We start from the raw sequence: 72,089 nt of genomic DNA on the forward strand, positions 1-72,089 counted from the left end.
GGAGAGTGACGAGGGCAGAAGGGATGTGAGGAGAGTGATGAAGGGAGAGGGGAAAGTGGAGAGAGTGACGAGGGCAGGAGGGATGTGAGGAGAGTGATGAAGGGAGAGGGGAAAGTGGAGAGAGTGATGAGGGCAGGAGGGATGTGAGAAGAGTGACAAAGTGAGAGAGGGATGTGGGCAGAGTGACGAGGGGAGAGAGGGATGTGAGGAGAGTGATGAAGGGAGAGGGGGATGTGGAGAGAGTGACGAGGGGCAGGAGGGATGTGAGGAGAGTGACAAAGGGAGAGAGGGATGTGAGGGTAGTGGCAAGGGGAGCGGGGAAATGTGAGGGAGTGCGGTATGCAAGAAGCTGATGTTTGGGAGGCACAATAGCGATGTAAGTGTTTGGAGAAACTGTGCACGCACTGGCAGCCATCAGGCTTCTTGATTTCTTTTTCTGTTTGGCAGCAGCAGGAGTTACACTGGGAAATAATATACTGAGAGTGGTAGGAGGAGGCTTGTGTGGAGCGTTAACACCAGCATAGACCATCTCCTAACATTCACCCCCTACTCCACTCGCCGCTGCTCTCTCATCCCCCACTGCCCTCACTACTGGGCAAATAGCTTTGTGCTCTACACTCTACATAACCCTCAAACTCTATTGTCTAATTTTGTTGGAATAGATTCAAGTAATGAGCATCCGAATAATGCATTTGGATTTGGAGAGGTACAGATTAAAAACAATGTGGAAAGGTAAACTTTTCCTTTCTCTCGAATCAGCAGGAGAAACCTCTGGCCCTAATTGTGTGTTGATTATGGACTGATTACATTGTCATTTTTGCCTTCCCTGATTCCAACATGATGCAAAATTACATCTGTACCACCAGGCCAGGAGCTGATTCAATGGGGAAAATCTATGTTTACATCACATCTGTAAACTGAAGGGCCTTCACAGGTGCCTAAAAGGGGGAAAAAAACTTCAAATTATGTATGACTCGGTGTACACTTTTTAAAAGAGCAAAACTGAGTTATTCAATATTTATTTCAGGAGTTCATTGTTCTGGTAGGTAACCTTAAATAAAGGAATAAAATCAGTTAAATCTTAAAACCTCATCACTGTTTTGAACATGTCCAGTTTTATCTGCTATCTGCAAAGTTTTCCAGGATTCAGGCAATGTGTGATAAGCTTTTGAAAATACCGCAGGCCAGAAATGTGCACCAGCTTCCATGATTTTTTGGAATCAATAGCTCATTTCCGTTCTACTTCTGAAAGAATTGCTCAGTACAAAGGTGGGAAAAGTCTTCAGATTGAATACATTTGATTTTGTTTTGCACGGAACCACTGACTGATGGTCAGTCTGGAGTAGTTTCCCTGTATGTGTTTCTTCATCATTTGTTGTACTATCAGCCCCAGTTCTGCTGTGGAGGAAACATGTTCACATGATGCTGCATCCTGAATAAAGCATTGTCAGAGCACGTGGGTAAAACTGAATGCCTCAAAGCAATGCAAAATCACATTGTATATCCATTTACACCAATTTAAATTAACCCTACTCTTAATTATCTCAATATACCATTCATGCTTTAATTACCAAACCGTCCACCTTAATGGCAAAGGAACAGAGCCAGGGAGAGAAATCATGAGCCCTGATGTCATTCCTATTTCTGGGTCCTTATTCCCCCCTCCTCCCACTTTAACCCACCCCCTCAATTATGCATGATATTTCTCCCCCTTTCAGAAGTCACCAATAAATTCACCAGTCACAGAAAGGTACTGGTAAAATGATAGCACCTACTATAGACATCTGGTTATAAATATTGCCCAATATATACGCAGCATGGGTCATTAATATTAAGAGCAGCATCAATATAATCCAGTGCTAGTTTGTGTGTACCCCATAGGTGATCCCACCATGACTATTACAGACTATTACAAATTTTAATTTATCACATTGTGCAATATTGTTAATTTTGACAGCAAAATATCTTATTACTTATTTATAACACTGTGCGATAACACTGATTTTGGAGACTACCTCAGCCCTCATTAACATATACTGCACATTGCACCATATGGACACAGTGACAATAAATTCATATTTGGGGGAAAGATTCAATACTTGCAACCCCATAAAAACTACATAAGATACTTTCCATTCTGCAGAAGTAGAAAAAGACTTTCTCCTGCCTGGGTGCATGATATTATTCAATATAATTATTTCATAGGATTACAATTGGACTCTATTTTATCAGTAATCTCACAGGGTAGAAAGATCAAATGACTCCTGAGCAACAAAGTGGAATGAACAACATAGGTCTTCACTATCAGTGAGAAGCATTGGAGCCCTCAGGTGTCTCTGTGATGCAACTTTTAAGAGGCCAGAGGACAAAGGCTGAATGGTTCACGATTGTATCTGTGTTTTCTTGATCAGCTAGTTGGAAGACTCTGCTGATTGCTGCTTCTCACTCCAATATATTTTCAATATCTGCTCTACAACACAACTTTATTACGATATTTCACTCCTCAAAAAACTCATAGAAGCACCAAGACGGAGTGGGATATTAGGTAAGTAGACAAAAAGACAAGATTGAAGTCAATGGAAAAGACTCTTGAGAATCATGTGCAGGATAAAACAGGTTACTAGTTCACTATGAGCCCATTGTACACTCCTGTCCTGGCAATTTCACCCTACAAAGCCTGTTCATGATAAATTTCCATTAACAACAAAATAAACAGAACTCCAACCATCATTCCACACTCAGTTCACAAGATAATTAGACCATAAGACCATAAGACATAGGGGCAGAAATTAGGCCATTTGGCCCATCGAGTCTGCTCCGCCATTCAATCATGGCTGATAAGTTTCTCAACCCCATTCTCCCACCTTCTCCCAGTAACCTTTGATCCCCTTACCAATCAAGAACCTATCTAGCTCGGTCTTAAACACACTCAATGACCTGGCTTCCACAGCCTTCTGTGGCAATGAATTCCATAGATTCACCACTCTCTGGCTAAAGAATTTTCTCCTCATCTCTGTTCTAAAAGGTCTTCCCTTTACTCTGAGGCTGTGCCCTCGGGTCCTAGTCTCTCCTACTAATGGAAACATCTTCCCCACGTCCACTCTATCCAGGCTTTTCAGCATTCTGTAAGTTTCAATCAGATCCCCCATCATCCTTCTAAACTCCATCGAGTATAGACCCAGAGTCCTCAAACGTTCCTCATATGTTAAGCCTTTCATTCCTGGGATCGTTCTCGTGAACCTCCTCTGGACCCTCTCCAGGGCCAGCACATCCTTCCTGAGATACGGGTACCAAAATTGCTCACAATATTCTAAATGTGGTCTGACCAGAGCCTTATAAAGCCTCAGCAGCACATCCCTGCTTTTATATTCTAGTCCTCTCGAAATAAATGCCAACATTGCATTTGCCTTCCTAACTACCGACTCAACCTGCAAGTTAACCTTGGACTAGGACTCCCAAGTCCCTTTGCACTCCAGATTTCTGAATTCTCTCCCCATTTAGAAAATAGTCTATGCCTCTATTCTTCCTACCAAAGTGCATGACCTCACACTTCCCCACGTTGTATTCCATCTGCCACTTCTTTGCCCATTCTCCTAACCTGTCCAAATCCTTCTGCAGCCTCCAAGCCTCCTCAATACTACCTTTACCTCCACCTATCTTTGTATCATCTGCAAATTTAGCCAGGATGCCCTCAGCTACTTCATCTAGATCATTAATGTATAAAGTGAAAAGTTGTGGTCCCAACACTGACCCCTGCGGAACTCCACTAGTCACCGGCTGCCATCCTGAGAAGGACCCCCTTATCCCCACTCTCTGCCTCCTGCCAGACAGCCAATCTTCTATCTATTCTAGTACCTTGCCTCTAACACCATGGGCTCTTATCTTACTGAGCAGCCTCCTGTGCGGCACCTTGTCAAAGGCCTTCTGGAAGTCCAAGTAGATAACATCCATTGGCTCTCCTTTGTCTAACCTACTCGTTACCTCCTCAAAGAATTCTAACAGATTTGTCAGGCATGACCTCCCCTTGATGAAACCATGCTGACTTTGCCCGATTTTAACATGCACTTCCAAGTATTCTGAAATCTCATCCTTAATAATGGACTCTAAAATCTTACCAACGACCGAGGTCAGGCTAATCGGCCTGTAATTTCCCGTCTTTTGCCTCACTCCCTTCTTAAACAGGGGGGTTACATTAGCGATTTTCCAGTCCTCTGGGACCCTCCCTGACTCCAGTGATTCCTGAAAGATCACCACTAATGCCTCCGCTATCTCTTCAGCTATCTCCTTCAGAACTCTGGGGTGTAATCCATCTGGTCCAGGTGATTTATCCACCTTCAGACCTTTCAGTTTTCCTAGCACATTCTCCTTGGTAATGGCCACCATACTCACCTCTGCCCCCCGACTCTCTTGAACTTTGGGGATGTTACTCGTGTCTTCCACCGTGAAGACTGACGCAAAGTACCTATTCAGTTCCTCCGCCATTTCTTTGTTCCCCACTACTACTTCTCCAGCGTCATTTTCCAGCGGCTCAATGTCCATTTTTGCCTCTCTCTTACCCTTTATATATCTAAAAAAACTCTTGCAATCTTCTTTTATATTACTGGCTAGTTTACCCTCATATTTAATCTTCTCCCTCCTTATTTCTTTTTTAGTTGTCCTCTGTTGGTCTTTGTAGGCTTCCCAATCCCCTGGTTTCCCACTGCTCTTTGCCGCATCGTATGCTTTCTCTTTAGCTTTTATGCTGTACCTGACTTCCCTTGTCAGCCATGGTTGCCTCTTCCTCCCTTTAGTATGCTTCTTCTTCCTAGGGATGAATTTTTGCTGTGTCTCCCAAATTACTCCCAGAAACTCCTGCCATTGATGTTCCACTGTCTTTCCTGCTAGGCTCATCTCCCAGTCAATTCTGGCCAGCTCCTCCTTCATGCCTCTGTAGTTGCCTTTATTCAACTGTAATACCGTTACATCTGATTCCAGCTTTGTCCTCTCAAACTGCAGGGTAAATTCTAACATATTATTGTCACTTCCTCCTAAGGGTTCCTTCACCTTAAGCTCCCTTATCAAATCTGCATCATTACACATCAATAAATCTAGAATTGCCTGTTCCCTAGTGGGCTCCACCTCAAGCTGCTCCAAAAAGCCATCTCGTAGACATTCCACAAATTCCTTTTCTTGGGATCCACTACCAACCTGATTTTCCCAGTACCTGCATATTGAAATCCTCCATGATCACTGTAACCTTGCCTTTCTTACACGCCTTTTCTATCTCCTGGTGTATCTTGTGCCCCACATCCTGACTACTGTTCGGAGGCCTGTACATAACTCCCATTATGGTTTTTTAACCTTTGCGGTTCCTCAACTCTACCCACATAGATTCTAGTCATTTCTTGCTATCGATTTAATTTCATTTCTTACTAACAAAGCAACCCCACCCCCTCTGCTAACCTGCCTATCTTTTCGATAGGATGTATATCCTTGGATATTTAGCTCCCAGTCCTGATCCCCTTGCAGCCATGTCTCCGTGATGCCCAACACATCATACCTGCCAATGTCAATCTGCGCCACAAGCTCATTTACCTTATTTCGTATACTGCGTGCATTCACATACAACACCTTCAGTCCTGTATTTCCCGTCCCCTTTCTCATTGTCGTCCCTTTATCTGATGTGCTTGAAATTAGATTCCTAGCCCTTTCCAAACACTCTGTCCTATTTTGTGTTCTGGAGAATTTAATAGCCTCTCCTGGGCTCTCCTATCTTTTCAGTTTTTTCATAATTTTCCATGAAGTTGAATCCACCCCCCCACACGCTAACCTGCTGCTTTGTTTCCCATTAGTCATACTGCCTGGAGTTTTACCCTTCCCTACCGTGTCCCCCCACCCCCCACTTTCTAGTTTAAAGTCCTGTTGACCACCCTATTTATCGTTTTCACTAGAGCGTTTGTCCCAGATCAGTTCAGTTATGGATGACAAAGGCCATCTAACCCAACTCATCCCATCCAACCAAATGACACATGAACATATGTATTAGCAGCAGGAGTAAGCCAATTGGCCCCTCAAGCTCCACCATTTGATAACATTTCCTACATTACAGCAGTGACTGCAATTCAAGAGTATTTATTTGGGACATTGTGAAAGGTATAAATGTCGGTTTTGTCTTTCTTTCATTACACCTGCATGCAGTGGGCAGAGTGACTTTAGCATTGGTGGAATTGGAGACCCAATGTTAATTCTCTAAGGATAATTAATCACAGAGCAATCAACAGATGTCAGGAAAGCGGCTACAAAGAATTTGCGAGATTTACAAAACAGTTCAACTCTGTAGCTAACATAACCGATCATTCTGACTTCTCTGGTGCCAGCCCACACCTGCCCCTGTTGTACTAATGACACCATCCCCAGGATTTATCAGTCAGACATCTACCAGCACCTTAGGAAAAATGTCGATTGAATTGTTGTTCTGAATTTTTCAGAAAAGAATGATACATGGTACATAAATTCAGTGCGGCTGTAATTGAATTGTTTCCCCTTTCCCCAGAAGCTATCACACAAATTATGTTGTGCACTGTGATTTTACAGCAAAAAATGGAAAAATGTAATTAATAGTTAAGAAATTTCAACAGCTTAAGAAAGTAACAGCCCCACCCCGTGCCAGCAGTGCCAACCCATCCCCCAACTACCCCCCCATGTCACTCCTGCCACCCCACCTCCCCAAACCCCCTTACCTCAAACCCCAACTACTCCCCCACCCTACCCAGTCAACCCCTCCAATACTCCCAACCTCCCGCCACCACTCCAACACCTGCCAACCACCCACCCACCCCTCCAACACCCCCAAACCTCCTATCGACTCTTCCAACACTCCCAACCTCCCCCGCCCCTCCAACACCCCCCAATCCCCTACCCCAACACCCCCAACCTCCACACTGCCCAAAGCCTCACAACCTCCACCCAGCCTTCCATCAGCCCCCAATCTCCCCCATCCAGTCAACACCCTCTAACCTCCCTCCACTCCTCCAACACCTCCTTACCTCCCCCTACCCCAACCTCCCCATCCCCCAATTCCCCACAACTTCCCCCATCCCTCCACCAGCCCCCCAATGTTCTCCGCCCCCTTCCACTGCCCAGCATCCAACTGGCTCTCAAATAGACATTTCACTTACCATTTTTCAAACACTCTCAGTTGCTGCGCTGCTACTGCTGATCTTTGGACAGCTTGGAAGCTTTTTGGCAGGCCTTTCAAAATCAATCGGAACCACGAAGCTACCCGAAGGTCGGAAGCAGCAGTGCACTAACTCAGCGAATCTGAGCTGACAGGACAGCTTTTAAAAGTTGGGAACACAGCCTGATGGCTCCGACGTTTTTTAAAGTCAGTCTTTCAGGTCTGCAGCTCTGCCTCTGGCTGCTCAGGCTTGGGGACAACAAGAAACTCCATTTAGAGCAAAAGAGTCCGGGTCCCCCAAACCCCCCCAGCTCCCGCCATCCGAACAGTTGGCAGGAAACACATCCCCGCCAACTCTGAGTGCCCCACAGCCAAATTACTCTCCAATGAGTGTAAGCCCCGCCTTAGAGAAAGGCTCACCTTTCTTTTCAGTTTTTTCATAATTTTCCATGAAGTTGAATCCACCCCCCCACACGCCAACCTTTTGCTTTGTTTCCCATTAGTCATACTTCTTGGAGTTTTACCCTTCCCTCCCCCCCCACCACTTTCTAGTTTAAAGTCCTGTTGACCACCCTATTTATCGTTTTCACTAGAGCATTTGTCCCAGATCAGTTCAGTTATGGATGACAAAGGCCATCTAACCCAACTCATCCCATCCAACCAAATGACACATGAACATATGTATTAGCAGCAAGAGTAAGCCAATTGGCCCCTCAAGCTCCACCATTTGATAACATTTCCTACATTATATCAGTGACTGCAATTCAAGAGTATTTATTTGGGACATTGTGAAAGGTATAAATGTCGGTTTTGTCTTTCTTTCATTACACCTGCATGCAGTGGGCAGAGTAACTTTAGCATTGGTGGAATTGGAGACCCAATGTTAATTCTCTAAGGATAATTAATCACAGAGCAATCAACAGATGTCAGGAAAGCGGCTACAAAGAAATTGCGAGATTTACAAAACAGTTCAACTCTGTAGCTAACATAACCGATCATTCTGACTTCTCTGGTGCCAGCCCACACCTGCCCCTGTTGTACTAATGACACCATCCCCAGGATTTATCAGTCAGACATCTACCAGCACCTCAGGAAAAATGTCGATTGAATTGTTGTTCTGAATTTTTCAGAAAAGAATGATACATGGTACATAAATTCAGCGCGGCTGTAATTGAATTGTTTCCCCTTTCCCCAGAAGCTATCACACAAATTATGTTATGCACTGTGATTATACAGCAAAAAATGGAAAAATGTAATTAATAATTAAGAAATTTCAACAGCTTAAGAAAGTGACAGCCCCACCCCGCGCCAGCAGTGCCACCCCATTCCCCCAACCACCCCCCATGTCACTCCTGCCACCCCACCTCCCCAAACCCCCTTACCTCAAACCCCAACTACTCCCCCACCCTACCCAGTCAACCCCTCCAATACTCCCAACCTCCCGCCACCACTCCAACACCTGCCAACCACCCACCTACCCCTCCAACACCCCCAAACCTCCTATCGACTCTTCCAACACTCCCAACCTCCCCCGCCCCTCCAACACCCCCAAATCCCCTACCCCAACACCCCCAACCTCCACATTGCCCAAAGCCTCACAACCTCCACCCAGCCTTCCATCAGCGCCCAATCTCCCCCATCCAGTCAACACCCTCTAACCTCCCTCCACTCCTCCAACACCTCCTTACCTCCCCCTACCCCAACCTCCCCATCCCACAATTCCCCACAACTTCCCCCATCCCTCCACCAGCCCCCTAATGTTCTCCGCCCCCTTCCACTGCCCAGCATCCAACTGGCTCTCAAATAGACATTTCACTTACCATTTTTCAAACACTCTCAGTTGCTGTGCTGCTACTGCTGATCTTTGGACAGCTTGGAGGTTTCCTGGCAGGCCTTTCAAAATCAATCGGAACCACGAAGCTACCCGAAGGTCGGAAGAAGCAGTGCACTAACTCAGCGAATCTGAGCTGACAGGACAGCTTTTAAAAGTTGGGAACACAGCCTGATGGCTCCGACGTTTTTTAAAGTCAGTCTTTCAGGTCTGCAGCTCTGCCTCTGGCTGCTCAGGCTTGGGGACAACAAGAAACTCCATTTAGAGCAAAAGCGCCTGGGTCCCCCAAACCCCCCCAGCTCCCGCCATCCGAACAGTTGGCAGGAAACACATCCCCGCCAACTCTGAGTGCCCCACAGCCAATTTACGCTCCAATGAGCGTAAGCCCAGCCTTAGAGAACTGTCGGACAATCTGATTGGCCAGCAGATCTCCAGTCCCTGCAGCAACAGCACCAGGAACTGCACCAACCAGCCTGAGACTAAGTCCTGGGAACCAGAGGACAAGGTAAGTGTAAGGAGTCTCAGGGCGGGGAGAGAGGGAAGGCCTGGGGAGGTCATGAGGGGGCCTATCGGGGTCTCAGGAGAGAGGCCGGGGATGGAGGGAGGTCACAGGGTCTTAAGGGGAGGGTGCGCCCAGTCAGGAAGGGGCTTCTGATGGAGGCATCCCCCTCCCCTTCCCGCTCGAGATCTAATTTGCTTTATCTTCGGCTTTCCCCCACGAATGTGTAATGGTCCCGCCAGCCTAAAAATTGGGGCTGGGCGGGAAATGGCCCTTATTGGCTATTAATTGACCACTTAAGTGCCTCAACTGGGGCAAAGGCAGACTTCCCATCCAAGCCTTGCCCGCCCAGTGTAAAATCGCTGTGAGGCTGGGGCAGGCAAGGACCCAGAGGGAATCCCATCGCTGTGAGGCTGGGGCAGGCAGGAACCTAGAGGGAATCCCATCCCTGTGAGACCAAGGCAGGCAGGAACCCAGAGGGAGTCCCATCCCTGCAATTTCAAGCTGCCAGCCCCCTACCCCCCGCATAAAAACCCACTGGTGGGGGAGTGTAAAATTCAGGCCATAATCTTTCTGATTAGATTATTTTAGTGATTGCAGTATGTTAATCTCATGTCACTGGCTAATCTAAACCTCATGGATCTCAATCCAATATATCACACATTAAGCTCTGTAATTTTCTAATTATTAATCCCACTGTTAAACCTTATACATTACACCTCAGGGACTTTTTCAAAACTCAACACAAAGAATTGCAATTCAGCAGCACATTGTGTTCCTCATCACCATTGGGAAATCAATTCCCACTTTTTACAGCCAGCCAGAGTGACAGCCAAGGATAATTTACCCAAACTCTCCACCAACAGCCATTTAATGTTATTTTTGCTCGTTCTTGTTTTTTTTCCCCCAAGTGGTTTTCATTCTTTCCCATGCATTTTAGTTCCCACGCTCCATAAAACATTAACATGACTGTGCCATTGGTCCAATTCTTATTTTTGTGAGGTATCGGTCCGTGAAAGATGCAACATATGTTTAAGGTTAAACTATGAAGATTAGATATTAGATGGCACACGAGGGATACTGGTCATGCCTGTCATTATGGCATCAGCTACAACTATAGGCCATGGCACAGCCACTTGGCACTGATGGGGAGGACTGCCTTTGCAGGCTCCAGATCTGCAGAGAGGCATTTACAAGGGTATTATATTCCTTCAGTCTTCAAGTATATTTCCCATCAAGATAGTTGTGTGACAGCTTCCTTTGAAAACAGCAGTTTAGTTACCCCTCAGAAAGAAAAAAAGAAAGACTTGCATTGATATAGCACCTTTCACGACCTCAGGCTATCCCATAGCACATTACGGGGAATTAAGTACTTTTTGGAGTGTAGCTGCTGTTGTACAGTAGGAAGCACAGCAGCCAATTTGAGTGCAGTAAAGTCCCATGAACCACTATTAAATATATGACCAGATAATCTATATTAGGTATTTACCTGAAATCTCCACTTAGAGACAGATATTTTGGTGCTCTCTACAACACAGATTGAGAAATTTCCTGGAATTGTCTCCATGTCCTTTTGAAATTCTGGAATAATGTTGTGTACCACAAAAGCGAGCACCAGGGTACATTTGCTGTTTTTTCCTCTCGGCATGGCTTCAGATTCTTAACGCTGCCACTCGAGCACAGAGGCACATAGATTTCCAATGGTCTTTGTGCTCATTGTCTCGCATTTCTTTCAGGTGAATAACCAGGAAAAGATATGGTCCCCAAAATTTCCAAGGCAGCGTATAAGAATTTCTTCCCCAACATAACAGCCACGACTAGCATGAGAAATAAAATTTAATCTGGGTTCCATGATTAATTCCAGATTATGTCAAATAAAAAGCTGCATTTACATAGCAACTTTCACATTCTCAAAACTCTTCACAATGAATTATTTTAAAGCACAGTTGCTGTTATGATCTAGGTAAGCAAGGCAGTCAATATCTGGCCAGCAAGGCCCCACAAACAATGATTAAATGACCAGTTAATCCAAATGGGGGGTGTTGGTTGGGGGATAAAAATTGGGTAACAAAACAAGTGAAGTTGTCTATTTTTTTTTCAAATAGTTGCATGGAAACTTTTGTAATAATGTGAACAGGCAGATAAAACATTGGTTTGACATCTTACCTGAAAGATGGCATCTCCAAAAAATGCAGCATTCCCTCACTATTGCACTAAAATGTTAGCATCAGTTATGTGCTCAGCTCCCCACAACCATCTAACATTAACTATCTATGTTACCACTGAACCAAGAAAAGTTAGTTTAGCTGCGCCAGGGCAACTGATGAAAGGTCTCATACTTTGTTTTTGAAATTACAGGGTTTAGGGCATGCAATGGATTGCCCTGCCATCGACTGCACTCTTCTGCAGACACTAGAGCATAAACTTGGTGGCGGCAGCATATTTTTTTGCATTGGCAGCTTTCCATCTCATGAGACGATGGTTTGTGACATGGTGGTCATCTCTCTGTGAAGCATCACCCAGTGTACCTCAAGAGCCTCATATAGCAGTCCCTGCCACATTTGCAGCAGACGAAGACACCAGCCCGAGGACACCCAGGTGCCCTTTCTAATCCCACCCTCCTGCACCCCATAGCCCTGCAGCTTACAGTACTTACGGTGCAGATCCAGGTACTTTTTAAAAGAGTTTAGAGTTTCTGCCTCTACCACCAACTTGGGCAGCGAATTCCAGACACCCACTACCCTCTGCGAAAAAAAGTTCTTCTTCATGTCCCCCCCAACACCTTCTGCCACTTATCTTGAATCTATGTTCCCTGGTTCTAGAATTCTCCACCAAGGGAAACAATTTTATCTTGTCCACTCTATCTATTCCCTCCATAATTTTGTACACCTCAATCAAGTCACCTCTCAGCCTTTTTTGTTCTAAGGAAAATAACCCCAACCTATCCAATCTCTCCTCATAGCTACACTTTTCTAACCCTGGCAACATTCTTGTAAACCTCCTCTGCACTCTCTCCAGAGCTATTACATCCTTCCTGTAATGTGGTGACCAGAACTGCGCACAATACTTCAGTTGTGGCCTCACCAGTGTTTTGTACAATCCCAACATTATATCCTTACTTTTATATTCTATACCTCTGCTAATGAAGGAGAGCATTCCATATGCCTTCTTTACAACCTTGTCTACTTGAACTGCTGCCTTCAGGGACCTGTGTACTTGCACGCCAAGATCTCTCACTTCATCTACCCCTCTTAGTATATTCCCATTTATTGTGTAATCCCTGTAACTGTTTGACCTCCCTAAATGTATGACCTCACACTTCTCTATGTTAAAATCCATCTGCCACTTTACTGCCCACTCCACCAACCCATCTATATCGTTTTGGAGATTATGGCTATCCTCTACACTATCCACCATTTGGCCAACCTATGTGTCATCTGCAAATTTCCCAATCATGCCCCCCATGTTCACATCCAAATCGTTAATATATAACACGAATAGCAAGGGTCCCAACACCAAGCCCTGTGGAACACCACTTGAGACAACTTTCCATTCACAAGGGCATCCATCAACCATTACCCTTTGTTTTCTGTTACAAAGCCAACCTTTTATCCAGTTTGCCACATTACCCTGACATGGTCAAATACTTTAGTGCAAATGCAAACAATTAAGGCATTATGTAGTGGTCTTCTTTATTCACGGCATTTCTCTTGCAACCAGCAGACCGAGAAGATCATGTCAACTGTAGATCTTCCAGTTCTGAAGCCACACTGGGATTCAGAGTAGATGCGTTCAGCCAGGATCTGCAGCCTGAAAAGGACAACATGGGTAAATACTTTTCCCACAATGCTCAGCAGGGAGATGCCTCAACAGTTGCTTCAAACACTGCAGTCACCCTTGTTCTTGTACAGGGTCACAATCTTTGCATCATGCATATCCTGGGGCATTACCACCTCCCTCCAGCAGAGACAGAGAACTTCCTGCAGATGCTGCATGAGTGCCGGTTTCCCATACTTGATGTTTTCTGGCGGTACAGCATCTACACCTTGCTTGTTTTGGACAGAGATCCAGGTGATGATGCTTTACTGCCTGGTGACAGCAAATTGCCACCTGCCCAATTTTCCCTGCTGTCTGACTCCTAGATTCACTCAAAAGTTGTCCAGAACTTTTTCTACTTGCGCTACCTGATCTCTGATGGAATAGTTTGCATCGATTCAGATGTTACGCAGTGCCGGGTATTCTCTTTACCCACTACCATTTACTCAACTAAATCTCTTGATATTGTTACAGACAGGAGGGGGTTTAATTTAGAACATCCCTGATTTCTCCACTCAGCACCTGTCCGTAAACAGAAAGGTGTTTTTGATTTTTGATTTCCCCCTTTAGAAGTGATGGCACATTCTCCCCAACCCTTCAGGTTTGGAGTGGTCCAATTCCCGCTTAATAACCCACAGCCAACTTGAGATAAGGTAAAAATAAGAGGGGTAGTTTATTTTATACACACACAAAATGCAGGAAGGGGTTTCACAACATCCACCCCTTTTTACACTCATACAATAAAAGAGGGATACGGGAAAGAAAGGGGTACAGGGCAAAACCAGGATAAAAATAACAGTTATGGTTTCACATGAGTCCACAGTCCAGAATGAAAGTCCAATGAGGAATTTTTCCACAGAGTTCAGCTGGCTGGAGACCGGTGGTGTAATATTCACTTTTCCAGGGTGTTGATGTTCCAAGATGAAATAGGCAAACAGATAATAGATCAGTTCTGTAGGCGATAGTACAAAAACCTTCCCAGCAGAGTCAGGTTAGATGGAGGCCCATTGTCCAACCAGGCCAGAGCTAGTTTCTGTGTGGCCTGCCAGTCCGATTTTAAACAGCAGACTGAAGGTGGAATCCAAAAGCTGTAAAATTAAAGCAATTCAAACAGCTCAAGTCTCGGTCATGTGACAGGGTAATTTTGGGTTGAGCTATTCAGCTAACAGGGTGTCTTGTTAAAATCAATTTTGTTTCATGCAGGTAATTGTAGAACCATTAGCACAACATTGGAGATGAGGAGTCACAAATAGCTCTGCCTTTTCCCAGCATTGGCTGGTGCAGATGTCTCGTCCACTATCTTTTATGTTGGCTTGGCTGTAATGTTAATACCATGCAAGCAGTGTTACATTCCAGCGCTTTGATGTGTTTCCTTTGTCCACTTTTAGACTGCTCAGAAACTTCCAGAGCTACCATCATGTGGTCACCAGCAGCCATTCTATCAGTCCAGTCATTTGTCCATTTTAAAAGAAAAATAATAAAGTAGCCAGTGATATATACTTTTTCTTCCTTCATGCCTTCTGATCATGATAATGTGAGCTCTCATAGTTTGCAACTTCCAGTAGAACCACATAAAACTGACAGACACTGTAAATACTGACAATATTGTAAATATTGGCGTAGTGGTAATGTCACTGGACTAGTAATCCAAAGGCCCAGGCTAATGGTTGCTGGGGTCATAGGTTCAAATCCCGCCATGGCAGCTGGTGGAATTTAAATTCAATTAATAATCCTGGAATTAAAAGCTAGGTCACAACAAGAGCTATCACTGATTGGTGTAAAAACCCATCTGGTTCACTCATGTCCTTTAGGGAAGGAAACCTGCCATCCTTATCCAGCCTGTCCTATATGTGACCCCAGACCCACAGCCATGTGGTCGACTCTTAACTGCCCTCTGGAATGGCCTAGCAAGCCCCCTCAGTTCAAAGGCAATTAGGGGTGGGCAACAACTGCCGGCCTTGCTGCCGACGCTCACATCCCTTGAAAGAATAAAGAAGAAAAATGCAGGCTAAGATGTGGCCCTCTGCTGATTATTTCAGTCTTCATACCCATTTACGCCTGAAAAGAAAAAGTGACAATAGAGAGACCAAAGCCATAGAGGCAATTAACCCACTGCCTGTCTACCTGTTTCTATTTTAGGGAGGATCCAGGTTTAGGTGTCTAAACCTCCCGCTAGAAACAGGTGCATGCAAACCTGGGACAAACTTTTCAACTCTGATTGTGTTGCCACTGCCGAATCCTCAACGGCCTACAAACTATAGTTGGTACAAGTTGTAAGTTGTTTATTTCCAGTGGTGTTTGAAGGAATGCCCGCCTCCTCTCAACTAAAATGCTGGAAAGCTTTGGGAGACAGTTTGCCTGTATTAGGAATTTTTTTTTGCTGCGCCGTCTATTTCAAAGTATGTGTTGTGTCTGTAAAACATTCTGAACTCAAGAGATTCCTGGAAATTCCACGTTGGCTAGACCATGAGAAAGAGGAGGAGGAGCAGGAAGAAGGAGCAAACAGAGCTACAGTTACAGATAGACTAAACAGTACAAGGCAAGTTGACAGGAGCGCTAAGCCTAGAGTGTCAGTCAGTATTCATGTCTCCATTATGCAGGTCACTGATACCATGTTAGCCTGAGTAAACACTTTCAGGACTTTCCCCATGGGCAACTGGAAGCAAAAGGATAACACTCTAGGGAATTAATGGAAAAGATCCATGGAAATAAAAATCGGACAAGATCAGTTGCCGATTCACTATCACCCATTTTGCACAAAGTCAGCATCTACCCTCGGTATTTTGCAACGTACTGAAGTTAATACTCTACATTTTAACCCTCTCTTTAGCATTGCCCCAAACAAGGGTATTGGCTCATGGGGTGGTGAAGATTCAGATATGCTGTGATCCATTCCCATTGCACAACTGCCCCTGTTATTGGGCTGCAGATCAGCCGATCCATGGATACACAGTCTATTGGACATCCAAGTTCCAAACGTAACCTCTATCCATTCTCCCAGCCTGTCTGAAGTAGAGGAGCCCAGGGCTTACATGACTGTGGTATGAACCAACTCTGAGAGATGCTGGTGCCATATAATCTCTTACAAGGAGGGCCAAGCTGCAACCTCATTAAGGTGACCACCAACGTCTTTGTTGGCTGTCAGTGGCATGTACAAGTGCCCACACAAGTTGATAGCGAAATCCTCCATACCCTCCACATGTTCCCCAGCAGGCAATACAAGTGATGCAAAGGAACCATCTTTGTTTTAAAGTCTAGAGTCTTAAAGTCTGCATCTCTGACTTCTTCAGCAGAGCCAGAATGCAAGCCTGCCCTCTGGTGTGCTGTTTTCTTGGCTGCCCTGCTCCTGCTCATTGATGAATCACCCAGTGCAGATTCTTCCTACTTATACAGGATGCCCATTTCTGTGCTGGAGCTTGGAAGGGTGAGAGCAGAGGGACTTGCATCTTCAGGAGGGTTTTCTCCTCACACTGTGAGCTTTCAGGGCCCAGTTGTATGAAGGACCAAGAAAAAGGGCAGAGAGAAAAGGGTTAGTGCATAATGGCAGCGTACACTATAGCAGATGAGTGACAGTGCATTGCGGTAGCAGGTAGTCACAGTTGTGTGTGAGAGGCAGTTAAGTAGCAATTATGGGGGAAAAAATGCCCAAACGCCATGTTATGCCTGGCATCCAGCCTGGCTAATCCAATGTTGTATGCCCTGTTTTTGTACTTTCCCTTTTGTGGTTTTCCAGCTTCTCCTGAAAGAAGCAGTAGCAGGTTAGTGTGTACCACATGAAAGTGTGAAGGTGTGTGAGGCAGCTTAGAGGAAGGTGCAGCAAATATATAGGTAAGAAGGGGGAAATAACATGAATTGAGTGTGAGAGTACAAGTATAAGGAGGTGCCTTTTGTGATTGGAGGGGAGACATGGGAACAGGAGAGGGAGGATTGACAGTGTTGTTGATGAAGAGTCTTATCATGGAAGACTTGGTGAGATCCCTGCACTGCAATCTGGTCTGCATAATGTTGCTCAACCACCTCTCTCCATTGCTGCTGACTAACTTAATGATGCACCCGTTACCAACCATCAGAAGGGAAGAGGATCTCCTAGCTATTATTTACTTAGAGGGTGCAATTTTAGTTTTCAGGCATGTATCAGTTAAGGAGGGGTTAAGGCAATTCCTCCACCTGCTTGATGCAGTTAGTGGGAAGTTTTATCATGGCTGACCTCATTGTTAATTTATCTATTGATGCCTATTTTTTAGAACATTTCCATAAAAGTCCCCTCTCACTTAGTTCACATTTTGTTGTTGCTAGTAGCACTCAGAAATGCTCTGATGTTTGTACTTGTACTTTCCCTCCAAGCGAGTGCAGTGGAACTTTACAGCCAGACATCTGTGTAACTGAAATTGTAAGAGGGATGTTTCTGAGGGAATTCAGCCGTAATAACTCAATCCAGTAATGTTGAGAAAGGCTGACTGACTAAATAATGGCAGATTTTCATTCCCACACAATATTGCTGCTTCAGTTAAATAGATTTTTGTTAAATCAACCCACTTGGTTTCACACATAAACCAGTTTTGATTCAACCTGAGGTACAAGGATTATCACATTAAACAAGTAATTGACTTGTTAGAGCAGTGTAAGTGACAACTGAATGAATGAAATGTTTGTAGCAGATGTATAATGAGAACAGGCCATTAACACCTGAAACATAAAATAACAAGTGACTCCTGACACCAATTCCCCATTGAAAATATGGCAATAACTAAACCAAGTTATTAACAATTACTTTCTTTAAATGTTCCACATGACAACCTTTTATTTCTTTAAATGGAAATTGAGGAGGGACTAATTACTAATCTTTCCCTTCTTTATATCTCATGAATTGCAAAATGAAAATACATTAGCCCCAACACACTGTTAAAGCTCATGACAAAGACAAGCGCCTCTTCACTCCTAAGAGACTCCTCCAGACACACAGCAGCCAGCACATACGCAATGGGTTGATAATAAAGTTCTGGCATCTGGTAGGTTGTAGATATTGTTTTTAGCCAGGCTTGGAAACAGTTTTGATGAGATGACATGGATGGTGACGATATGAATTAACGTACAGCCAGAGAATTTATTTCTGTTGGGAAGGGGACCAGGACATTTTAGGACTTTTTATGTAATGGTCATGTGTGATAGTCAATAGAAGGCCTCCAATGCCAGAAAAATTCTTTGCACCTCCTTCAGGCTGCTACTCTTCTTGCTGCTGTCCTTCCTCTGTGAGGAGCCTTAAATGAACAGGCAAATAGTGCAGCAGGCAACACACCATAATAATTCTTAATATCATTCAAAGGCTACAGAGTGGCTCTATATTACTGCAAGCACCTGATGTGTGCTTTCAACATGCCTACACAATATGCAATGATGATTTTGGTGAATGAATGGACCTTTTAAAGTACCACTCATCTAAAACCCTGGGCAAGTGCACCAGTCCCTCAATCAGAGATTTATTGGATTGCCTTTAAATTTGAGGGGCCACCCAAACTTTGTGTTACTAGGTGACAAAATGTTGGCACTGTGAAGTCCCATAAAATAAAAGCGACATTGCAGCATTCACTTATATAATGATAACCTGCTGGCCATGAACAGGCTGCATACTGACAGAGTAGTATCCTTCTCTGTTGACATATGTCCAGCCATTGATGGGCACATGTGGTCATATATAAGTCATCTATTAGCCCGTGGACCTTGGGGAATCTTATCACACAGTAAAATTACAGTGTTCTGTCATGTTGATCCTGGTTGTCCTTAGAAAGCTGATGAAATGGTTAGTCGTGGACTAATACATTCCTAGCTGGTGTTAGTGTTAGTGCGCAGCTGTTCAGCAATGTTACGGATGCACTTAATGGCAATTTGGAATGACCCAGCAGCATAAAATTGAAACATGGAGCTAACCTGAACTATGGTGCTGATGGTAGAGATAGATTGTGGATCTGCTTGCAGCAGGAGACAAATCTTTATGACAGCTTCCTTCATAAAGCAAGATCTCACAGACATTATTCCTAAGTCAAATACAGATGGGAACACTCCTGCCCGTATATTTGGTGCGGGGAGTACTGGAAGCTCATTGTCATGCTTTTGACATATAGCGTCACTTAGCATGGCCTCTTGCTCTTGTTTTTTGAAGGCACAAACATAGAAGGGAGTCCAGAATGGTAAACTTATCGTGCCCTGTCTAAAATGGCACAAGGTTAGGTGGTATAGTTGGCAGCAACAGTGAAAGAAAAGCCCAATATTAAGGTTTTAACAGCAAAAGCAAATGAATAAACCCATGCCTTCTGTCTTCAGGGCAGCACATAGTTACCATGGTTGCCAGTGTTATAATGAGAGATGTAACTTCAGCACAAGTGATGGATGACAGAATTTATGGAGTCACATCATTACTTGAAAAGACAGTGAAAGATCAGTTGGCTGCTAAGATGGGGAAGGATAAGGTTTAAGGGACTTCGCTTAATGTCCTGGCCTTACTTACCCATTTACTGACCCACAATTGGGTAGAACAAAGAGAAATCCCGACTCCTGCACATTTTCACTCCCTTTTTTGAGCAGGGGGTGTTTGATTGCCTGAAATATGATTCCAAAACTATTTTTAGCTAAGTAAGAATGTGAAGTACGAATTAAAAACAGAAAACTGTGGAAAAACTCAGCTGGTCTAGCAGCATCCGTGGAGAGAGGAACAGAGTTAATGTTTTGAGTCCATATGGCTCTTCTTCAGAACGTTTCGAATCCGGGACTCAAAACACTAACTCTGTTCCTCTCTCCACAGGTGCTGCTAGACCAGCTGAGTTTTTCCACAGTTTTCTGTTTTTATTTCAGATTTCCAGCACCTGCAGTATTTGGCTTTTTAATGTGAAGTGTTGGTGCTCAACTGCCATGAGAAGTTACCTTCTCCATGGAAAGGTAAGGGTTTAAAGAATTAGAACAGCATACGAGATCATTTCTTCTATTTATTCCTTTCATTAAATGTAGGTTGGCAATTCTGTTTTTATTTTATTCATTCACGGGATGTGGGCTTCGCAGGCTGGGCCAGCATTTATTGCCCATCCCTAGTTGCCCTTGAGAAGGTGGTGGTGAGCTGCTTTCTTGAACCGTTGCAGTTCATGTGGTGTAGGAAGGGAGTTCCAGGATTTTGATCCAGCAACAGTGAAGGAACAGCGATATATTTCCAGGTCAGGATGATGAGTGGCTTGGAGGGGAACTTCAAGATGGTGGTTTTCCCATCTATCTGCTGCCCTTGCCCTCCTAGGTGGTAGTGGTCATGGGTTTGGAAGGTGCTGTCTAAGGAACCTTCGTGAATTCCTGCAGCACATCTAGTAGATGGTACACACTGTTGCTGCTATGCGTCAGTGGTGGAGGGAGTGAATGTTGGTGGATATGGTGCCAATCAAGCCCCCTGCTTTGTTCTGAATGGTGTCAAGCTTCTTTAATATTGTGGGAGCTGCACTCATCTAGGCAAGAGGGGAGCATTCCATCACAATCCTGACTTGTGCCTTGTAAATGGTGGACAGGCTTTGTGGGGTCAGGAGGTGAGTTACTCATTGCAGGGTTCCTAGCCTCTGACTTGCTCTTGTAACCACAGTATTTTTATGGCTAGTCCAGTTCAGTTTCTGGTCAATGGTAACCCCCCAGGATGTTGATAGTGGGGGATTCAGTGATGGTAATGTCATTGAATGTCAAGGGGTGATGGTTAGCTTCTCCCTTGCTGGACATGGTCATTGCCTTACACTGGTGTGGCATGAATATTACTTGCCACTTGTCAGCCCAAGCTGGATATTGTCCAGGTCTTGCTGCATTTGTACATGGATTGCTTCAGTATCTGAGGAGTTGTGAATGGTGCTGAACATTGTACAATCATCAGTGAACATCCCCACTTCTGACATTATGTTGGAAGGAAGGTCATTGATGAAGCAGCTGAAGATGGTTGTGCCTAGGACACTACCCTGAGGAACTCCTGCAGTGAAGTCCTGGTGCTGAGATGACTGACCTCCAACAACCACAACCATCTTCCTTTGTGCTAGGTATGACTCCAACCAGCGGAGAGTTTCCCCCCAATTCCCATTGACTCCAGTTTTGCTCGGGCTCCTTGATGCCACACTCAGTCAAATGCGGCCTTGATGTCAAGGGCAGTCACTCTCACCTCACCTCTGGAGTTCAGCTCTTTTGTCTATGTTTGAACCAAGGCTGTAATGAGGTCAGGAGCTGAGTGGCCCTGGCGGAACCCAAACTAAGCGTCAGTGAGCAGGTTATTGCTAAGCAAGCGCCGCTTGACATCACTGTTGATGACCCCTTCCGTTACTTTACTGATGATCGAGAGTAGACTGATGGGGAGGTAATTGGCCTGGTTGGACTTGTCCTGCCTTTTGTGTACAGGACACACCTGGGCAGTTTTCCACATAGCCGGGTAGATGCCAGTGTTGTAGCTGTACTGGAACAGCTTGGCTAGGGACACAGCATGTTTTGGAGAACAAGTCATCAGTACTATTGCCGGAATATTGTCAGAGCCCATAGCCTTTGCAGTATCCAGTACCTTCAGCCATTTCTTGATATCACATGGAGTGAATCGAATTGGCCGAGGACTGGCATCTGTGATGCTGGGGACCTCCGGAGGAAGCCAAGACGGATCATGCACTTGGCACTTCTGGCTGAAGATTGTAGTAAATGCTTCAGCCTTATCTTTTGCACTGATGTGCTGGGCTCCTCCATCGTTGAGAATGGAATATTTGTGGAGCCTCCTCCTCCAGTGAGTTGATTAATTTTCCACCATTCACGACTGGGAGTGGCAGGACTGCGGAGCTTAGATCTGATCTGTTGGCTGTGGGATTGTTTAGCTCTGTCTATCACTTGCTGCTTATTCTGTTTGGCATGCAAATAGTCCTGTGTTATAGCTTCGCCAGGTTGACGCCTCATTTTTAGGTATGCCTGGTGCTGCTCCTGGCATGCCCTCCTGCACTCTTCATTGAACCAGGGTTGATCCCCTGGCTTGACGGTACTGGTAGAATGGGGGATATGCCAGGCCATGAGGTTACAAATTGTGTTTGAGTACAATTCTGTTGCTGGCTGATGGCCCACAGCACCTCATGGATGCCCAGTGTTAAGCTGCTAGATTTGTTTGAGATCTATCCCATTTAGCATGCTGGTAGAGCTACACAGCACAATGGAGGGTATCCTCAATGTGAAGTCTGGACTTCATCTCCACAACAACTGGGCATTGGTCACTCCTACCGATGCTGTCATGTACAGATGCATCTGTGGTGGGCAGGTTGGCGAGGATGAGGTCAAGTATGTTTTTCCCCCTTGTTGGTTCCCTCAGTACCTGCCGCAGACCCAGTCTAGCAGCTATGTCATTTAGGACTCACCCAGTAGTGGTGCTGCTGAGCCACTCTTGGTGATGGACATTGAAGCCCCCACCCAGAGTACATTCTGCTCCCTTGCCACTCTCAGTGCTTCCTCCAAGTGGTGTTCAACATGGAGGAGCACTGATTCATCAGCTGAGGGAGGGCAGTTTGTGGTAATCAGCAGGGGGTTTCCTTGCCCATGTTTGACCTGATGCCGTGAAACTTCATGGGGTCCAGAGTCGATGCTGAGGACTCCCAGGGCAACTCCTTCCCGACTGTATACCGCCGTGCTGCCACCTCTGCTGGGTCTGCCGGTGGGTCAGGACATACCCAGGGATGGTGATGGTGGTGTCTGGGACATTATCTGTAAGGTATGATTCTGTGAGGATGACTATGTCAGGCTGTTGCTTGACTAGTCTGTGAGACAGCTCTCCCAATTTTGGTATTAGCCCCCAGATATTAGTAAGGAGAACTTTTCAGGGTCGACAGGGCTGAATTTGCTATTGTCGTTTCCGGTGCCTAGGTCAATGCCGGGTGGTCTGTCCGGTTTCATTCCTTTTTTGAGACTTTATAGCAACTTTATATACAACTGAATGGCTTGCTAGGCCATTTCAGAAGGCACTTAAGAGTCAACCACATTGCTGTGGGTCTGGGGTCACATGTAGGACAGACAGGTAAGGATGGCAGGTTTCCTTCCCTAAAGGACATTAGTGAACCAGATTGGTTTTTACAACACTCAACGGTGGTTTCATGGTCATCATTAGACTTTTAATTCCAGATTTTATTGAATTCAATTTCCACCATCTGCCAGGGTGGGATTCTTAGTGATTCTTAAGGCTCCTTAGAGCATTAGCCTGGTCAATGTATCGCAAATTAAAAGAGCTAAAATACATATCAAATAGCATTTGGACAAATTAAAGTATTTCCCTTTGTGACTATAGAAATAGACAGGGTTTCAGAGAAAAAGGGAATCTAGGGAGAATTGGGTAAATCTCCTCATGGTTTATTACAGTGCAGGCATGCTTACACTTATTAAACTTGAAAGGAAAGGACCATGATAACAATCATTTCAAATTTGTTATTCTAGTGGAGGATATAAAAAGCATTGGTAATGTGTCATTTCTTTTTCAGGAACATATTATACTGAAATGGAAGTGACCTTCTATAAATCCCCAGAATACATAAACTCAATTGTCACATTATCATAATTAACATGACTATTCATATGTCATGGCCTCTCTGAAGGTCAATCCAGAGAGTGATGATTTCAAATTCATTATTTCAGGATCACCTGTCTTTATCTTCCTTTCATTTTTCTTAATAGTTTCCTCAGGTTGGTGCTTTACTTTCCCTTAAGATCTGGGATTACCTCCCTAAACCTCTGTGCCCTTCTGCCTTACTTTTCTCCTTTAAGATGCTCCTTAAACACTACCCGTTTGATCAAGATTTTGATCATCTACTCTAATATCTCCTTATGTGGCTCAGTGTCACATTTTGTTTTACGATGCCTCTGTGAAGTGCTTTGGGATGTTTTATCATGTTAAAAGTGCTATATAAATAAAAGTTGATGTTGTTGTTGTTGTTCATAGATTTCTCCAACATCTAATAACCACGCAAATCTATTTGCTTTTTTCATTGTAAGCACTTCTCACATTATGGTGATGTTCCTTCAGGATTATAGCCATTGAAGTGTGTGAATACAGTTTTCTTGTTCCCTCTCAGCTTCAATGAGCTATTGAATTTATACAGCTGCTTAAGTGAGGTAGGGAGGAGTGGTATTGTTATTTCCAACAATGCAAAACTGACTACACTTCAACAGTTCTCTGATGGCTGTGAAACACGTTGGGGCAATCTGTGAAAGGTTCTAAATAAATACAGAGGCCTTGGAATCTAACAACGCCCCACCTGTGTAACAGGCGCAACATGAGCCCAAAGCATCCAAAATGGAAGGTGGTGTACGTGCACATTCTGAGCCAGATGAGTACCGCCCTCCCTATTATTTCGGAAGAGGCATCCAGGACCCATGCCTCAGACAGGGTTGGGCCATTTGGCAAATGCAAGTAAAGGCCCTCATGCTTGTTTGAAGCCTTCTTAACAATGTGGTTTTTCCTAAATGTAGCCGAAACTGGGCCGGCTGGGTTCAGGAAAACATAGTCTACACATGGCCTAATGTTTGCACAATGTTCAGCACCATTCGTGACTCCTCAGACACTGAAGCAGTCCATGTCCAAATACAGCAAGACCTGGACGATATCCAGGCTTGGGCTGACAAGTGGCAAATAACATTCATGCCACACAAGTGTCAGGCAATGACCATCTCCAACAGGAGAGAATCCAACCATTGCCCCTTGATGTTCAATGGCATTACCATCACTGAATCCCCCACTATCAACATCCTGGTGGAGGGAGTGAAAGTTTGTGGATGTGGTGCCAATCAAGCAGGCTGCTTTGTCCTGGACGGTGTCCAGCTCCTTCAGTGTTGTGGGAGCTGCACTCATCCAGGCAAGTGGGGAGTATCCCATCACACTCCTGACTTGTGCTTTGCAGATGGTGGACAGGGTTTGGGGAGTCAGGAGTGTGTACCATCTACAGGATGCACTGCAGGAATTCACCAAGGCTCCTTAGGCAGCACCTTCCAAACCCATGAACACTACCATCTAGAAGGACAAGGGCAGCAGATACATGGGAACACCACCACCTGGAAGTTCCTCTCCAAGTCACTCACCATCCTGACTTGGAAATATATCGCCGTTCCTTCACTGTCACTGGGTCAAAATCCTGGAACTCCCTCCCTAACAGTGCTGTGGGTGTACCTACACCACATGGACGGCAGCGGCTTAAGAATGCAGCTCAACACCAACTTCTCAAGGGCAATTAGGGATGGGCAATAAATGCTGGCCCAGCCAGTGAAGCCCACATCCTGTGAATGAATTTTTAAAAAGTGGTCTTTAAAGGAGCCACCAGGCACCAGCACTTAAAGGATAAGTTTTTATAAAATAGGGACCTGAATGTCAATCCTGGAGATGCAGGAGAGCTCCTCCTGACTCCACATTAAAATCGCAAGCCAGTGCCAGCTACCAATCATCCTACTCACCTAATCACTGCCCCAACACTCCTTTCAGTCTTGACTGCCCCTCTTGTTTGCCTCCGTTGCCCAAGACCTACACTAGTCAGAAATCCAAGTGGCCCTCGCCTGTGAATTGCCTGGAGATGTCAAATAGGCCTGATGTAAATGAGGCATGGGGCTCAATATTGGGTGGGCATTGGGCCTACCCATTTCAGAGCAGGGATCAATCCTGGAGCCAGGTTCCCTGCACCAGAGCTGGTGCATACAAATTTCCTAAGCCAAGCTCTCTTGTTATTCAACAAATCCATTATTCAGGCAGGTGGGCAGATAAATTACTTCGGGGCCTGAGTCAAGTGAACCCTGTGCCCAAACTCCTGCAAGGCGTGGCAACTGTTTTGCTCTCACTCAGTTTGTTTCTTTGATTTCATGTTCATGAAATAAGATACAACTCTTCTTATATAAATATCCAATTTTAAGGTCTAGGTCAGGCCTGGTGGCAACGCCTGTTTGACTATCGATGAAAAGTGCAAGTAAAAGGAATGGACTAATGCAGGTTCATTTTCAACAATGAAGAGAGATGGTGAAGCGAGCCAATGCATCCCTCCAGCCAAGATGTTGAAGCAGGACTTTGCTCAATCCCTGTCTCGCATGCTATTGCAGACCTGCTGACAGTCAGCCAGTCCAAAAATACACCAGTTTTAACCCAAGACTGGGCTTCATGCTCTCGCTTGTTCTCCTAGAAATGGGGTGTGAAGGGAGCGTGTGAAGGACCTGGAGAGAAAAAAGACCAACTGAATTGCGCATTCGCATAGCTGAGTGCCTTCCAAACAACTTGTTACACATTTTTTTTTTCTATAATTTATATAGATTTTTCTTTTCCCACCTATTTCCATTATTTTTAAATCTACAACTAATAACTTGTCAGTCTTTCCACCCCACCCCCACTAGAGCTGTACCTTGAGTGTCCTGCCATCCATTCTTAATTAGCACTTTTCTTAGATAATATCACCACCTTCAACACCTCTTTGATCCTTTTGTCTGTGACATCTTTTGATTATCTGCTCCTATCACAGCTTGCTTATCCCTACAACCACCCCACCCTCAACTTCTCTCCCCCCGCCCCCCACCTTAAACCAGCTTATATTTCACCCCTCTCCTAACTATACTCAGTTCTGTTGAAGGGTCATGTGGACTCGAAACGTCGACTCTTTTCTTCTCCACCGATGCTGCCAGACCTGCTGAGTTTTTCCAGGTAATTCTGTTTTTGTTTTGTTACACATGCTGCCCTTTCTTTGTTGGAGTTTGGAAAATATTGTCTGCGGAAGCTGCAGGTCACTTGATGTGATCAGAATTAAACAAAGTCAATGTGTGGTCCTGCGAGGATTTTCATTGTTCGGCACTGATCGCCTTAGCTTGTTCTTTTGGTGCCAAACCTGAGAGCCATTCTGCAAAGTCTGACCAAATCCACACTTCATGTCGTAGAAAATAATTCACCATGTATAAAACGCAAGGAGGGCCATTTTGTTTTCAAGACTTGTTTTCTCAATTCACAAATCCGTGCCTAACAGAGAACCATCAGCTTGAAAAGAATGCCAAATCTTTGGTTTTACTTGGACAGTGAGAGGAACATTTTTTCTAAGGCTAACAACAGTTTATAAAAAAAAGAATGCAATGATTCATCCTAAGTCAATGTGTCACGTATTTTCTCAAAATTACATCTGTTCAGCTCAGTGAGTGAGAAGACAAACACTAGAGGCTTTCTGGACACAGGGTCATAGCTTTAAGTCTGCAGAGAAATGAATTTCTTCCAAAGTAAAGGAAAAATCTGTTTCTCTTATATATCGAAGAACTAGAATAAGATTTCCCTGCCCCCCCTTCCCATCTTCCCACATTATAAAAGGATATGTAAGTTCAAAAAAAGGAGAAAAACGTCAGGGAGATAGGTCACTTCCATCACCTTTTAGTATTTTGTTTGCTTACAATGCTGGTGGGCTAATAACCATGAACTTGCTGATTTGATTTGGTCCAAGTCGAGTGGGATGCCTGAGGTAGCGGCTGCGGTTAAGGGCAGTGCATCCCACAAGTTGCCGAAGCAGTCGCTGACCAAAGTCACCAAGAAGCCGCCCAAGAAGCGGAGGAAATCCCGCAAGCAGAGCTATTCCACTTACAAGTACCGGGTGCTGACCCAGATCCACCTTCCACCAGGATCTTGTCCAAGGCCATGAGTGTCATGAACTCCTTCAATGTCGACATTTTCGAGTGCAGCTACTCCGAGGCCTCGCACCTCATTCACTGCAACAAGCGCCACACCATCTCGGCCAGGGAGACCCAGAGCGCCGTCCGCCTCAAGCTGCCAGGGGAACTGGCCAAACACTCTGAAGACATGAAAGTGGTCACCAAGTACACCAACTCCTTTTAGGTCGACCATTCCAAAGATTATAAAATAACCATGAGCTTTGGGATAAATTATTTACGATCTCTGATATTGTCAACTAAAAATGATGCTGCTCTCGACAGCATTAACAGGAAGGAAACGTCAAAGTTCTATATCCTCAGTCAGAATAAGACTGTTGGGATAGGTTTCCCTCTGGGTACAATACATAACAATTTTTACCCTTTGATCCTTTGTCGAAACACGGGGTGAAACAGAGCAGTAAATAGGCAGTGAGAAATGGGACAGATCTCTATTCATTTTGCATTTGGTATATATTGTGACTGGAATTGTCACTGGACTAGTAATCCAGAAGCCCAGTTTAATTCTCTGGGGACATGAGTTCAAATCTCACCATGGCAGCTGGTGGGATTTAGAATTCAATTGATGAAAATATCTGTAATTGAAAGCTAGTCTCAGTAATGGCGACCGTAAAACTATCATCAATTATCATAAAAACCCATCTGGTTCATTAATGTCCTTTAGGGAAGGAAATCTGCTGTCCTTACCTGGTCTGACTTACATGTGACTTCAGATCCACAGCAATGTGGTTGACTCTTAGCTTCCGTCTGAAATGACCTGCAGGCCACTCAGTTCAAGGGCAGTTAGGGGTGGGCAGCAAGTGCTGGCCTTACCAGTGACGCCCACATCCCATGAAAGAACAAATAAATAAATAATTTATACTGGTGCAGGAAGATCCTACCAGAACCAGCAGGAAGTGGCAATAATGATGCCTTTTAGATACTAATCCAATTTCTAAAGTTTGTGCTTCAAAGGAGGCTAAATTGGTGTGATCAACTTGGTGTACCAGACAGGTTTCTTACCTGAAACAGTAAACTTTATTTACAGAGCCCCTGAAGAAGCTGCATGCTTGAACCAGGTCCATGACTTGAAAGCTCCGCCTCTAAGATTACCCGCATTTAGGGCTGACCCATCAGTACAATCACATGACCCCTAAACCAGTAGGAAAGGTTTTACTTACAATCACTACAATTGGATCGCTCCCGAAAACAGCAGAGGGAATGCGATAAGCAAATACCCTGCGTCTGTTCGATTGGCATGGTATCATCATGCTGCTTACCATGTTGGTTGGCAGTCGGTCCCTGGGGCTTGTTTGCCTGAGTGCATTCCACAATGAGGCTGTAGCTGCATCAGGGCAAATCCGTGGCAGAGTGGGGACTTCAAACAGGCATTAGGCCTCTTATTTATTTATGTAAAGGGCCTCATGCCTGTTTCAAGCTAAGAGAAAGGACACCTCTTGTTTGTCCTTACTCAATAGGGTGGTTGGCAAACTTCCCACCATTTTGAAACCTTAGTAGGCCATGCAGTGCCAATAAAATTAGCACTATTTGTAGCCCAGTTCTAGGCACCGAATTTTCCAGCGCAGATAGAAGACGTTCAGCCCACCATGTCTAAATTTGTTCTTCCAAAGAACGACCCACTTAGTTCCATTTTACTGCCCTCTCCCTTTTTTAAATTTTTCATTTAGTCATCCATTTCCCATTTAAAAATTATTAAGGATTTTGCTTACGGCACTATAGTCATTTCATGTCCAAATGCCTGTGCAATGAAACTAAATTCTCCTAATTTCCCCTTTCACTCTCTTAGTGAAGATTTTATGTTTGTACAAGATCTCGCCAGTGGAGATAATATTGTCTTAACTTTGCGTTTTAATTGTTCCTATGTTTAAACGTAGGGAGCAAATATCACCAAGTGAATGTTCACATCCAAGGCAAACCGAGGATAAGTGGTGATGTCCAGATAATTAATTGTAGGAGCTTGAATTATGTGCGATTCTATTCAGTTCTCTGAGCTAGCTGATGTACAAATATGTTGTGCAGGAGAACGATTTAATAAGCAATTTCACAGATACTGGGGTGACTGCACCACTAAATCATGCATCATTCAACCTCATTTCTCACAGTATTTGCATAAGTTTTATGTAAAATATGTCCATCACCTCCAGTCATTATGACAGATCAGTCCCAATTCATCAGCATAATGTAGATACAATGGTCAAAAAATTGGTAAGCAATCATTTATGCATTTTTTATTGTTCCCATAAGAGCAAGTGAACGGCACAGTGGGGTGACAAGTGATGCGTGAACAGAATGAAAAGTGGCCCTTTGTGTTAATCAGCAGTAAGCAATCACAATCTGATCTGGCAATGTCAATGAACTGGTACAGAGTAGTTACAGCTGCACAACAATGCCTTTTGTCACTGGATTACAGGTATATAACTTTTCTTCAACTTAGTGGGATATGATAAGGTTGTATACTAAAGTGCTTGGATATGAACAGATCCATGTACAAATCTGTAATTGAAACCAAACTGCTGGATGACTTCAAAAACCATAGCCAAACATTGTTTGATTTTGACTTAGCTAAGTTACTTGTGTGGACAAACAAATGCTTACATTGAGTAATCAGAAGCATATTTTGTTTATAATTATAAGTCCAGCACCCTCCCCCACCCACTCATTCCCCTCCCAGAAACGTGGGGTTTAGCAATTCTAAACTATACATCAAAGCTTGAATTCAGATCGCTTTCATATGCTCTAGCTTACTGTCAACAGCCACAGCATCTTATTGCATAGGCTGATGATATTTTTGATGTTGGAGCCTTCTGAACGCTTGGCAACTGATGCAAGAGTAAAACTATTTTATTCAGGTCCAAATCATGAGGCTATATTTTCAAAGTGGAGGGCGAGAATCTGGATTATTTCTGGGTCCTGACCCTGCGCCACAGCTGTGTTGCTCATGAGACAACATTTTAAAATGTAGATGCCCTAATTGGGGCAGAGGCGAGCTCAGTGCCCAGTTAAAGGCACCGAGCATCTCCAAAAAGCGGAAGCTGACTGCAGAGCGCGAGCAGACAGGCAGACTGCAGCCATGACGGGACCTGTCACTGTCTTGACAAAGAGACAGGCAGCACCTTGGAGAGTCAGCAGCAAGAACACTCAGGAAAGTGGCCATATGGCCAAATGAGAAGTAATGAGCATGATCTGGTGCCAAGATCACTTCGGTCCTGACACTTTTTACTGCATAAAACAACTTTCACTACTCCCTGCTTTAAACCCAACAGCTGTGCACTGCCATGCACCAGACTGAGTTCACCAAATTCACACTTGAAAATTGCATTCTCGCCTTTGCTGACCCATTAACAATCTCCTCAAGGAGTATAATGGGCCATTAATTAGAGGTGACCAGGTTCCCCATTCCTACTCCTCCTGTCCTCCCTTTGAAAATCTTAGCGCACCCCAGAGGTGCTGGAGTCCAGAGATTATTTCCGGGAATGTGATATTTTAATCGCATCCATACCTGGTCCCACCCCACTGACAATTGAAAATCTGGTCCATTAAATGCAATAGGAATCATATTTATTTTGGTACTTACGATTAATGGATAGGATTTATATTAAAGAATTCGGTTAATATTCCTAAGTATAAGCAGCTACTTAAAATTAACTAAGAGATGCAAGCAGAAGGGAAGTAAAGTAATGTTAAAGCAAAGCAAAATAAAGTTAAGGTAAGTAAAGTAAAGTTAAGGCAGGGCAGGAAAGCTCGGCCACATGGAATGCACATTCTATAGTATGTGGGAAGTCATGGATGCTTGCTGTGGCCAAGATGACCACATGTGCAGGGAGTGTAACCAGCAGCAGAAACCTGCACTCCGGATTTCAGAACTGGAGTTACTGTGGTGCATCTGCAAGGCTGAAAGTTGCGTGATAGCGCACTTAGGGAGGTGGTCACACCGCAGGTTGAGCACGTGCAGGCAAAGAAGGAATGGGTGGGCCATCAGAAAGAGAACCAGGCAAGTAGTGCAGGAGTCCCCTGAGTCCATCTCATTCACTAACCCATTTTCCATTTTGGATATGGTAAGGGTGATCTTTCCTCAGAGGAGTGCGCCAGAGCCAAGCCCATGGCACCACAGGTGGCTCAACTCCAGAGGAGGGGAGGAAGAAGGGTGGAAGAGTATTAGCTGTAGGAGATTCGATAGTTAGGGAACAGTCAGGCATTTCTGCGGCTGTAGATATGACTCCAGGTTGCTATGTTACCTCCCTGGTACCAGGGTCAAGGATGTCACTGAGCATCTGCAAGACATTATTTTGGCGGTATATGATCAGTCAGAGGTCGTGGTCCACATTGGTACCAACAACATAGGTAGAAAGAGGGATGAGTTCCTGAAAGCAGATTTTAGAGAGCTAGGAAAGGGATTGAAAAGCAGTGCTTTTCTTAGGATTACTCCCAGTACTGTAGGCTGGTGAGTATAAAAATAGGAGCATTGAATAAATGAACACCTGGCTGGAGAAATGGTGTAGGAGGGAGGACTTTAGATTTCTGGGACTTTGGGACCATTTTGAAGCAGGTGGGACCTGTACAATGAGGGGGCTACACCTTAGCAGGACCGGGACCAATATCCTCATAGGGACATTTGCTAGTACTGTTGGGGATCACTTAAATTAGCTTGGCAGGGGGACCAGAGAGGAATTCAGATAGGAGGGAAGCAAAGCTGGCAATGGTAGGAAGGAAAGTAGTTAGTGAAATTGGAAGGCAGTAGAAACAAAGGCCAGCATCAAATAGGGTCAAAATATGGAAAAATGTTAAAAAGACAAAATTAAAGACTCTCTTTCTGAATGAAGGCAACATTCTCAACAAAGTAGACGAATGGATAGCACAAATAGAAGTGAACAGGCATGATCTAATTACCAATACGGAGGTGTGGCTGCAGGGTGACCAAGGCTGGGAACTGAGTATTCGAGGGTATTCGACATTTAGGAAGGAAAGGCAAAAGGAAAAGGAGGTAGGGTAGCATCATGATGAGAGTGGTATGTTAAGTGAGAGAGTATCTTAGCTCAGAAGATTAAGATGTAGAATCTGCTGCATTATGGTATGCAGTGGTGTCTTAACGATGAGATCATGAGACTTGTATATTTAAACATGAACCATTTATTGTTAACCTTTAACCACTTACAGATTCAAGGTATGGTCATGCATGGTGCTGTTACCTCCATGCAGGCTCTTCCAAAGTATTCTCTCTAGACTGTACTCTCAGTCTATTACCCTGTGACTCTATACATCATACCATGAGCAGTGCTATTCTCCAGTCCCACATTAACCGCTGCTCTGCCAAGCACCTTTGCATTGCAAGCTCAAATATTACAACAGAACCAGTTTGGGTAAAGCTAAGAAACAGCAAGGGGCAGCAAAATTGGTGGCAATTGTTCATAGGCCACCAAACAGTAGTGGTAATGTAAGGCATAGATAAATCAGAGGTGCATGTAACAAGGGTAACACAGTAATCATCTACATATAGATTGGGTACAGCAAATTAGTACTAATGCTGTCGAGGGTGAATTCCTAGAATGCATAGGAGATGGGCTGCTCACCGTGGCTGCCTCAGGTTTTGAGCTGGGCTACTCACTGTGGCTGCCTTGGGTGTTGAGCTGGGCTGCTCAATGTGGTTGCCATGCTACTCCAGCAGGACCGCATTGTGTGCTGTGAGTCTCAGGCAGGGCTGCACTCTACAACAGAGACCAGCATGGCGACTGGGGGTAGGTGCGGAGATGGCAGGCTGGGGGGGATTTGGTGGTGTTGGGGGTGGGTGGAAACGATGGCAGACAGAGGGAAGATTAGTGGTGGGGAAGTTGGAGCCCAATGTGGAACAGTAGAACACAGACACAGAAGGGGGTGGATGGAATTTGATTTGCATGAAGGTTTAGGGATGCACATGTACTCCAAAGTAGGAAAGGGGATGGTGGCTTAGTGTGGCACAAGAGGGACGGGTTGCACAGAGGCTGATGGAGTGAAGGGGGAAGGAAAACAGTCTTGTGGTCATTTATTAAGCAGCTGGAGAGTTGAGTAAAAGATAGTCATAGTCCCTGGACTGATGCCAAGAAGACAGGTTGCGAGATTTAAGGCAGCCCTGGGACTCTGTGGACCTCGTAGACAGGATGAGAGGTTAAAATCAGTCCTGAGGCTCTGTGGACCTCATAGTCAAGGAGAGAGATTAAAGTCAGTCCTGGGGCTCCGTGGACCTCATAATCAAGGGAGAGGGATTTAAGGCAGCCCTGGGACTCTGTGGACCTCGTAGACAGGGTGAGAGGTTAAAGGCAGTCCTGGGGCTTCATGGGCCGTGCTACAGGGCAATTCATGGTACGCACACCGTGTTCCCGCTCCGGGGAGGAGCAAGACCTATATGCTCAATGGGGATCACATGGATAAAGGGGAGGACTCGAAACTCTCCTGCAGGAGGGTTGTCTCTGTATGTGACCGTGCACACAGCCTCAAGATGGAGATGGGGCATGGGACATCAACAGTAATGGGTTCAGGGGTAGGAGGGCAGGAGTGTCCATTACAATAACAGTGGGATCCAGGGTTACTGAGGGAAGCAGAAGAATCACTGGAGGGAGTTCTACCAGCACATCATGAGGCTCCAGGAAGATCGAGAGGGACCCAAACTCTGTCAGGGGGAGGGTTGAAGCTGGTCTCAAAGTAAAAATGAAGCTTCGCCATCTTGAGATCCCGAAGTTATGATGCGGCTTAAAATTGAAACTGGGAAAGAGTCTGCTTGGGAGGGTTGTGAAGCAGTGTGGGAGAAGCCCATGGCTGGACTCGGGGAAGCCCTGACAGGGGACACCCTCACACTGCTTAGAGTCGCAACATGGAAATGGAGACTGAGCTGAGAGAACTCAGGAGGAGTTTATTAAGAAGGTGCAGTTGGAGCCAGTGACATTTGGAGCATTTTAACGTGAGATAGCGGAATCATCAGCTTCACAATGAAGTTGATCAACTTGAGCCTTAAGAGAGGGGAATGTGAGAATGGAAGATGCAGCCAACCATGCAGGGAGCACAGCTGCTGGATACCTGCAAGATGATCAAGGGAAGCCTGTAAGTTGCTTTCCCCGATATGCGTGGCTAACGGGCCAAAGGGCATCCGGTCATTCCAAAAGTGCAGGTTAGGTATAATCAGTACACCAGAGCAGGCACAGCAGGAGTGCATTAGGTAAGGTTGAACATATCCTGGATGCACTCAAGCCTCTTCTAACCTCTCTGGGATTAGGATGTCAAGTAGCCGGGGATGGCACCTAGGCCACCTAGATCTGTTGTGCCTCAACTGGAAAGCTGGATCAGGGAAAGGCCAGCAGCACAAACGCAGCTCTAGGGCATGACAATGGCTGTCTGGTAGCGATTAGAAGCTCTGCTATAGTTGTCCATTACTCATTAATCAATTGGATCTATCTGTCCACAGGGAGAATATCAGAACCTGTGATCAATGCTGCCTTCTTGATGGCCGTGACCTGACTGAGGAGGAGAAGAAGGGCCTGGCACTGCATAGCACAGCTTCGGGAAGAGGCCCCAGCTTGAGGACTGTGGTGTGGGGAGCCCCAGCAAGAACCAGAGGATGAGGAGGTTAGACCCAACCAAAAGAGGTGACTCGTGCAACCAAGGGTCTACTGAAGATGCTGTTGCTATCTGGAGATGAGTGAGGGACAATGCTGCACACATCTATGCTTGTCAAGAGATTTGGCGGCTCCCGTCTGCCACATTCTGTAGGAGGAGCTAATGCCACATGGATTGAGAGGACATCCTGAAGGTCACCGCCACACTCAAATTATTTTGCCAGCGGGTCATTTCAGTGTTTCACAGGGGACCAGTGCGGCATCTCTCAGTCCCCAAGGAGGTGATGGGTGCCCTCGACAGTAAAGATCATCATTATGTGAAGTTCACACAAGATGAAGTTAGCCAGGTTGCTAGATTCCTCGGTTTCACTGCAATCTCAGTCTTCCCTGGAGTACAGGGTGCAATCGATTGCACACATGTGTCTTTGAGAGCTCCATGGCAGCAGCCCCTGATGTTCATTAACAGGAAAGGGTTCCACTCCCCGAGCATTCAACTGGTGTGTGATCATCAAAAGCACATTGTGCACGTTTGTGGCCAGGCACCCTAGGAGTTCCCATGATTCAGGTGCCTCAGGTATTCAAAGGGCTGCAGCACTTACAGGGCTGGTTGCTGGGTGATATGGCTACCCACTGAAATGATTGGTCATGACACCCGTGTGTTGTCCTCAAAGTGCCTCAGAGCAAAGATGCAATGCAGCGCATAGTTTGACAAGATCTATCATTGAGCAGACCGTTGGCATCCTGAAGATGCGCTCCCGATGCTTGGGCTGCTCAGCTTGGGCTCTGCAGCACTCTCCAGAGAAGGTGTCCCTCACCATCGTGGTCCGTTGCGTCATGGACAACCTGGCACTTCAAAGGGGAGATCGCTTGCTGGAAAGAGACTAGGAGGAGGCTGAGAACTCCTCGGGCGAGGAAGGGCAGGAACCTGAAGAGGGTGATGATGGTGAGCTTCCATGTGATGATGCGATCTAAGCTGCAAGACGTGGAAGACGTACCTGTGACAGACACATAGCCACAAGGTTCCAGGAGGAGTCAAGTGCAGGCAAGGGTACCCGAGCGCATTTCTCTAGTCCCTTAGTGACATGTCAATGATCTGAAAGGCCTTTACAACTACTAACATTGAGAGAAAAGTCCGCATTGCACCTTGAACCTCTAACACTCATGTTTCACCAGACCCTAATCTTTGGAAAGGTCAGCAGCCAAAGATGTGTAGCTTCTCTGGGAAGTGAAAGGCAGCTCACCAGCGCAAAGCCTGCGTCAGGTGGACTTGCTCCAGGAGAGATCCTGGATGTCTGCCGTCCCTTCTCCAGCTGAGATCTCTCCCCCCCTGTTGTGGGCTTGATGCAGTCGTGGCCTCCTGAATGAGACACCTCCCTGAGGAGAAGGGGCATCTGGAGGGAGGTCAAGGTGTCTCGTCCCCCTCTCACACACCCACTGAAAGATCCTACCAATGCCAATAGTGATGGAGTGCAGGCCTGAGCACAAATCCGGTAGAACCTCCTGGACCAAAGTCTCCAAGGCGGCCGCCACCTTTCCCATGGAGACCTCAAGGTGCTCGTATGTTGGAGCCACAACATCAGATACAACATGGACGGACTTCTCCGTCCTTCACTCTAGTATGTTGACTGCCTCTCGCAACTTTGCCTGATGTTCTGTCACCTGTCTTTGCATCTCCAGCATATTTGCCACTTCCAGAGGCTCATCACCTAACTCGGACTCAGTGGGCGGCTGATCTCCAGCAGTCCTCCAAGTGCCAGAGACCTGGGCTGTCACCCCCTCTGACTACTGTGGAGACGTGTTAGTGAGGTGCTCCCCAGAATGTGACCCTAAGCCTAATCTAGATCTAAGACCCACAGGGATGTATGTCTCTGCGTTGGTGGAGGGTGCAGGTCAACATTGTGACAGGTCTTCAGCATCCTCCACTGAAGTGGCCTGGAGGCTGGGGCTTATCTTGGCTCTGCTGGTCTGTCTGGACATGCTGATGCCCATAAGAGAGAGAAGATAGATTTAGTTCATGAACAGGCTGTACAAGATTGCACATCACTCACTGTGAATGTCAGAATGCGATCAGCTCATGGAGGGCTCATCCATACTGGCTTACTGGCAGAGGCCAATCTCATCTTCCCCACAGGAGCGATCTCTGTCCTCACCCAGCAACTCGGTGGCTTCCTCCTCAAACTTGGAGAGATCTTGGATGTCTGCTGCCCCTCCTCCAGCCTGAGATCTCTCCCTCCTGTTGTGGGCAAGCTTGGCCTGCATGAAGGCAAAGGGATGGAGTGTGATGAGAAGGGATGGAGTAGAGGTTGGGGAGTGCATGCTTGCTGTGTGTGTAAGGGCTGAGGATGGTGTTCGTGGAAGATGATAGATGAGATGCCAGTGAATAGGCTTTCAATGCTGATATCTCTTCCCATAATATTTTGTGAGCTGAGTGATGCTCTGAGTGCATAATGCCGTTATAAGATTATGCGTTTGGAGTGAGATGAATGATGATTACTCTGGCAGTGCGAATGAGGTCATTCATCCTCTTCCTGTGCTGGATGGTGTTTCTCAGATGGGTGCCCACAGAGCTGACCTCCCTCGCAACCACCTCCCAGGCTGGCAAGGTGAGTTTGGTGGACTTTCTGGAACCATCCCTTGGGTAGAGGATATCCCAGTGCTAGTGCACACCACAGGTGAGAGTCTCAAGGGAGTCATTGATGAACCTCGGCTCTGCCTTCTGTTTGCTTGGAGCCATCTATGCCTTGCTCTCCACATAGCTGAGCTGTAGAGAGTAATGCGTGTGTTTGGCTGTCGTTTATAAATGGCGCCAGGATCTTTCACCCCATTCGGTTACTACGGGGCAGATGAATCATTGGCTGCCCCGCCATGTGTTTCAGAGAGCTACTCACCGATGCATAATGAATAAGCTTCCAAACATAAGATGAGACGCGATTCCCGAACCCACCAGTCAGTGGGAAACTCGCTGCTAATCCCGCCCGCCACTGCACTTAATGCATGGAGGGGAAAATCCCGCCCTTTATGTCTGCTTCATAGAGGAAGATACAAAAAAACTCCCAGAACTGCTAAAGAACCAAGGGACCAGCGAGAATGAGGAACTGAAAGAAATTAGTATTAGTAAAAAAAGTAGTGCTGGAGAAATTATTGGGACTGAAAGTTGCTAAATCCCCTGGACCCTTTGATCTACATCTCAGAGTGTTGAAAGAGGTGGCTGTAGAGATAGCAGACACATTGGTGACAAATGTAGCCCCACTATTTAAGAAGCGAGGGAGAGAGAAAAAGGGGAACTATAAACCTTTTAGCCTGACATCAGTAGTAGGGAAAATGCTAGAACCTATTATAGAGGATGTGATAACTAAACATTTAGAAAGTAATGATCTGATTAGGTAGAGTGGATGTGGTGTATTTGGATTTTGAGATGACTTTCGATAAGGTCCCACACAAGAGGTTAGTAAACAAAATTAGAGCGCATGGGATTAGGGGGAATATACTGCATGAATTGAGAATTGGTTAATGGTCATAAATCAAATTGGTTAACAGACAGAAAGCAGAGAGTAGGAATAAACGAGCCATTCTTAGGTTGGCAGGCTGTGACTAGTGGGGTACTGCAAGGATCAGTGCTTGGGCCCCAGCTATTCACAATCTATATCAAGTATTTGGATGTGGGAACCAAATGTAATATTTCCAAGTTTGTTGATGACACTAAACTAGGTGAAAATAAGAGCTGTGAAGAGGATGTAAAGAAGCTTCAAGGGGATTTAGACAGGCTAAGTGAGTGGGCAAGAACATGGCAGATGGAATATAATGTGGAAAAATGTGAAGTTAACCACTTTGGTACAAAAAACAGAAATGCAGAATATTTTTTAAATGGTGAGAGATTGGGAAGTGTTGATGTACAAAGAGACCTGGGTGTCCCTGTTCATGAGTCACTGAAAGCTAACATGTAGGTGCAGCAAGTAATTAGGAAGGCAAATGGTGTGTTGGTGTGGTAATTATGGTTTTATCCAATGTGTAATATACCTTTAAGAAGAATGCTATTAAGGAAGATCACATGACCTTAGTAACCAATAGAATAGTAGTGTGGGCTACCTCTATAGTTAGTGGTCAGTAGTATAGAGATAGGGTTTGAAGTGAAAGCGCACCTTTGTAAATAAACATAATATTTTCCACCTAAGAAGTGTCTGCTGATCAACTCCATCTATAGTACCAACTCGGCCACCACTTACAACAAGCGTGTGATGAGGATCCAAAAAACTGGCAATGTGGATAAAGCGAAGATAAAGCGAGGATAAAACAAGTTAACGGAACAAATCAAGAGAAATGAAATCAGGCTTTACCTCACACAGTAATTGTAAGTAGAAGTTCTGTCCAATCGATGAAATAACACCCTCTCAGAATGCCACAATTCTGGATCATTGATCCTTTCGATCCAGCCACGGACGATTGGTCTCATCGCATTGAACACCTCGCGTTCGTTTTCCAAGCGAACAAAGTTACGGGGGAAGGGAAGAAGCGGGCAATCCTCTTACGTACATGTGGGAATAAAGCCTACAGTTTGATGGCACCCAGTGCCCCAGGTTTGAAAAATTCTGATGAATTGGTGGACCTCGTGAAGGGTGATTATCAGCTAAAGCCCTCAGTAATGATGCAACGATTCAAGTTTACCTCGAGAAATAGAGCCCCGGGGGAGACAGTTGCTTGTTATGTGGCAAGTTTGAAGCAGTTAACTGAACATTGTGAGTTTGTTACATCCCTAAAGGACAAGCTCAGGGATCGTTTAGTGTGAATGAGGACACGATTCAGAAGCAATTGCTATCCAAAGCAAATTTGGATTTTAAGAAGCCGTTAGAGATAGTATTGGCCATGGAAAGCGCAGTAAGGGATTCAAAAGCCATACAGGGGGCACAAAATGGCGCCGTCCTCCACCATTTTGGCTGGGGTTTCCCGCCCAAAGGGCGCTAAAAATGCAAGACTCTGCCGAGAAGCAGCAAACAGCCCCCACCAGCCGGAAAATGAGAAAAAAATGACCCAGCAGCCAAAACAATGAATAATTTCAAAAGAGGTGGAAAGGAACAGCAGTTTAAAAAAATCGAATGTTTTTATTGTCATCAAAATGGACACATAAGGAGACAGTGCAGGAAAGAGTCAGGCAGACGTTCAAACAAAAGGAAAAAACCCAATGAGATCTACAATGTTGAAGAGCCTGAAGCAACAAATTCAGATATTTATTCATTGTTTAATTTGAACGTTGGAAAGACAGGACCAATATATGTAACAGTGAAAGTAAATGGCAGACCTATTAGAATGGGAGTGGACATGGGAGCTTCCACTACAGTAATTGGGGAACATACCTTCAGATATCTGAATCATGGTGAATATCAATTAAATTTGGAAGAAACTGGTGCCAAATTAAAAACTTACACAGGTGAAGACATTCAAGTCAAAGGCATAAGCAGAGTAACTGTCCATTATGAAAGCCAATTGGTAAAGCCACCCTTGATGGTGGTAGCAGGCAAGGGGCTAAACCTCCTGGGGCGAAACTGGCTAAAGGAAATTAAGTTGGAATGGGCTGAAATTTTCCAGTAGAGAGCAAGTGGGTTACTGGAGCTACTACAAAAGTACGCCACAGTCTTCAAGGGCAAAATTGGGAAGATCCAGGGATTGCAAGCAACAACTCATGTGGATCCAGAGGCAGCCCCTCGATTCACGAAGGCAAGACCAGTACCTTACACGTTGTGAGGAAAGGTCAACACCGAAATGGACAGACCAGAAAAACCTGTGCAGTTCTCAGAATGGGTAGTGCCCATAGTCCCCATCCTTAAACCCAGCCAAAGTGCCCGTGTTTGTGGAGACTACAAATTGACGGTTAATAAAGTAGCTAAGCTAGACAGATGCCCCATACCAAAAACCGAAGACCTGTATGCCAAGCTGGCAGATGGAACCACCTACACGAAGCTTGATATGAGTCATGCTTATCAACAACTAGAGTTGGATAATGCCCCCCGGAAATTTGTCACAATTAATACCCACAAGGGGTTGTACCAATATACTCGATTGCCTTTCGGTGTCTCCTCAGCTTGCGCCATCTTCCAGAGAACAACGGAAAGCTTACTCCATAAGGGACCTGCACCAAAGAACACCTCCGAGCTCAAACCATTTCTAGGAATGATCAATTATTATGGGTGGTTCTTACCCAATTTGTCTACAGTGCTGGACCCCCCCCACCGCCGCCCCCTACATTATCTACTCAAAAAAAAAACATTGGTCTTGAAAGGCACCCAATAAAGAAGCTTTCATAAAGGTGAAACAATTGTTGCACTTGCCAACCTATTAGTACGTTATGGCCAGAGGAAAGAATTGGTGTTGACATGTGACGCATCCCCCTACAGAGTGGGAGCAGTGCTCTCCCATCTGATGGACAATGGCACAGAACGGCCTACAGGATACATATCAAGAACGCTCACTACCGCGGAAATTGGATACTCGCAGATAGAAAAATAAGGCCTGTCCATCATCTTTGGTGTCAAGAAATTTCACCAGTATGTACACAGCCATCATTTTACTATTATTTCAGACCACAAGCCATTGCTAGCATTGTTCATTGAGGACAAGGCTATACCACCCATAGCCTCAGCAAGAATACAACAATGGGCTTTAATTCTGGCAGCATGCTAGTACACTTCTGCACATAGACCTGGAAATCAAATTGCAAACGCTGATGCACTTAGTCGTTTGCCTTTACAAGAAAATGATGAGGATGTCCCAGTTCCACAAGAACTTGTCTCATTGTTAAATTTCTTAGGTTCCTCGCCAGTATGTGCTCAACAGATCAGAGACTGGACAAGTCGGGCCCCAGTCCTATCTCAATTACGAGAACAACTGCTCCATGGTTAGTCACAAGAGCTTGCATCTGACGAAATGAAACTATACTTCAACAGAAGACATGAAATAACCAACCAGGATGGCATCTTATTGTGGGGAGCATAAGTGGTAGTATCTCCAAAGGGAAGAGAGTCACTGTTAATTGAACTACACAATGCACATCTAGGAATATCCTGAATGAAGACCATAGCACGCAGCTACCTGTGGTGGCCTGGGATGGATGGAGAAATAGAGAGTTTAGTGAAGAAGTGTGTGCAATATCAGCATCTGAAAAAGTTATCTTCAACAGCTCCATTACACCCTTGGGAGTGGCCAGGAAGACCATGGGTGCAATTACACATTGACTATGTGGGACCTTTCATGGGAACAATGTTTCTGCTCATTATCGATGCCCACTCAAAATGGATGGACATATATAAGGTGAAGTCACCAATGTCTTCTGCTGCAACTGAGAAGCTATGTTAAAGTTTTTCCATTCACGGACTACCAGAAGTAGTCATTTCTGATAACGGTATGGCATTTACAAGTGCTGAGTTTCAATGGTTTATCAGCTTCAACGGTATCACTCATGTGAAAACTGCACCGTACCACCCTTCCTTAAAAGAACTGGCCGAAAATGCGGTTCAAACATTCAAGACAAGAATGAAGAAGTTAACTGGAGATTCCTTAGCAACCAAGCTAACATGCTTTCTTTTCCATTACAGGACCACCCCTTACACAACAACAGGTGTCACACCTGCGGAATTATTGATGAAACGCCGTCTCACGGTGAGATTGAACTTAATAATGCCGAATTTAGAGGGGAAGGTGGAAAGGAGTCAGGGAAGTCAGAAAACTAGACATGACTGGCATAGTCATGAGAGGAAATTTACCATTGGAGAGACAGTATACTTGAAGAACTTTGGAGGAGGACCAAATTGGTTACTGGGTGAAATAAGTGCAGTGACTGGACCTCTATCTTACCACATGAGGGTGGAAGATCGAGTCATATGGAAACATGTGGATCATCCAAGGAACAGAGAAACAAATCACCAAGAAATGATCCCACCAGTGTTCACAACCGGGTCAATGTTTCCAGCTGAGAGAACTCAACCCAGTACAGACATGTCTGATGTACGTGCAAAAGTTGAGGAAACAGATCTGCAAGTGCCCACTGAATCACCTGGTGTTCAGACAACTCCAGAAAAGGGGGTTCATGACAAAGCATCTGATGTTGTAGAGCTGAGACATTCTGCACACTAAAGGAAGCCCCCAGAAAAACTGAATTTGTAAATCACTTACCAGGGTAAGTATCTTGAGAAAATTGTACTTATAAATATAAAATGTATTTCTGAGTAAAGGGGGAGGGATGTGGTAATTATGGTTTTAGCTAATGTGTAATATACCTTTAAGAAGAATGCTATTAAGTAATATTATATGATCTTAGTAACAATAGAAGAGTAGCGCGGGCTACCTCTGTAGTTAGTAGTCAGTAGTATAGAGGTAGGGTTAGAGTGACAGCACACAGCTGGCTGCTACTGAGTATCTTTGTAAATAAACATAACGTTTTCCACCTAAGAAGTGTCTGCTGATCAACTCTATCTATAGTACCAACTTGGCCACCACTTACAGTAAGCGTGTGACAAGGATCCACAAGATCCAACAGTTGGCCTTCATCACAGGGGGGTTTGAGCACAGGAGTAAAGATATCTTGTTGCAATTGTATAGAGCTTTGGTGAGATTGCGTACAGTTTTGGTCCCTCTATTGAAGGAAGGATATACTTGCCATAGGGGGAGTGCAATGAAGGCTCACCAGACTGACTCCTGGAATGGCATGATTGTCCTTTGAGGAGAGATTGAGGAGACTGGGAATATATTCTCCAGAGTTTAGAAGAATATGAGGTGATCTCATTGAAACATACAAAATTCTTACAGGGCTCGACAGGGTAGATGCAGGAAGGATGTTTCTCCTGCCTGGGGACAGGGGGAGCGTCTAGAACCAGGAGACACAGTCTCAAAATAAGAAGTAGGCCATTTAGGACTGAGATACAGTGGAATTTCTTCACTCAGAGGGTGGTGAGCCTTTGCAATTCTTTACCCCAGAGGGCTGTAGAGATTCAGTCATTGAGTATGTTCAAAACAGAGATGGATAGATTCCTAGATATTAAAGGCATCAAGGGATATGGGAATAGTGCAGGAAAATGGCATTGAGGTAGAAGATCAGCTTTGATCTCATTGAATTGTGGAGCAGGATTGAGGGGCCAAATGGCCTACTCTTGCTTCTACTTGCTATGTTCCTATTAGTAATGGTAGCCTATGAATACAAATTAAGCTTAGGTTATATAGCTAACAATATGTGGCAGCATCACTTATCTCACTAAGCTGGGAGCACTTAATTTGACCGATGAAGATATCTAAGACAAAATATACTTTCCACCTAATAGAAGGATAGCAATCCTGGTCTAATTACCCTCACCAGAACTACACACATACCCCATTTTAAGTAGTCTTGAATAGCGTAGTTTTGTTATTAGGTAATTAACAAATAACCACCGATTTATTCGTTGTCCATGCCACATTCCATCATAGGTTGTTGTCCGCCAAGGATTTGACAAGACGTGCAACTAAATTGTTTACAACCATGTCGGCCAAGGTTTTGAGAATTGATACACTACAGTGCGCAATATGCACAACATTCAGCACATGCACAGAGTGTTTGGGAAGGCACGCAACTAGTACAATTCTATGCATGTGCAACTTGCCCAAGGTGTGTTAGCTGGTGCATTAGCTGGTGTTGCTTTATTTTGCTTCGTCGCTTTACCCTGTAAAACGTGAGTGAAGCCTGCAAGATGCAAATATGCATTAAGGAGCAAGGACTCCACTACGCCAAAATGAAGAAGCCAATCGTTACTTTGGAACAGAAATTGGAAGTGCCACAACGTGATGATGCTGTTGAGAAGGCAGCTGTGATTTCACTGGAGCTTCCACTAATGGCTGTGTACATCATCAAGAGAGCAAAGATAATATTATAGTTAGTGGCCAAAGTGCTTCTCCTCTAAGTTCTATGAAGATTGCAACATGTTAGAAAATATGGAGTGATTGTTGAGTGAGTAGTTTGAGGGCCAGAATCAAAGGAACATGCCAGTTACATGCTCACTATCCAAGAAAAAGCTATACGTTTGTTTAATGATGCAGCTTGAGCAGGGGCAAGTTCTATCGGGGGGGGGGGAGAGGAGGAAGTGTCACAAAACAGGCAGCCAACATTGCAACACATGTTGGAGGCATTCAAGCTCATTGAAGGAGCACTGAAAATTTTCAAAGATATTGATACTTCTTTTGGAAAGAAGATAAAGGGCCCTCAGCAATTCTAGGGAAAAGCAAAAGCATAAGGTGCAGCAATCTATTTGAGCACTCCTCAAACCAGCAATTCACCAAGCTTTTCAAGATTTACAGGTACCAAAATGTGAGTCAGAAGAAAACCCACCTCATTGATGGTTTTAATTGTTTTTGTGATTTGTGCATTGTGTGGATTATGTTATGTTTATTTTTGGATTATAAAAAGGTGTATTTCATAGTTAAGTGATATACTGAGGCAGAAAGTCTTGGGTTGGGAACACATCTCCTGATATTAAATATTTTTGAATGGGAAAACGTGCTTCAATATTGTAAAGGAAATATTTTTTCCCAAATATTACTGTGGGATTCTGTGAATCAGGCTTGTGAGGGATGTGCGTGTGTCCATGTGTGTGTATATGTGTGACTAATTTTATTAAACTGAAAACAGCCAGACTGCAAGGTTTAAATCAGAAAAGGTGTTAAGTGTAAAAGCAGGCATTTTGAAATGGAAATGGATGAGCTAACATTTGCATTTGTAGATAAGTTGAGAGGTTGTTTGAATTTCAAAGGGGAATTAAAAGGTGACAAGGAAAATGACTGCATCTTGCAGAAGTTCGTAGGTAAACAAGTAGTGGGGATATCATTTTTTATTGGCCCAAAAGCAAAGACAAGATGGAAACATGAAAGATCTTTTATTTGGAAGAGTTTGAGTTTTTGAAACAATGGATTTAAAGAATCAAAAGGGAGAAAATATATTTAAGGAAAGATTGAAAGCTGTATGAGGGGTGGACATGTGATATCTTGAAAGGTGGGCTGTGTGAAGACAGACTGGTGAAGAAGCAACCTCTAACCACCCCAGAGAAGTGTTTGCCTGTTCCAGGAAGCAAGGTTTTGTTAAAAGCCTTGGAGTTCCATTGTCAAGTGAGAGGAAGAGAGAAGCTGTGAAATACCTTCCTTATAGCAACAGTGGATACTTTGTGGTAATATTACTGGATGTTTTATAGATTAAGAAACTATTTGGACTGTTGCCTGAAAAGGGTGTTTATTTTGGGAATCTAGTTGAGTAGTAATCTTTTGGGAGATGGTGTAAGACTAAATTTAAATGGGTAACCATACTCTTGTGTGTTTAAGTTTTCTTTTCTTTTGTTAATAAAGGTTTCAATTTAATCCTTAAAATCTCTAAAAGTGGTAGTGGACTCTTTACTTCTGACTGCAGTACACATATCTTCTCGTAATAAATACATTTTACAAAATTGTTGTGATGGATTGGACAAGTTTCCCTTTGTGATTTGGTCAGCCTGGTAAATACCACCTGCCATATCATAACGATATAAGTAACTTGGATTTAAGTAGTGGTTTCCAGGAATGTACCTACTCCATTTAAAATGGAGCATTCCTGTACTTGCGTATGAACTGGAAACAAGCAAAGAAGCTCAGAATTCCTACTCTTGTTACAGAGAAGAGTTTAGCTGCCATTTTTCTCTGATGGGATGTGGGCATCACTGGCAATGCCAGCCTTTATTACCCATCCCTAATTTCCGTTAAGGTGGCCTGTACCATTACAGTCCATATAGTGTACACAGTGCTGTTGGGAAGGGAGTTCCAGAATTTTGACCCAGTGAAGGAATGGTGATACATTTCCAAGTCAGGATGGAGTGATTTTGAGGGTAATTTACAAGTGGTAGTATTCCAATGTACCTGCTGCCCTTGTCTATCTAAGCAGTAGAGGTTGTATGTTTCTGAAGTGCTGTCGAAGATCCCTTGGTAAGTTGCATCAGTGCATCTTATATATGATACATAGTACAGTCACGGTTCACTGGTAGTGGAGGAAGTAAATGTTTATGGTGGTCGATGGGGTGCCAATCAAGTGGGAGACTTTGTCCTGGATAGTGTCAAGCTTCTTGAATGGTATGGAAAATGCACTTACCTAGGCAAGCGGAGATATTCCATAACACTCCTGATTTGTGGCTTATAGATGACGGAAAGGCTTTGGCGAATCAGAAGATGACTCACATATAAACAAATACGCAGCCTCTAACCTGCTTTTGTACCAGAATAGTTGGTCTAATTAAGTTTCTGGTCAATGGTGACCCCCCCCACAGAAAGTTGACATTAAAGTATTCAGTGATGATAATGCCATTGAATGTCAAAGGGAGGTGATTCATTTCTGTCTTGTTGCCTAGCACTTGTGTGCCACAAATGTTAATTGTCACTTGTCCCATTTTTGAATACTGTTCAGGCCTTGCTGCATGAGAGCATAGGCTGCTTCAGTATGTGAGGAGTTACAAATGGAACTGGACACTGTGCAATCATCAACAAACATCTTCACTTCTGTCCATATGATGGAAAGTGATTGGTGAAGCAGCTGAAAATGATTGGGTGTAGGATACTGCCCTGAGGAACTTGTGCAATAACATCCTGCAGCTGAGATGATTGGCCTCCCACAACCATTTTCCTTTGTGTGAGGTATGACTTCAGTTAGTGGAGAGTTGTAGCCCTTTTTTCATTGACTTCAATTTTACTATGGCTCCCTTCCACATTTAGTCAAATGCTGTCAAGGGAAGTCATTCTCACCTCTTGGATTCATCTCTTTAGTCCATTTTTACATCAAAGCTGTAATAAAGTTGGAGCCAAATGGTCCTGGTGGAATTCAAACTGAGTGTCGATGAGCAGATTGTTCTGTAATTGTTGTGTTAACTCGGGAGACATTGGTTTTCTTATTCTAGAAGAGACTTTGCTGGAGGCAATGTTCTTTCCTCCAAAACTCTTTTACTTACATAACTAACTATATACCATGTTACAGAACACCAAGAGATAGCTACAGCTCCTCTCTAAGATGTTTCTCACTCATCTCCTCTCAGTGAATAACATCATTATAACATAACTCCTTGCGCACATGCTCAGTAGCTATTATTAGAGTTAACTTTTTACTCTACATCTCCCCCAAGTTTTTTCTCCATTATTATGACATAGATATCTTCCTCCACCTCCCCCAAAGTGGAAAACAATATCTGCTATGACGAATGATATCATTAACCTAGGTTGCTGTCTCAGAAGCAACACTCTTTATATCCACAGCAAATTATAGAAACTGCTCCATCAATGACCTTCCTTCCAGCATAAGATCAGAAGTGGGGATGTTCGCTGATGATTGCACGATGTTCAGCACCATTCATGACTCCTCAGATGCTGAAGCAGTCCATGTCCAAATGCAGCGAGACCTAGACAATATCCGGGCTTGGGCTGACAAGTGGCAAGTAACATTCGAGCCACATAAGTGCCAAGCAATGACCGTTGAGAACAAGAGAGAATCTAACCATCACCCCTTGACATTCAATGGAATTACCATGCTGAGTCCCCTACTATCAACATCCTGGTGGTTACCATTGACCACAAACTGAACTGGACTAGCCACATAAATACTGTGGTTACAAGAGCAGGTCAGGGGTTAGGAGTCCTGTGGCGAGGAACTCACCTCCTGACTCCCCAAAGCCTGTCCATCATCTACAAGGCACAAGTCAGGAGTGTGATGGAATACTCTCCACTTTCCTGGATGAGTGCAGCTCCAACAGCACCCAAGAAGCTTGACACCAACCAGGGCAAAGCAGCCCACTTGATTGGCACTCCTTCCACAAACATTCACTCCCTCCACCACCGACGCACAGTTGCAGCAGTGTGTATCATCTACAAAATGCACTGCAGAAACTCACCAAGTCTCCTTAGGCAGCACCTTCCAAACCCATGACAGCTACCATCTGAAAGGATAAGGGCAGCAGATACATGGGAACAGCACCATCTGGAATTTCTCCTCCAAGCCACTCACCATCCTGACTTGGAAATATATCACTGTTCCTTCACTGTCACTGGGTCAAAATCCTGGAACTCCCTCCCTAACAGCACTGTGGGTGTACCTACTCCACAGGAACTGCAGTGGTTCAAGAAGGAAGCTCACCACCACCTTCTCAAGGGCAATTAGGGATGGGCAATAAATGTTGGGCTAGCCAGCGATGCCCACAACCCGTGAATGAATAATTAGTTAATGCATAAACGAATGAATGAATGGTTCAGCATGTCACCACAATATCTCTTCACTGCTGGCTGTGAACTCCAGCGCAGCCAAATGGTACAAATGTTCCTTCTCTGCTACCTATAAAGCATCCTGAGTAAACTAAGATAAGGCATTCCCAACCTTTAGTTCTTAGAAAACATGAATGGACATTGCAGAACTGTCCATTATTCAGGAGGCATTGAGAAGAAACTTGCTTCTTCATCACACATAGACCAACAATGGTGAAGTTTTCGAAATGAAAAATTAAACCTGACAAAAATACTGAAAAACCAAATGGTGCTGCAGACCGGGTCATATTTGTTACCATGGCACATGGGAAGGTGCAATAGTGGTACACAAGGGGTATATTAGACTCAGGTAGGAAAAGTCAGTGACAGTGGTATAACCTGTTTATGCAGAATAAACATTTCATTGTGAAGCAGCTTTCTCGAATAGTCCAAAAGGCACGTGTGTTTATTGTCACAAACGTAATGAACCATTTTACTTACAAATCTACAAATTATTGGAGAGAAAAATAACCATTGCATGTCATTGTATTACAATTCATTGAAATCATTAAATGGCAATTTAATGCAAACACAGTAAACCACAAAAGGCACACTTCATGCAAAAAGTATTTACATTCTTACTGTGATGGATGAAATTTTAATAGAACACTGGCTGTCTTTGGTGTTTTGAAAATACCGGTTAGCATTCTCGGTTGTGATCGGGATTTCTATGCGATATAAGATGGTACATTACATTGTTTTGTTTAGAGCAAAATTTGGTTTCAAATCAGGTACGCAATTATCTCAGGCAACCATATTGTAGTTGGATTCTCTGTAAGGTTCACCACCTTGCACATACTTGAGACCTTCAGCATATAATGCAATCCTTGGGCAGTTAAGATGTAGTTAGAAAAGCAGGGAAGGGTTAACAGTGCAGTGATCCCTATCACACATGCAGAGATGTGGCAGAACTTGATTAGAGACAGACAATGTGGTTAAATTCAGGTCACATTTACACTGCAAGCAAATTGATACCATATTAATATGAAATACATGTTGGAGAGATTTGATTTTCTAACTGCATGAAATTGAATTTTTGCGGGGGGAGAGGAAGAGGGCAATTATTTCGTAAAGTAGAAGTGAACAAAGTGGATCAACAAAGTTCATTTCTCCCTTCTGCCTCTGACTCCAAAATATATCTGTTTTAAGTGGGTTGAGAAAGGTATGGGGGTCCCTGTGGCAGTGCCTCTAGGTCTACAGGATGACAGGGAGATGGAGCAGAGGCTGTGGAGAGGGCAGGATCTGCACCATGCCCTCGGCCAAGTTGGAGTCGGACTCCTCCATGCTCATCAACAATAACAGGAGGCTCTCTGGCAGACCAACCAATGCACCCAGCATCTTGGTGTGTACTTCAGTCTGTGCTCACCTACATTCTGCCCCATCGAGGTCCTCATTGAGTCCTCTGAAAAAGGTCCCATCTCCGACCTCACCCTCCAATGAGCTGGCAACCAAGCCGTCCTTTACCTCTGGCCTGGCTGCAGGCCACTTATGCCCAAATGACTCAATGCATGCTGAATCCAACTCTATGCTAGAAGGCAGTGCCAGTGTCTAAACTGGTGGTTGTGAGTGTCAGATCAAGTGATGGGCCCTCTTCAACAGAGCAGTGCCATCTCTCCCTTTCCTCTTCCCTGGGCTCCTGTGCCTGGGCAGGTGGCAGTTCTTGGTTATCTGAAAACAGGAACTTAGGAGGGGAAGGTTGGCGTTAGGGCAGAGCATGAACTGGGAAGCGAGAGGTCCATTGAGTGGAATCGTCCCAGGTTTGAGCGAAGCGTGGTAGCGGGCAGGAAAAAGGACGTTTTACCCGCCGGCTGCAATAGCGGGTTTTTGCACCGTACCATCCCATCAATGATGGAGTTCAGCCTGTGCAGCAGTGCAGGACCGATGTCCTGGACCAAGGTCTCCCATTCCTGGAACATCCTGCCTCAATAATAATCCATTCCTGGGAAACACGCCGGATCACTGGCCTCTGATTCCCCTGCAGTCACCTCAGGCCTTCAGTAATCCGAGCACCCCTACACAGAGCTAGCTCTCTCCAGGGGATCGGAAGCTGCTGCCAAAGGGAGGAAACATGTTGTCCCCAGATTTAGCGACGCCTCCCTCGGGCACCTACTAGACACAATGGAGACCCACCGTGAAGTCCTCTATCCCCACTCTGGGCGAAGACCAGCAGGCAAGGTCACCAATCCAGCACGCAAGGCGGTGACAGCGGTGGTCAGCACCAATGCCCTGCAAAAGAGAACAGCCACCCAGTGCTGCAAGAGGATGAATGATCTCCTACATTCCACCAGGGTAAATCACTCTTCTCATCACTCTCAACTCACACACTCACAAGCCTATTACACATCCACAGGGATCTCACTCACTGTCAGTTCAAGGGGCAACACCATTCACTCTCTCACACACACCTTCATCTGCCCTGCGGATCATGTCCTCATCCTGTCCATGACACCATTCACCACCCACTCATGCCAGATATTCTTCTTATCTGGCCTGGCAGGCATCCTGCTTACACTCTCTCCATCCTGTCTTCATACAGGACAAGCGGGCTCACAACAACAGGGAGAGGTCACAGACCGGTGGAGGAATGCCTGACATCAAGGTCCTCACAGACTTTGAAAATAGAGTCATCCAGCTGGTCGGCGAGGAGCTGGATTGTACCTGTGCTGATGGTGAGGACAGCAGTGCTCTACCAAGTGAGGATCCAGCAATGCAATATCCATCAGATAACCATGCTGTGAGTCAGTTCCCCTATTCCGCAGTCTCCTGCTGTGCACTGATTATCTCTCCTTGCTTTCGCAGGCACATCTGGGAAATAGCCAAGAGGGTCCACAAGCCAGTTCCTCGACTAAAGCCCCCAAGACATCTCAGAAGAAGAACCTAATGACACCTTAATTGAAGACCTGTCACGGCGCTTAGCCACACCCTCCACCAGCGCAGAGACACACACCTCGGTGGGACCTAGTTCTAGAATAGCCTTGGGATCACAATCTGGTGAGCACATCACATTGTCTGATCCACAGCAGCTGGAGGCTGGGACTACCCAGGTATCCGGCACTCGGAGTACTGCTGGAGGCCAGAAATCTGCTGAGCCTGAGTCAGATGAGGAGCCTTTGGACTCGGTCATACCTCAGTTGCTGGAGCTGCAAAGGCAAGCTCGGGAACATCAGGAAGGAATGTCCGCTGCACTCCTTAAATTGCAAGGCACGATGGAAGAGTCTGTCTGCCTTCAGACTGAGGTGATAGCATCGGCATGCCAATGCACCGAGGTCAACACTGGTAGGATGGCGGCCGCCATGGAGACCTTGGTCCAGGACATCGGTCCAGCACTGCTGCACAGGCTGAACTCCATCATTGATGCTATAGTTGGCCTCCAACAGTGTCAACGCAAGAGGGGCGTAGGCCAGCTTGATCTCGCTCCAGCTTTCCCTACTCCTCAAGGGGTCAGCCAAGGGCCCTTGGGCACTCATAGCGAGGAGGATCAGGAGGTGCACATGCCAGGGCCATCCACCCAGGTGACTCGGGAGTGTCCAGCCAGTCAGAATCCCCTCTTCCTGTGACCTCAGCAGCTCCAGCTCCACAGGCCGAGGAGGGTGCCATTGCCACACATCAGGACCCTGAAAGCAGACCAGGGCCCTCCAGACCTCAGCCCTCCAGAGAATGCCCACCAAGGTCATCACAGACAGAGTGTAGCAGTCAACAGGCTGCCTCCACCTCTGCTGTGGATGTCGGGGGAGCACCAAGCAGCAGGATTAGGAAGGTTAAGAAGATGTAGCTGCATGGGATATGAGAAGATAGCTAAACAGATGAAATGGCCGCAGGAGAACTGGACATTATTGTTACAATCTAAGTTGGTGGGTATAGCTCATGAGGTATATGCATCACTGTCAGAAGAAAGTCAGTGAATTATGATGTGGTAAAAATGGCTATTTTGAGTGCATATGAGTTGGTTCCTGAAGCACAGCGACAGAAATTCAGGAATATAAGAAAATAGCCTGGGCAAACATATATTGAGGTTGAAAGAGTAAAACAGAGTAATTTTGACTGGTGGCTATGGGCATTAAAAATAGAGACAACATATGTAGCTCTTTGAGAGGTAATTGTTTTGGACGAATTTAAAGATTTAATTCCTTCGGTAGTGAGAACTCATGTGGAGGAACAAAAGGTTCAGATGGTGAGGCGAGCAACAGAGATAGCTGATGATTATGAGTTAGTTCATAGAGCTAAGCCTTTCTATCGTCACCCTTTTAAATCCAAAAAGGATAGAAAGTGGGAAGGTGAAAGGAAGGTGGGCAGTTAGGGAAGAGAATGAGTAGCTGGAAATTCCCAGGAATTTTTTTTTCTCAGAATAAAAAGGATGGTGCTGAGGGTAGAAATGACATTCAAAAGCTGAGGTGTTTTCATTATAATAAAGTGGGGCACACAAAGTCAGTGTGTTGGAGATTGCAGGAAAAATCTGTTGGAATTATTGGGGTGCAGAAAAGTTCTGGAAGTAAAAGTACTGTGGGCTCTGAGGTTCAGGCACAGGAAAAACCAGTGGTTTGTGTACAGGTAAAACAGGGAGAATCAGTGATAGGTAAAGAATTGGGAATGCATTCACAGTTTACCCAAGAGAACGCTGATGAGCAGGTTGCAGAAATGGTTAAAGATTTTGTGTGTGAAGGGAAAGTCTTTCCATGTGTACACGGTGGAGTAGGTAAAGATGTTAAAATTTTAAGAGACACAGGGGCTAGTCAATATTTAATGTTGTAGGATAGTGATATTTGTCATTCAGAGAGAGTATTGCAAGAACAATAGATAATAAGCAGAGTTAATGGAGATGCTAAACCTATTCCCTTGTGGAAGGTAAATTTAAAGAGTAAGTGGAAAACTGGCAAAGTAACTGCTGGGGTGGTGGAAAAATTGCCAATTGTAGGGGTTCAATTTATTCTGGGTAATGATATAGCTGGATCACAAATGTGGGTGATTGAGCAGCCTGTAGAGGTGTTTTCAATAGAAGTGTTATGGAAGGACCATCCTGGATTGTTTCCAGATTGTGTGGTAGCGAGATCACAGGCACACAGGTTGAAACAAGAAAAATAAGGACAGGCAGTTCAAAGGCAGGAAGAAGGTATTGAAACCCAATCAGCAGGCACTGTGTTTGATAATATTGTTCAAAAAGAGATAGGATAGGGCAATTCAGCTAAACTGTTTAGCTCAAGACAGTTAATTTAGTTCCACCAGGAGGATTTGCAATTAAAACAGTTCTATCAGAAAGCTTACTCAGAAACAGAAGCAAAATGTATTACCTTAAGGATGATATTTTAATGAGAAAATGGAGGCCACATCTTGTTTCTGCAGATGAAAGCTGGAGGGAGGTACATCAGATTGTTATCCCAGTTGGGATTCTGAGCATTGCTCATGAAATTCCAATGGGGGGATAGTTCAGAATTACACAGGCAAAAGTACAGAAGCATTTTTATTGGCCAGGATTGCATAGGAATGTCGTCAAATTCTGTGGAACACATTACACATGTCAGGTGATAGGGAAACCACAAGCAGTGATTAAGCTGGCATCTTTAATCCCAGTACCAGCATTTGAAGAACCTTTCACTAGGGTCATGATTGATTGTGTAGGGCCCCTCCCTAAGACTTAAAGTGGAAATCAGTACTTACTGGCAATAATGGATGTGTCTACCACATTTCCTGAAGCGATACCTTTAAGAAATATTGCAACTAAGAAGATTGTGGAAGAATTAGCTAAATTTTTTACAAGGTATGGTTTACCTAAAGAAATACAATCAGATCAAGGTTCAAATTTTATGTCACATCTGTTTAAAGGAATAATGAACAGTTTGGGGATAAACAGTTTAAATCAACAGCTTACCAACCTGAGTCACAAGGGGCTTTGGAAGGATGGCATCAAACTTGAAAAACTATGATGAGAACGTACTGCCAGGATTATCTACAGGGTTGAGATAGGGGAATTCCATTCTTGCTATTTACTATTAGAGACTTTCCTAATGCATCAACTGGTTTTAGCCCATTTGAACTAGTTTATGGTCATGAGGTAATAGGACCACTGAAATTGATTTATGAGAAATTATTGGGTCAAACTCCAGAAACCATTCTCCTGGATTATGTATCAAACTTCAGAGAGAGATTAGACAGAGCATGTGAGTTGGCTAGGAAACATATAAAGATATCACAGCAAGTGATGAAAGCGAAGGCAGATAAGAAAGCTAAAGCTCAGTTTTATTGCTGAAGAGAATGTGCTGGTCCTGTTACCAGTACTGAGTAACTCATTAAAGGCAAGGTTTAGTGGGCCTTACGGGATTGAAAATAAATTGAGTGAAGTAACTTATTTATTTAATAATTATTTAATAATAAATACTCCAGATAGAAGAAAGAAGCAGAGGGTGTGTCATGTAAATATGCTTAAAAAGTGCTTTGAAAAAAAAAAGATGATGAGAAAGAGATAGAAATGCAAGACTCTGAAATTGATTTTCCTCCAATCAAATTGGATTATGCGGGGGTACTTGAAATCTTAAATTTAATATCGTGTTACCTTCCAGGCAAGTGTCAAAGTGATTTGGAAAAGCTATTGCAGTAACACAAACCTATTTGTGGGAATAAGTTGGGCAGGACAGATTTAGTTATACATGATGTCTCTGTAAACGTTTCATCTTCAATAAGGCAACATCATTATAGATTAAATCTGGCAAAGTTATCACAAGTACAGAAAGAAATTGATTTCATGCTTCAAAATGATATCATTGAGTCTAGTTGTAGTAACTGGAGTTTGCCTATTGTACTGGTACCAACACCGAGTGGAAAACAAAGACTGTGTGTGTGGACTATTGAAAGGTGAATGCGGTAACAAAAGTGGATTCCTATCCTTTACCATGGGTGGAGGATTGTATTGTGAAAGTGGGACAATCAAAATCCATCACAAAAATTGGCCTGCTAAAAGGATATTGGCAAGCACCATTATCGGAGAAAGCAAAGGAGATATCAGCTTTTGTGACACCAAATGGATTATATCAGTTTAAAGATATGCCATTTGGTATGAAGAATGCGCCTGCAACATTTCGAAGACTGACAAATAAAGTAATTGTGGGTCTAAGCAATTGTGCTATTTATATTGTGCCAATTATGCCAATAGTTTTCAGTCAGATGTGGGATGAGCATTTACAACATCTGGAAGAATTATTTACTCGCTTATAAGAAGCTAATTTTGTGATGAACTTGGCTAAAAGTGAATTTGCAAAAGCTCAAGATACATATCTAGACTATACCATTGGACTTGGTAAGGTGGCTCCAAGAGATGTGAAAGTCAAGGCTATTGTGGATTTCCCAGCGCCTATAACAAAATGAGAAGTTTTGAGATTTCTGGGCATGAGTGGGTTTTACTGGAAATTTGCACAAAACTTTAGCAGTGTAGTTGCTCCACTGACTGAACTATTAAAAAAGAACAAAAAGTTTCAATGGACACTGGAGTGTCAGAAGGCATTTGATAGTTTGAAAACTATATTAACTACGACACCAGTTTTGGCAGTACTCAATTATGCCAAACAATTTAAGTTGGCCGTTGACGTAAGCGATATAGGCATTGGGACCGTACTGTTACAAGAAGATGACACTGGAATTGAAAAACTGATAGGGTATTTTTCATGGAAGTTGAATGCACAACAGAGAAGATATTCAACTATTGCAAAGGAGATGTTGGGTTTGGTGTTAGCATTGCAGCATTTTGACATCGATGTGGCAAACAATTCGTCAGAAACAATTGTTTATACAGACCACAATCCTTTAAAGTTTCTGGACAAATTTCGAGACAGAAGTGCAAAGCTATTCAGGTGGAGTTTATTACAACAACCATTTAATCTACAGATAATACATGTTGCTGTTTACAGATGCGTTATCAAGCGTTTGAAGCTTAAAGGGAAAATTGGGCATTTTAAAACCTGGACACTGAACTGGAATGATTTCAGCCGATACCAATGATTTGTCTATATATATATCTATATATATATATATATATTGTCATGTTAACACATGCATCTGGTAGTGTAATACGTATAGGAGATAGTGTAAGGTGGGTTATCAAAAATGTAGCCGTTTTTAAAAATTTTGACAGTTCATTTTTCGATAAGGAGGGGGATGTCATGAAAAAATATGAATGACTATAATGTTATTGGAAATTATTTTTTAAAATAGTGTTTAGTGGTGTCTGTGTCTATATGTGTGTATGTGTGTGTGTCTTAATTGGATTAAATCAGCTGGCCTAGAGGCTTTCATGTATCGATAGAAGTAGGTTTGAAATGGTAATTAGATAAACATGGGGATGTTTAGAAGCATATGTGTCAAGGGAGCAATTTGCATTTTTAAATAAACCATTCAAAAGAATGGATGAAATTTTTCACCTAGCCAGAAGACGCCAAGCAATGTGTTTATTTTTTTTAGCTTATTAATAAAATTGGTGGAATCAAAGTATGTTATTGTTAGAAGAGATAAAATTAAAAGTCTAGTGATACAGTAGAAAATTTACATTCAAAGAGAAAGGTATGTTTAAAGGAGAAAGGAGGATGTGTGTAGGGAGATGCATTTCAAGATCCAACAAGCCTATTAAGCCTCAAGTTTGTCAGCAAAGACCCAGAGCTGAAAGAAACTCGTTTTTAATGCGACATGTTGCCCTGTGTTTGGGTGATGTGCCTGCCATTGGCTGGAGGTATGCGAAGTAAGTGAGAGGTCAATGTGAGGCTAGCAGCACTGGTTGGTGGGTGAAGGTGAGGTGGAGTATCTGGATGTTGGGCAAGGATCCTGTGTGGCAGGGAGTGCTGCTGGATGAGTGATGGGGATGTGGTGCATTGGGCAGCACCATAGGTTGGGGATATGGTAAGGAGGAAATGCCAGTTGAAACTGCGTTTCACTGCTGTTAACAACACACGTAATGTCACCAGACTTTTTGTGGCACTGATTCCTGGTCTTCAAGTTCAGACTCTGGGAGTTGACCTCCGTGGTCTCCCTTTTGATTATGGTCCTTGAGGACTTCCTGGCCCCCTGCAGACCCATGGTGTCCTCCCTCTTGCTGACATGCACCATTTTTGCCTCCAGCGCTGCAGCCATCAATTTAGAACATTCTCTTTGCCCCGGTTTTTGCTTTGTAATAATTTACATGGCAGCAATATTTTAGTGCAACTTCTCTTTAAGGTGCAGGCTGGCTGCACCACATGATCCGCAAACAAAGCTGCCACCTCTGCCTCTCCACCACCCCCACTCTGTACAGAGGCCGCAGGCAGAGGTACAGGCAACATGATGCAGGTGAGGTGGGCACACGGAAAGTTGCTGCTGCCCACCTCAATCAGCCCAGGAGCAGGCAGGTCACAAATTTTGAGCCCTGCTCCCATAAAGTATGGCAACCCAAATGTTAACCCTAAGCATTTACACCTGAAGTCACAGAAACCTGGTTTGAAAATTTGCATTGATTCAAATATTTTTGTTTTAAATTGCCCTTTGCCGTGAAATTCAAGTTTACTTGTGCGCTGTATTAAAATGGTTTTCCATAGTGTACATATTGGTACAGGGCAGCAAGGAGATAGAGGATAGGTAGAAGGAGAAACATTACCATTCAAACAACCATGGAGGGAATTGTCCATTGTGAAGATGAAGGCCGGTAGTGGGCGGGAGAGGTGACAGGATTCCTGCTGGGCAGCGGGGCTGGTGAACATATGCAGTCTTTCACTTTTCAGCTCATTGATTACGCATCTGCAACGAGCTCAGCAAACTTCATGGTGGGGTAGTCGCTCACCCTGCCGTTACCTCATAGGGTCGAAGATCCTGGCGCCATATTTAAACAGCACCGGACAGACATTCACTCAGCGCAGGCCAGGCGTTCTGCACTACTCCGCCAGGGTCCTTGCAGCCGCAGCTCGTCCTGGAGACGCTGGCAGATGTGAGCAACCAGGTCCTGGGACATACGAGGGTGCCTCGGGCATTGCCCCTCACTCATCTCAAGATAAGAGCACTGCCGATGATACGCCGATGGTTGGGCAAAGGCTCACCATTGCAGTGGTCTATGTTGGCCAGCCTCTTGTCCTCATAGAGGCTCCATTGCCTTTTGCTGCTCAGGCCCTTGCTCCTCCTGGCCCTGTGCCAGTCAGCAATGGGACCCCCTTCTCGTCTGGATGAGAGACCCATTACCAAGACAGGGTTGCCTGAAGCCTGCATCATCAGCACCTCAGTGGATGTGTAAATGAATTGAAGTGATATGTTAAATGAACATGTTCTTTACAGGTTTCCCTCCATCTCAAAGCTGGAGGGCCAGTGTTAAGCCCTTCCCCTCGCTTCAGCCTAGGCATGGCATCCCCACCCCTCCCCTTCCAGGTAAAGGACATCCTGAAGGACCAAAGATGGTTGTTCCTCCCATACGTACATGAATGTGTATGGAGACATTGCTCTTTGACCTGGGTGATGAGAGCCATGTGTAAGAAGCCTCACTTGGACACCTTTCTGCTTGTCTCCACTAACCTCGAGATTCTACAGAGGCCATTGTCTTGACAACATAGAATGACTAACCACATGGTCCCTTGTCAGCCATGCCCATTCACTTGGGACAATGGAGGGTTGGAGTTTCAAGTTGTCTGCCCTCCAACAGCTGTGCCACTTGGAGGCATCCACCTCCCTCCCTCCCTTCATCCCTGCCTCTGACTGCAGCCATTGAAAAATGGCACAGAATGAACAGCAGCTCCACATCTTGCTGGGATCTCAATGTTATGAGACCCATGAGTCAGGAACAAACTTGCTGTAATGAGAGAAGAACACGAGTGAGAATCTTTGGCATCCAGTTGACTCATAATTAATTGGGTGTCCCTTCAGTCGGCCACTTGTGCTGACCTCGAACCCCACCTACCCGAAAAGACCCTCCTCCCACCTCCAGGGGTCTCACTGACTAACTGTGTGGTCAACATAGTTTGGAAAAATGGTGCACGTCACTTTTCAAACTTGCTCCACCGCCTTCTACCCTCCCCCTGTCACCCACCAGCTTCCCCCCATCACCATAGACCCACCCAATATCACCATTACTCTCCCCTCTATCAGCCTTGAATTCCTCCCATTACCCTGAAGCCTATCACAATCCGCCTCCACCTGCCTTTTCCCCTCAGAGTCGAGATCCGTTACTGTCCCCATGCCAACACTGACCCTGCCCCCTCCCGGTATCCAAGTCACCCGTCTTTTGGATGAATTAACCACGCAAATAGATGTAAACAGGTATGATATAGTCGGGATTACGGAGACATGGCTGCAGGGTGGCCAGGGATAGGAACTGAACATCCAAGGGTATTCAGTATTTAGGAAGGACAAAAAGGAAAAGGCGGTGGAGTTGCATTGCTGGTAAAAGAGGAAATTAACGCAATAGTGAGGAAAGATATTAACTCCGACAATGTGGAATCTGTATGGGTAGAGCTGAGAAACACTAAGGGGAAAAAAAACGTTAGTGGGGGTTCTATATAGACCCCCAAACTGTCATGGTGGTTGGGAATGGCATTAAACAGGAAATTAGAGATGCATGTAATAAAGGAACATCTATAATTATGGGCGACTTTAATCTGCATATAGATTGGGCAAATCAAATTAGTAACAATACCATAGAGGACGAATTCCTGGAGTGTATACGAGATGTTTTTCTGGACCAATATATTGAGGAACCAATGAGAGAACAGGCCATCCTTGACTGGGTATTGTGTAATGAGAAAAGAATAATTGGCAATCTAGTTGTGCGAGGCCCATTGGGGAATGAGTGACCATAATATAATAGAATTCTTTATCAAGATGGAGAGTGACGTAGTTGATTCTAAGACTTGGGTCCTGAATCTTAATAAAGGAAACTACGATGGTATGAGGCGCGAGTTGGCTATGATGGATTGGGAAACATTACTTAAAGGGATGACAGTGGATAAGCAATGGCAAACATTCAAAGAGCGCATGGGTGAACTGCAACAATTGTTTATTCCTGTCTGGTGTAAAAGTAAAACAGGAAAGTTGGCCAAACCATGGCTTACAAGGGAAATTGGAGATAGTATGAGATGCAAGGAAGAGGCATACAAATTGGCCAGAAAAAACAAAAGATCTGAGGACTGGAAGCAGTTTAGAATTCAGCAAAAGAGGACCAAGGGATTGTTTAAGAAGGGGAAAACAGAGTACGAGAGTAAGCTTGCAGGGAACATAAAAACTGACTGTAAAAGTTTCTATAGGTATGTGAAGAGAAAAAGATTGGTGAAGACAAATGTAGGTCCCTTACAGTCAGAAACAGGGGAATTTATAATGGGGAACAAAGAAATGGCTGACCAACTAAATACATACTTTGGTTCTGTCTTCACAAAGGAGGACACTAATAACATACCAGAAATGTTGGGGAACACAGGGTTCAGTGAGAGGGAGGAACTGAAAGAAATCAGTATTAGTAGGGAAATGGTGTTGGGGAAATTGATGGGATTGAAGGCCGATAAATCCCCAGGGCCTGATAATCTACATCCCAGAGTACTTGAGGAAGTGTTTCTAGAAATAGTGGATGCATTGGTGGTCATCTTCCGAGATTCTATAGACTCTGGAACAGTTCCTACAGATTGAAGGGTAGCTAATGTAACCCCACTATTTAAAAAGGGAGGCAGAGAGAAAACAGGGAATTATAGACCAGTCAGCCTGACGTCGGTAGTGGGGAGTATTCTTGAGTCCATTATAAAAGATTTAATAGCTGAGCACATGGAAAACAGTGGCAGAATCGGACAGAATCAGCATGGATTTATGAAAGGAAAATCATGCTTAACAAATCTACTGGAATTTTTCAAGGATGTAACTAGCAGAGTTGATGAGGGGCAGCCAGTGGATGCGGTTTATTTGGACTTTCAGAAGGCTTTCGACAAAGTCCCACATAAGAGATTGGCGTGTAAAATTAAAGTGCATGGGATTGGGAGTAGTGTATTGAGATGGATAGAAAACTGGTTGCCAGACAGGAAACAAAGAGTAGGAATAAACGGGTCTTTTTCCGAATGGCAGGCAGTGACTAGTAGGGTACCGCAGGGATCGGTGCTGGGACCTCAATTATTCACAATATATATTAATGATTTAGATGAGGGAATTAAATGTAATATCTCCAAATTTGCAGATGACACAAAGCTGGGTGGGAGGGTGAGCTGTGAGGAGGATGCAGAGATGCTTCAGTGTGATTTGGACAAGCTGAGTAAGTGGGCAAATGCATGGCAGATGCAGTATAATGTGGATAAATAAGAGGTTATCCATTTTGGGGGCAAAAACAGGAAGGCAGATTATTATCTGAATGGCTATAAATTGAGAGAGGGGAATGTGCAACGAGACCTGGGTATCCTCGTACACCAGTTGCTGAAGGTAAGCATGCAGGTGCAGCAGGCGGTAAAGAAGGCAAATGGTATGTTGGCCTTCATAGCCAGAGGATTCGAGTACAGGAACAGGGATGTCTTGCTGCAATTGTACAGGCCCTTAGTGAGACCACACCTGGAATATTGTGTGCAGTTTTGGTCTCCTTACCTGAGGAAGGATGTACTTGCTATAGAGGGAGTGCAGTGAAGGTTTACCCGACTGATTCCTGGGATGGTGGGGCTGACATATGAGGAGAGATTGAGTTGATTAGGATTATATTCGCTGGAGTTCAGAAGAATGAGGGGGGATCTCATAGAAACTTATAAAATTCTAACCGGACTAGACAGGGTAGATGCAGGAAGGATGTTCCCGATAGTGGGGGAATCCAGAACCAGGGGTCACAGTCTGAGGATATGGGGTAGACCATTTAGGACTGAGATGAGGAGAAATTTCTTCACCCAGAGAGTGGTGAGCCTGTGGAATTCGTTACCACAGAAAGTAGTTGAAACCAAAACATTGTATGTTTTCAAGAAGGAGTTAGATATAGCTCTTGGGGCGAAAGGGATCAAAGGGCATGGGGAGAAAGCGGGAGCAGGCTATTGAGTTGGATGATCAGCCATGATCATAATGAATGGCGGAGCAGGCTCGAAGGGCCGAATGGCCTACTCCTGCTCCTAGTTTCTATGTTTCTATGTTTCTATGTCCTCTTCTGTCCCCCAATGAGACCTTCACCTACCAGACTCTTAACTTGGACCTGTCACCCTACCGCATCCCACTTCCCCCTCTGACTGTTCCCTCCTATCACCAGTACACTGAATTCTCTCTCCCAGGTCCCCACCATCGACACTACTGACCCAAATCTTCTAAGACACAACCCCCCCTTCCCTGGACACTAACCCCTGCCCTCCCCAAGACACTCTCCCGACCCTCCCTCCATAAGCCTGCCTCCCCTATCTAGCCTTCGCTCCACCCTTCCACCTGCACCCCTGCTTCCAGCCTTCGCCTGCCTCCCCTGTCTAGCCTCGGTGCAACATTTGCTGCCAGTACTTGAGTGAAGTTATGCGAGGTCCCCCAAGAAGAAACAACATCTACAGACCTCAAAGACATGGAAGAGGTGAAGCTTGCAGGGTGCACGCCACTTACATTGGTAAAACGAAAGGTTCTAAATTCTCGCTGGTGGGAAACCTAACTTGGAGGACGAACCAAATTCCAGCAAGGTGGCCTTTTCATGAGCGTGCATAAGATGCAAATAAATGCAATTGGGGTTCCTGACATTGCTCGCCAGGAAACTCGATCCATCTTTAACCTGGAACAAAAACAAAAGTACCTGGAAAAACTCAGCAGGTCTGACAGCATCTGCAGAGAGGGATACAGTTGACATTTCAAGTCCGTATGACCCTTCATCAAAACTAAGACATATAGAAATGAGATGAAATATAAGCTGGTAGAAGGGGGTGGGACAGGAGAGCTCGATAGGGGGCCAGTGATAGGTAGAGGCCAAGAAGAGACTTCCAAAGATGCCATAGACAAAAGGACACAGGGGTGTTGATGGTGGTGATATTATCTAAAGGATGTGCTAAAGGGGACATTAAGGGAAGCAAGCTAGTGGCAGATGGCCCTAGTGTGGGTGGAGTGGGGGGAAGGGATCGAAATGGGCTAAAAGGTGGAGATGAAACAATGGATCGAAATAAATTTAAAAATAGGAGGGAAAAGAAAAAAATATAGTGTAAAAAATTATAAATGATTGGAAAAGGGGGGATCGGAAAGGGGGTGGGGATGGAGGAGACAGTTCATGATCTGAAATTGTTGAACTCAATATTAAGTCCGGAAGGCTGTAAAGTGCCTAGTTGGAAGATGAGGTGCTGTTCCTCCAGTTTGCGTTGAGCTTCACTGGAACATTGCAGCAGGCCAAGGACAGACATGTGGGCAAGAGAACAGGGTGGAGTGTTGAAATGGCAAGCGATAGGGAGGTCTGGGTCATGCTTGCGGACAGACCGAAGGTGTTCTGCAAAGCGGTCACCCAATCTGCGTTTGGTCTCTCCAATGTAGAGGAAACCGTATTGGGAGCAACGAGTGCAGTAGACTAAATTGAGGGAAGTGCAAGTGAAATGCTGCTTCACTTGAAAGGAGTGTTTGGGCCCTTGGACAGTGAGGAGAGGGGAAGTGAAGGGGCAGGTGTTGCACCTTCTGCGGTTGCATGGAAAGGTGCGGTGGGAGGGGGTTGAGGTGTAGGGGGTGATGGAGGAGTGGACCAGAGTGTCCCGGAGGGAACGATCCCTGTGGAAAGCCGCCAGGGGGGTGAAGGGAAGATGTGTTTGGTGGTGGCATCATGCTGAAGTTGGCGGAAATGGCGGAGGATGATCCTTTGAATGCGGAGGCTGGTGAGGTGATAAGTGAGGACAAGGGGGACCCTATCATGTTTCTGGGAGGGAGAGGAAGGTGTGAGGGCGGATGTGCGGGAGATGGGCCGGACACGGTTGAGGGCCCTGTCAACCACCGTGGGTGGAAAACCTCGGTTAAGGAAGAAGGAGGACATGTCAGAGGAACTGTTTTTGAAAGTGGCATCATCAGAACAGATGTGACGGAGGCGAAGGAACTGAGAGAATGGGATGGAGTCCTTACAGGAAGCGGAGTGTTAGGAGCTGTAGTCGAGGTAGCTGTGGGAGTCGGTAGTCTTGTAATGAATATTGGTGGACAGTCTATCACCAGAAATTGAGACAGTGAGGTCAAGGAAGGGAAGGGAAGTGTCAGAGATGGACCATGTGAAAGTGATGGAGGGGTGGAAATTGGAAGCAAAATTAATAAATTTTTCCAGGTCCAGACGAGAGCATGAAGCAGCACCGAAGTAATCATCGATGTACCAGAGAAAGAGTTGTGGGAGGGGGCCGGAGTAGGACTGGAACAAGGAATGTTCCACATACCCCATAAAGAGACAGGCATAGCTGGGGCCCATGCGGGTACCCATAGCCACACCTTTTATTTGGAGGAAGTGAGAGGAGTTAAAGGAGAAATTGTTCAGTGTGAGAACAAGTTCAGCCAGACGGAGGAGAGTAGTGGTGGATGGGGATTGTTCGGGCCTCTGTTCGAGGAAGAAGCAGAGAGCCCTCAGACCATCCCGCTGGGGGATGGAGGTGTAGAGGGATTGGACGTCCATGGTGAAGAGGAGGCGGTTGGGGCTAGGGAACTGGAAATTGTTGATATGATGTAGGGCATCAGAGGAATCGCGGATGTAGGTGGGAAGAGACTGGACAAGGGGAGGGACAATGGAGTCAAGATAGCAAGAAATGAGTTCCGTGGGGCAGGAATAGGCTGACACGATCGGTCTGCTGGGACAGTCCTGTTTGTGGATTTTAGGGAGGAGGTAGAAACGGGCCGTCTGAGGTTGAGAAACTATGAGGTTGGGAGACTATGAGGTTGGAAGCGGTGGAGGGAAGATCTCCAGAGGAGATGAGGTCAGTGACAGTCCTGGAAACAATGGCTTAATGTTCAGTGGTGGGGTCATGGTCCAGGGGGAGGTAGAAGGAAGTGTCTGCGAGTTGACACTCAGCCTCTGCAATGTAGAGGTCAGTACACCAGACAACAACAGCACCACTCTTGTCAGCAGGTTTGATGACAACCTGCCTGCCTTGGAAGATGAGAGAACAATATTCGCACAGTTTATCCTGCCATCGGGAACCAGATTTTCTGCCTCCCACCAAATTAAGTGCACCTGCCCACCATGCTCCCCGCTGTTGGTGGGGGTGGAAAATTCCACCCTGCATTTCCCTCATATTTGTCTGTGCAAGATTGTTTTTGGTGTTTAATGCAATCATCACTCTATTTAAGACACATTTACCTCTGTTGAGTCAGTACCCGTTTATGTTAACTGCTTCCAAGTATCGCAGGCTTTCCTATTACAATCTTACCTGAGTGTTTGGTTGCTCAAGTTTTAAAAACTTGTGGCATCCAAGATATGCGTAAGGTGCAACAATTGGCAGATCTCAGAAAGAAAGCAGGCTGGAAAGGGACTTGTGACTATTACAGTCAGATTCCAAGGAAACACTTCCTGAGGTACAAATGATTGTTCCATCATATTTCAAATCCCTTTTTAGCAAATAGGGATCTGTTGACATGGAGACCCCTTCTCTGAGAAACTCTCTGGAGATCTCTTGTTTGTTCCATGTGTTATCAGTAACAGCTTGATGCTCAGGAATTGTGACTATTACTCTTTCAGGAAACTTAGGTACAGATGCTTCCATGGGGTTTCTGTCACAATCGCTCAGCCTCCATTTTTCAGTCATAGGGAAGTAAATGTCACAAGTGCTTTGATGAGTTGCAGCATGCAGTGGCACGCCCTGTTGGTGCTCCAAACAGGCCATAGTTTGGGGAATAAAATTGATGATGTGATTCTCCGTGCTGTAACATCTCAATGTGCACTTTTACCATCAGGGAAGTTTAACTTCTTCTGGCAGGTTCACCTGTCAGTAGAAGTTTCTCTTGTGCGCCATTATAAAGTAATCATGACCTATTTTCTTTAAAGAGATTGCCCAACTGTGTCAAAACAGCATACAGAAGAGTTTTACATGGAACATGTTAACCAATGTCAACCATGTTAATTAATCCCCAATCAAAAAGGAAAGGAGGAAAAGATTTATATTTAGGTCATGCCTTTCACAACCTTGGGACATCACAAAGCACCTTAAAGCCAGTTAAATACTTTCAAAGTGTAGACGCTGTTGTAATGTAGGAAGTCAGCAATCAATTTGCATGCAGCAATGCGGTAATGATCAGAATATCTGTATTTAAGTGTTGGCTGAGGATAAATATTGACCAGGATTCTGGGATTAATTCCCCCATTCTTCTCCAGAAGAGTGCCACGGGATCTTTTATACTTCCCTGAGAAGATGGATGGGTCCTCAGTCTAACATCTCATCCAAAAGACAGCACCTCCAACAGTGCAGCACTGCCTCAGTACTGCAATGAAGTGGCAGTATAGGTTTTATGCTTAACTCACCTAGGGCCAGAATTTTCAGCACCTGCCAGTGACAGGGTTCATGGCAGGCGGGGACGGAGAATGTGACGGGATGAAAAAAAATATCGGGTTCCCGACAGTGGGACATGATGGCAGGAACTTGCAGTCGCCACCATCATGGCGGGCGGGATAATGGAAGGTCGCTCTTCCTGCCAAAGGCCATTGGGAACCAGTTCAGCATATCATGAATAGGATTTAAATGAGCACCTAACTGGAATTCTCCCCCTGCTCCCCGGCATATCACCTGCCCCACCAGTGGGGGTTTACACCAGTCTGAAATGCGTCCAGACCAACGTGGCATTGAGATAACCAACGACTTACCGGGCAGGAACAGCCTGGACAACTCGGTGGAAGATGTGTGGCAAAAACGGCCAGGGGTGGAGGGGGGTGCTGGAACACGAGGTGGCGGAGTTGGGGGGTGGGCAAATGCAGACAAGACAGGGGGTGCTGGAACACAATGGGTGGGGGGGGTGGTAGCCAGAGAATGTGTTGGAAGGCCAGAGGTGAGGGAGGAAGATGAAACCATGGAGCCTTGCAGGGGTTGTGAGGGAGAGGGTGGCAAGGGCACCGGGCAGCGGTACAGGAGCCTTGGGAAAGCAGGGGATGGTGATGGGGGGAAAGCAGGGGACAGTGAGGGGTAGAAAGGGACAGTGATGGGAGGAAGGGTTATGAATGAGGGGTCTGTGATGTCCGTGGAGGAATCTTGCAGGGCCAAACTGAGGGTACTGGTGATGGGAGGGCATATAACTGCTAGGGGAGCAGTGGGATGCGGTAGCTTGGGAGGGTGAGGGTCTATCTGTGGCGTGTGAAGGGCTGGTTTGAGTGGTTGAGGGGACACGGAGATGTACATGGATCCTAGAGGTGGGCAGAATCAAGGTGGGCATGGGGACCATGACAGGCATGGGCTCATTGGGGAAGGAAGACGTGTGATGGGTTAGGGTGATGGGGTGAGTTCAAGGGTGACTGATGGGAGGGTGGAGGTAACACAGCGTGGGGGAGGTCAATGGTGATGGAGGGGGTGGGGGTAGGTGCGGGTTACAGGAGGAGGGCAGAAGGTGTTGGATGCGGACTGAAAGCTCACACACAACATCCTGATGCTAAGGCCCAGCAGTGAGGCCACATCCTCAATGTCCAGCTCAAAAACGCTGGTCAGGAAGAGGGTCATCGAGTGGGCAGAGCTGCAGGTCAGCTGAACTGGACAACTGAAGGGGAACCCTAATATACTGTCCTGACAAGGGAAACGTCTTTCTAGAGACTCAGAAAGTCAGTGGAGGGAAAAGGAACAGTGTGTTTCAGAGGCTCCGTGTCCATGGCTCACAAGGGCCTTGGCAAGAGCGATGCCTGCTTAAGCTAGAATGATTCAGGGGGACAGACCGAGCTTGGGTCAGCCCCTTGAAAGAGGGGGCGGGGTGCACACAGACATTAACACAAGCAGCAGCAAGATAAACCCAGCAGACCTCCGTAAAGTGCAATGAATCATATATTTACAAAAATGAAACAACTACTTACAAAGCTTGCATATCCATTGCTATTAGAGTGAACTTAGGGCTTCTTAATTTTCCTTACCCTCCCACTACACCTAGATGCTTCCCCATCCACAGTAGAGGTCGAGACAGCCTGCTCACCACTGTGCCCTCCTGTCTTCGGTGACCTTGGCGGCCGTCCTCTGGAGGCCTGAGGCCTGAAGGGCCCCGGCTTTATTTGGGTCTCCTGCTCTGAGGCAGGCCTCAGCGGTCCCAGAGGCTGGAGCTGATGGGCTCACAGACAGAGGGGACTCGGAACACCTGCAAACTCTTAGAGAGTCCTGAGTGGAGGCCTCCGGGTGTCCGTCTAACACTCCTCCTCCCTTTGGGTGCCCGAGGGCCCCTCCCTGGCTCCTTCAGGAGAAAGGCCACCTAGAGGGAGGTCGAAGCCCAGTCCCCCCCTCACGTAGCCACTGTGACAGCTCACCCATGGCTACAGAAATGGAGCGCAAGTCTGTGCACATCGCTGGCAGAAACTGGGTGTTCAGCTGGACCTGGGTTGCCATGGCATCTGCCATCCTCCCCATGGAGACTTCAATGTGCCCACATGTCAGAGCCACGACATGAGAGAGTAGTGGACATGCCTTGCATGCCACGCTGTTGAGGGCTTCTGACACTTCTGCCTGATGTTCCCCTGCGGCTTGCTGATAGTCAAGCATCTTCTCCATGACCACTCCCAGAGGCTTATCAGACTTGGTCTTAGCAGAGGCTTCATCGCCAGAAGTCCACTGAGTGCCAGAGACCTTGGCTGTGACTGTCTCCTCCTGCTGTGGACACGTGTCAGTGATTGACCAACAGAGTGTGAGGCCCAGCCTAAACTAGATCTATAAGCCACTGAGGTGAGTGTCTCTGGGCTGGTGGAGAGTGCAGGTGAATGTTGTGAGGGCTCTACAGGTGTCAATTCATCGTCCTTGTCCTCTTCAGAGATCCACTGGGGGCTGGCATTCAGTTCAGGTGTGGGGTCTGGCCTCACCCTCTTCCAGCTGGCACCTATAATGGAAAGAGGAGAGAATGAGTGACTGCATGGTCTGTCTCGTACATAGCACCGAGCATCACCCTCAGGTTTCGATTTGCAGAGGTTAAGCATGTTTCCTCACTGGATGGCTGGGGGAGGACAGCCTCCCTGTCACCACAGGCGCAGTCACGGTCCTCCCCTGCCAACTCGCCAGCCCACTGTTCATACTGAGTGAGGGGGCAGATTTCTGGCTGGCCCCTCCTGCTCCCTCTCACACTTGTTGTGTGCCGTCAGCTCCTGCATAAAGGTAGAGGATGGGTTGTAAGCACTTCTGATGCAGGCTACTAATTCTGTGTCGAACGAGATACCTCGTGAATCCCCAGCACCTGTCCAGCATGTGCAAGATACGTGAGGAGTTTAAGGTGATACTGTCCACTTGCCTGGATAAATTAGCTCCAACAGCCCCGAGGAACCTGGAGACCATGCAGGACAACGCAGCCTACTTGACTGAAACCCCATCAAGCACCCCCAACATTGAGTCCCTCCACTGCCGACCCATTGGCAAATATGTGTGCCATATGAAAGATGCACTGCTGCTAGTCCCCAATGGTACTTCGGCAGCACCTGCCAGACCCACGAACTCGAACAGCTAGAAGGGCAAGGGGAACAGAGGAATGGCATCAGCAGCATCTTCAAGTTGCCCTCTACGTCACCCACTCCCTCACCCACTTCTGTGCCTTCAGTGTGGCTGGATCAGCAACGCCCAGTTGCCTTCCCAGCAGCAGACCACATGGGCTGCAGTGGGGCTATGAGGCAGCAGCCCAGCACCTTGCAAAGGGCTTTTATGCATGGGCAGCACAGATACTAGCCTTGGCATTGACACCCATGTCCCAGGATCCATACAGTGAGGTGAGGTGGGGTAGAGGGTTCACTTATCCTGGCGGCATGGATTAGGTCAGTTATTCTTTCCCTGTGCTGCAGGGTGGTCCTCCTCTATACAGAGGTGGCACTGACCACCCTGGCGATCTCCTCCCTGGCAGGTGTGGTGAGATGGGTGGGCTTCCTCCTCCCATTCCTGGCAAAGAGGACATCCCTCCTGTCCTCCGCAGCCTGTAGGAGAGCCTCCAGTGAGGCATCGCTGAAGCCTGCTGCTTCCTGGAGGTCATGTCAGTCTTGCAGAGTCCTTGCATGATGCATGAATGAATGTCTGGCTGCCTTTTAAATATGGTGCCCGGATATGAGGGCGGGACCCTGCTGCCCACCCCACACCACAATTCAGTGTCAAACCCCTGGCTGCAAAATCAATGAGCTGCATATTGTGCGACTCAGTGGGGTTTACCCACGCTCTGCAG

Source organism: Cetorhinus maximus, chromosome 16 (genome assembly GCF_964194155.1).
Source record: "Cetorhinus maximus chromosome 16, sCetMax3.hap1.1, whole genome shotgun sequence".
Taxonomy (NCBI): Eukaryota; Metazoa; Chordata; class Chondrichthyes; order Lamniformes; family Cetorhinidae; genus Cetorhinus; species Cetorhinus maximus.